General features: G+C 37.6%; 1 protein-coding gene, 1 long non-coding RNA gene and 2 pseudogenes across 3 annotated transcripts in view; all 4 read right to left on the reverse strand.

Moving 5' to 3' along the window:
- Positions 1-9113: 9113 nt before the first annotated feature.
- On the reverse strand, positions 9114-27978 carry LOC126609262 (uncharacterized; annotated as a pseudogene).
- Positions 27979-31320: 3342 nt separating this feature from the next.
- On the reverse strand, positions 31321-36460 carry LOC126608437 (uncharacterized; annotated as a pseudogene).
- A 6631-nt stretch (positions 36461-43091) lies between these two features.
- LOC126608436 (uncharacterized) lies at positions 43092-50922 on the reverse strand. Of its 2 annotated transcripts, none has more exons than XM_050276310.1 (12): positions 50765-50922; positions 50011-50103; positions 49407-49535; positions 48806-49097; positions 48549-48664; positions 47972-48104; positions 46713-46789; positions 44870-45067; positions 44264-44453; positions 43950-44128; positions 43614-43714; positions 43092-43505 (listed from the first exon to the last, which is right to left on the reverse strand). In XM_050276310.1, exons 2-12 carry the CDS (start codon positions 50080-50082, stop codon positions 43370-43372), a joined length of 1623 nt encoding a protein of 540 aa, XP_050132267.1. In that variant the 5' UTR covers positions 50083-50103; positions 50765-50922; the 3' UTR covers positions 43092-43369. The 2 variants fall into 2 exon arrangements, with proteins under 2 accessions (XP_050132267.1, XP_050132266.1); XM_050276309.1 differs by lacking the exon at positions 50765-50922 and adding an exon at positions 50209-50700.
- A 15145-nt stretch (positions 50923-66067) lies between these two features.
- The window catches only part of LOC126608439 (uncharacterized), an 11579-nt gene continuing 5557 nt past the window's right edge, over positions 66068-72089 (reverse strand). Inside the window, exon 2 of the long non-coding RNA XR_007617872.1 lies at positions 66068-66293. This is a non-coding gene — a long non-coding RNA (uncharacterized LOC126608439). The remainder of the gene's footprint in view (positions 66294-72089) is intronic.

A 72089-nucleotide genomic window follows, 5' to 3' on the forward strand; every position in this document is an offset into this window, starting at 1 on the left:
AGTTTAAACTCTATTATATCCTTATCGAGTTATAATCAATTGTATGACTTTAATGAATGAGCCTTCCAATTCAAAATATTTCACATCACAATTTTCTTACTCATGGCTTCGTCATTAAGTTGATGGTATTTCGTCACCTCTACGGTGGGGTTTTATTGTCAATTTAGTGATAGCCAACACATTTCCACCCTTAGCTGAAGCCTAATCAGGTCGGGGTGTATCATGTTGATCTATCTAGATTATAATGCCAAATTGGAAATCCTATGATCAGTCATGTTTAGGTTATGTGTATGAAAAAGAAAGGTCTCATGAATCTAATATCTTTAGATCACATTCTCTTTATTACATATTACTTGGACTTATTGTTTAATATGAGACGACTTGCATACAACACTTAATGAAATGGTTGTAAAACAATAATATTTATCCTTAGCTTAAACTAGATTAGTTTAATATGTGAAATGTCTATAAAGTATTATCTCATGATTTCCTTTGGCGCACATGTCCAACACTCTCATACAAAAAACAAAAAAAATGGTTAAACTCTTTCTTTGAGACTATATGCGTCACTCTCTACCATAGTCTCCTCATTACCAGATCATTTCAAGTATCACCTTCCATTCAAAGATCAACTCCATGCCACCGGTCCTAGTGAGGATTAATTGAAGGTGTCATCCGGCTGGAAGACGTTAAATCAAGCGCTTCTTGGGAGGCAACCTATGTGTTCAAATAAAGAAGACCATGGAATTTCCGGCTCCTACAACCAAATTTGCTTTCTTTTATCCTTCTCTTTATTGTTTTTGCTTTGCTATGATTGTCTTGTTTGCTAGTTAACTTTTGTTGCTTTCTTGTTTAAGTTTATTTTTGAAACCTTGAGGACAATGTTCGGTTTAAGTGTGGGGATGGGGGTAAACAGATTGTTTTTCATAACTTATCTTCAAATTTCACCACCTATCACTACTAATATTGTTATTCACTGTTTTAAAGTGTTTTATTGTGTGTCATATAACAAAATTTTGAAGAAAAAAAATAAAAAAAGCTTGAGAAAAAAACCAAAAAGAGTCGTTTTTGTTGCTTGTTTGTATCTTAGGGTATCTTCCAACACAATGATGAGGATTTGGTTTTTAATTGCATAACTGTTGATGCGAAAATTAACTTAACACACAAATTTAACCCTCTTTTGACAATTGTAGTATAAGTATAAGTAGGGATCGTTCTGGACCGGGGATTAGGAGGGCTTGCTAATAACCTCTAAACTGACTTAAAAATATATAAATAAAGTTAAAAACACTAAACTAGACTCAAAGAATTCAAAACAAACTCAAAGAACTCAAAACAAGCTAAAAACACTCAAATCTGCCTAAAAACACAAACTGGGCAGATTTGGACTCTAAACACACTTTTGGACCAATTTTGGTTTCAACTTGGTTCGAAATACTTAAAAGCACAAACTAAATCAGTTTCTAACTAATATGACTCAACAAGGTAAAGGGGGTTTTGGTTTTGATGAATTTGAAAACAAAACAAGTAAATTAAAGAACTAATGAAATCTGCACGAATTTGAGTAAATTGAATGGATGGAAGGCTAGCTAGGAGGTTCTTCTCCACACATGACACACTTTTGGATGAATTTTGGTTTCAACTTGGTTCGAAATACTTAAAAGTACAAACTAAATCAGTTTCTAACTAATATGACTCAACAAGGTAAAGGGGGTTTTGGTTTTGATGAATTTGAAAACAAAACAAGTAAATTAAAGAACTAATGAAATTTGCACGAATTTGAGTAAATTGAATGGATGGAATGCTAGCTAGGAGGTTCTTCTCCACACATGACACACTTTTGGATGAATTTTGGTTTCAACTTGGTTCGAAATACTTAAAAGTACAAACTAAATCAGTTTCTAACTAATATGACTCAACAAGGTAAAGGGGGTTTTGGTTTTGATGAATTTGAAAACAAAACAAGTAAATTAAAGAACTAATGAAATCTGCACGAATTTGAGTAAATTGAATGGATGGAAGGCTAGCTAGGAGGTTCTTCTCCACACATAACACACTTTTGGACGAATTTTGGTTTCAACTTGGTTCGAAATACTTAAAAGTACAAACTAAATCAGTTCTAACTAATATGACTCAACAAGGTAAAGGGGGTTTTGGTTTTGATGAATTTGAAAACAAAACAAGTAAATTAAAGAACTAATGAAATCTGCACGAATTTGATTAAATTGAATGGATAGAAGGCTAGCTAGGAGGTTCTTCTCCACACATGACACACTTTTGGACGAATTTTGGTTTCAACTTGGTTCGAAATACTTAAAAGTACAAACTAAATTAGTTTCTAACTAATATGACTCAACAAGGTAAAGGGGGTTTTGGTTTTGATGAATTTGAAAACAAAACAAGTAAATTAAAGAACTAATGAAATCTGCACAAATTTGAGTAAATTGAATGGATGGAAGGCTAGCTAGGAGGTTCTTCTCCACACATGACACACTTGCAAACAAAACGATTTCCAGTTGCTTTTCAAAAAAACTACGAATTCTCAACGCCCCAGATTAATTGTGAATTGCACTAATTAACCCTTAGATTTTCCTAATTTCATTGAATTGGATGATTGCATTCAACAACCCAAAGCATTCCCCACAAGTACCTACATGAATTGCATACTAGAGATACAAGCAAGAATCATTAATTTCTATGAAAATCATAAGCATTGACGAAACACTTGTAACTATGAATTGCATGAAACTTATGCCAAGAATTTACTTAACACGGTTGTGACGAGCAACCTTCACTACTTGTAAATATAAGTTCATAACGATTAGGTGAAACTCCCTTATATCCTAGCATCAGATTTATGCATGAAAATTAAGCGTGCACTCTCAACCAACATACACAAATCAGTTTTAATTCAACTGGATAAGTAAATTGAATTCACAACTTATGAATCACAACTGAAAGTAATCAAATCATATTGCAAGCATGAACATGGTTTCGAATTCCCCCCTAGCTAAGGGGGGTTTAGTTCCTCATACTCACAAAGCAAAGATAAACAAATTTAGACATTGAAAATAAAAGAATGAAAACACCTAAAAACGCTCCAACAATCCAACTTGATTGGCAAGCACGTCCAAGGGTCCTCCTTCTTCTCTTTGTTGCGGCACAAGTGTCTAGGATGTGTATGGATATATGGAAAGGTTAGGAATGTATTTAGGATTGGTGAATGTCTCGGCCAAGGGAAGGAAAATGTATTTGTGTTTGTGAAATGTGGGATTTATGGATGTATGGATGGAATGGATCTCATGGCATGGAAAATGGAAGTGTATGGAGATGTGTTTGAATGTATGGATGAAATGGAATGGAGCTTACGGCAAGGGACTTGTGTTTGTGAATGAAGCTCTTTTTTTATGGATCAAGATTCTCCTTAGGAAGGGGAATGGTGGATGTATTTATAGGCTAAGGAGAGGACCACTTCAATTCCTTGCATGTGCAGTTTGTATGGGTGTGTGATGTCCATGTTTCCCTTTACATTTGCACACACATGACCTCCATCATTTCAGCCACAAAACAAACACATTTTCTGCCATGTTTCTCCTTTACATTTACACACATGTTCTTCATCATTTCAGCCACAAATCAACCCATTTTCTGCCCATGTGTGTGTCTTTCCTTTGCCCATGTGTGTGTGTTTCTCCTTTACATTTACACACATGTTCTTCATTATTTTAGCCAACAATCCACCCATTTTCTGCCCATGCCAAGCCCTCCATGCCGTGCCTTTCTTGTTGTGTGTGTGCTGTCCATGTAGAGTGTGTGTATGCCCTCCAACCTCTGCAGTTTGCATGTGTGTAGCTGTCCATGTTTCTCTTTTGCATGTGCCGTGCCTTCTCTTTCTAGTTGTGCATTTCCACTTGCTCCAAAGCCAAATGAGTGCAATCATAACCCCATTTGCTACTGAGTGTTGATGACAAAGCAAAACACAAAACAAGTGCCTTTACTTTCTCATTTTATTAGCCAAATCTGCTTAGCCCTTTTCTGAACCTTTCAATGTTACAATGCCCATAACTTCTTCTAGAAAAATGATATTAACAATCCGTAAATTGCTCCAGAAAATAGACATCCGTAGCTGTCCAAGCATATAAGGTTCATTCTCTCATTTATTCTGAGCTGTTCGTAACATGCTTCCAAAGTCAGCTAATCTGCACAGGCAGTTTTGACGAATTTGTTACTTAATATCTCACTTTTGCTACTTTTCTTTTCTTTGCTTGATAAATCACACAAAACACAAAAACATAGTAAATAGCTCAAAAATATAAGGAACTAACTAAGAAAAGACAAGTGAATTTTATGTAAAATATATATAAATATGAGCTTATCAATTGTTAAAGAACGTTACAAACATGGGTGGAAGTTTGATATGCTCTTTGGTTAATACTTTGTTGTAGTTGTCATTTACGAATTCGTATGTAATCACAAAGAGAAAAAATCAATCTTTGTAACATGCTTAAAGGAAGAAACTCAAACTAATGCTACAACCCTGTGAAACTTGAGCCTATTCTTTGTTTGGAGAGTTAATAATCTGTGGTATTCTTATTTTCTAAAGTTGTCGCATGATCTCATTATTTCTTTGCTTGGTTGCTACTTAGAATGCTTTTTCATCATTTTAGTTCCAATTACTAGAACTCATGCATGTTTCATTTAAAGCATAAAATTGATTGCATAACAAATAACAAGATGAAGTTGTTTAGTTACCACCAGAGCCAAAAAGCCTTATCCCTTGCATATGTTTTGTAGGTTTAACCCCCTTGAGCCTTATTTAGCTTATTTTCTTTGTTAGCCTGCATTACCCATTCCTAGCCTAGCATAGGAATATCCATACCCTTGTTCTTAAAGAATAGTGAAGCATGACTTGTTGGGAATTCCTTTTGATTTACGATTTGCAGAAAAACAAGTGTGTGGGAAGAATTTGTTCTTTTGAATCCTGTGAAGTAGTGCTTATGTTTTATGTTTCAAAAAAAAAAAAAAAAGAAGAAAAACGTTGAAAAAAAAGGAGAAAAGAAAAAGAGGTTGAAAAGAAGTGAGAATGAATTCATAAGTGTTGGTTGTTGAAGAAGGGTCCAAAAATGTGAATCTGACCCTAAAGTCATATCAATCTCCCCTTTGTGTTTAAAGTTGAGTGCTGCAGTCAAAAGTTGAATTCTAAGTGTTAATTTCATTACTTTGCTTACTATCACTTTAAGAACCTTTGTTTATCCTTAACCTTTCTTTGTTAGCCAATACCTTAGCCCCATTACAACCCTTTTATCTGGATTGTTATGTGTTTCAATATGTGGAGTTTGAAATTGGTACAAGCATATGGAATCCTTGGTTTTCGATTCTAAGTAGTGGCATTCTGTTCATGAGATCATATACATGTTTGTATTAATAATTCCAGAAAGTGCCATGTTTGTTATAACATATGTGAGTGCTAGTCTACATGTTTACATCAATCTTCTCACATATACTTAGTATAGGGAGTGTAGTAAAAAAATCTGTGTGAAAATAGAGAGTATATCCGGTAAGGAATTGAGGGAATTCTCTAAGGCATGTTTACTACTTCCAAATGTTGTTTTAATTGATTAAATGCGAGCTAGTAAGTGGTTACTGCGGTTAAGTATAAGCTCAAGAGTAAGGATGGCTAGAATCTATGTAAGTAATGATTTTTAGCATGTCATGTTTCGTTGGAAATCTCTGAGGTAATTTTTGGAAGGTTTAGGTTTTGTTTTGTTTTCTTTGTTTTGCTTGGGGACTAGCAAAAGCTAAGTGTGGGGGAATTTGATAGGAGCAAATTTATGCGACTTTGTGATCTTATTTATTTGCATTCACTTAGTTAATTTCCATTTATTTTGGTAATTTATCCAGTTGGTAAAGATGACAATAAATGGCTAAATAGAGCAATTTGGAGCAGTTTTGGACTTGGATTGGATAGCATGCGTGGATAGCATATGGGCTGAACGTTTTTGGTGTTTAAATGGTGCTAGACATGTGCTAAAATCTGGAGAAATTAAAGTTGAGGCTTGGAAGGCAAGGAATTACACAAGAAAGAGGAATCCTAATTGGAGAGGAACATTATCTTATCATATCCTATCTTACCTTATCCTATCCTATCTTATCTTATCATACCCTATCCTATCTTATTTTATCTTATCTTATCCTATCTTATCCAACATCATCTTATCTTATCTCCAACTGCAAGGAGGAATCCTAATCACATTCCAACACTTTCCACCTGTTTCTTAGAGTCCTAAAATAACTCAAAACACCTAATCCATTTTCTCCTTGGATTCAGCCATTTTCCCCTATATATATGTAATTCCTGCAGAGATTTAGAGTGTACCATGCCTACCATTCATCCATAAGTTGCTGGAATTTTCAGAGTTCTTTATATCTTTGTTTTAAGTTTCAATCTTTATTTTAGATTGTTTTTTCAGTTATGATGAACATGTGTAACTAAGTTTCTTTTAAACTAGAGGTGAATTCGAAGCCATGATCATATGTTTTATATAAATTGATTACATCCTGTTATTGTTTTATAAAACATGAATGCGATTTACTTATCTGCTTTATAGAGAACTTATTCTTGTATGTTTATTAAGGGTGCACACTTATTTTGCATGCAGGGATTTGATTCTAGAATATAAGGGAATTTCACCTAATCATTATGAACTTATATTTGCAAGTAGTAAAAGTCACTAGTCATGATTAAGTTGAGTAAATTCCTGGTAGAAGTATCATGTTTTTCATAGTTACGAATGCTTTGTCAATGCTTATGATTTTCACAGAACTTAATGATCTTTGAGATGTATCTCTATCACGCTTTTCAAAGTTAGGGAACTTGAGAAGAATAATTTGGTTACGTCGTTGAGTCCAATTCAATGAACTTAGGAAAATCTGAGAGTTAATTAGTGTTGTTCACAGTTAATTTGGGGCATTGTCATTCATGGTTTATAGGAAGAATAATTGGAAATCGATTTGTATGCATATGTTTCATGTGTGGAGAAAAATCCTTTAGCTATCCTTTTATCCATACTTCATTCACAACTTAATTTACTTTCTGCCATTTACTTTTGTTTTTAATAAATTCGTCCAAAATCCCCCAAGTCATTGTTTTATTGTTAGTTTAACTTAGTTTTCAGTTTTACAAGTTCAATTTGTGTTGATTATCATCCCTTCTAATCCCCGAAATAGAACGATCCCTACTTACTCGTACTACGATTGCATAATTTGTAGGGTTTAATTTATGTGTTAATTTCTACCACATCAACTGCCCCTATTTTACCACCTGCCCAAACCGTCAGGTGTGGGATTTTATCACAAAAGACCTCAGTGTTAGTTAAAGTGGGATAATTCTATTTAAACTCTTCTTCTCCTTTCCCTCTAGCCGATGTGGGACAAATGGGATTCAAACATGTCCCTGCACGTGGGACCCTATTTTATGGGTCACACGTGGAGATCCACATATCGGCAACCACGTGGAGCCAAGTCGGGGCTCACCCAACACATGGCGTCAAATGGGGACCCACCCAATCACTTGGCATCCTTGGCCTATGTGGAGCCATATCGGGACTCACCCATCGCGCATGGCCAAAGGGGACCCACCAAATCACGTGGCGTACAAGCTCGTCCCTTGGCTCTGATACCATGTAGAACTTTTCAGATCGACGGGCCGAGGGCTCACTCCAACAACACTGATACTATCCCCACTTTACCACATGCCCAATTAGTCAAGTGTGGGATTTTATCACAAAAGGCCTCGGTGTTAGTTAGAGTGGGATAATTCTATTTAAACTTTTCTTCTCATTTCCCTGTAGCCGATGTGGGACAAATGAGATTCCAACAGGCCCCCACACGTGAGACCCTATGTGGTGGGTCACACGTGGAGATCCACACATTGGCAACCACGTGGAGCCAAGTCGAGGCTTACCTAACACGAGGGGCCAAACAGGGACCCACCCAATCTTATGGCATCTTTGGCCTACGTGGAGCCATGTTGGGACTCACCCATCGTGCGGAGCCAAAGGACCAAATCATGTGGCAATACGAGCATGTCCCTTGGGTTTGATACCATGTAGAGTTTTTTAGATTGACGGGCCGAAGGCCACTCCAACAACACGGATACTATCCCCACTTTAGCATCTACCCAATCCATCAGGTGTGGGGTTTTATCACAAAAGGTCTCATTGTTAGTTAGAGTGGGGTAATTCTATTTAAACTCTTATCCTTTCCCTCTAGCCAATATAGGACAAATTGGATTCCAATACGAAGTCTATCTCTTTCATCTTTTTATTTCTAAACACAACAAATAATCAAACCATTGGGGAACTATATGAAAACACGGTACACAAAGATGCATAAGAGCCGTCTATATTTTCAACTTTGAAGCTCAAATTATCAAGATTGAAGTAAATCAATTTGACCTAGAAAGAGGTGTATATGATTTTGTCATTATGTTCACAAATTCACATAAATTGGAATACAAAAGGAATCCCATTGTTCCATGAAAGCCTCAGGCATTGATGTCTTGCCAAAAAGAAGAAACAAATAAATAACATTGCACAATTTAAAGTTGAAAAAGTCATGTATCAAATAACAAGTAAACAGAACCTCTACAAACATAACTTTTGATGGTTCTCAACTTACTCACCATTTACAGCACTGAGTTTATGAATATCACTGGTAAAGTCTAAGATTCTATCAGTCGAGTCTTAATGATTCCTTGATCAGAATATCTCAGTTAAAGTATAAGGTTCATTCCAATTTGATTTTTTTGATTAATTATTGGCCAATAAAGCTTGTTTCTATCATTGTATTTCAACCTACAATTTCACAAGGTAGTAAAATTAATAAACCAAAACAAGGAAAGAGAGCATGGAAGAGAAACTTGTTATCCCTTCACACAAATGAATAGCCAATGCACAAAGATAGAGCTTTCAAATGGCCAATAAACTATGGTACAAGCTCATTATCAAAGAATGGTACAACAACATACAATCAACAACAATCTCTCGAAATAAACAACAAAAAAGGAGACATAACCCTTAAGCTTAACAATGCAACAGTGATTTCATCATGGGTCAATTGCACATGTATACACCGTTCTCATACCTGCGATTAACCTCATAAAAGTCTATATTACCCTCAAAAGCTGGCCGCAAACAAACACCGCTCTTCACTACCATCTCCTTCATTAGAATCCATAGGTATCCTTGCCCTCAACCGACCAGGAGATCTATTCAACGGAATCTCGAGGATATGCCATTTCAATTCTTTGTCAAACCTACTTAATACAGCTTTGGGTGATACCTTCAACAATGTAAAATCAAGTGGGAGTTTCAAAACAAATGTCACATCAGTTAAAGGTGCTGGCAACTCAGGGTTTGACACATATTGTATCATCAAATATAGTAAGCTCCTTGTATGCCGTTGCATAAGACAAACCCTCAAGGGCAATGGCGTCAACTTAAGCACCAAACTATACTTCAAAATGGGTAAAGGCTCATCAGAGGTTGCGGTCCTCATATGAAACAACCCATTCCCTGGAAAGAAAACTCATTTTCTTTATCACCACCAGTAATGGTTGGCAAAGTCTTTAAATAAACAACACCCAATAATCCTACTATAGCAACCAATGTCTCTCTAAACTCAGCACTGATCTCTTCAACAATGTGCATCTCAAGACCCTTCATTTCACTTTTCACAAGGGTGTCAAGAGGAGTACCTGCTACTGCACCACCGGTAGCTGCATCTACAGTTTTCGGAGCATTTGGCTTGGTCTGCAACAATTCAAGCCCGCCAAGCCCTTCTTTCTTCACAACCTTCTTTGATCCAACAAACTCAGAAGCATCCAAGCCACCGCCCTAGGCATCACTAAACCTATCAAAAGTCTCACCCGATGAAGCTTGGTTATTCCCAAACTCAATACCACCATACTGCCCTTCAAACTCTTCCACCGCAATATGGGTACTCTGGGTCGCCTCCGCCGGAGGCAATGTCATCACTTCAAGCGTCGCCAACGCCATTGTTAAGTCTATGGCAGAATGATCCTTGTTCTTATTAAACCCACTTACCAGCTCTTCAGGCTGATTAATCTTCTTGCTCGCCGCAAATAGATCATTCTCAGCTTGGCTTTCTTCCTCATTCTCCAACTTTTGATCCTCCTCCTCAATCTGTACCACCAGTGCCAAGCTTGCCGCCACCTCATCTCCAGCAGTGATCATCTCTAGCAGCAATTCAAACCCTAAATTGTTGAAAGCCACAATGCCCGCCTCATGTTCGACTGAAAGCGCATTCACCTCCCTCAAATTCTCCGCCCACAGTTCTTGTTATCGGTGTCCAACGCTGAGTGCACCATCCAGGCAATGCCATTGCCGTGCATCGACGAAAGCATCACCGCCAATCAAATATTACTGATACCTCTCAGAACAATGTTGAGAGCCATGTAGATCTCGGCGTACTTTAGACTCAGCTTTTTTGGAGTAACATCGTTGCTGCAACTGAAGGAAAAATTTTGTCCTAGCTAAGAACAAGTATGAACATTTGAATACATATGCAAGCTATTAACACTTTAAAGTAGACATGTATCCAAAAACAATTCATAAAACCCATGACTTTCAAAGCCTAGTATATGGTGAACCATAATGAACTCTTTAACAACATTAAAGAGAAGTAAAGATTTAGTGATTCTTTACCCTTGAAGCTCATCCTTGATTACACAAGGGATTCACCCAAGTGGAGGGCCTTCAAGTCACCTCCAAGCTCCTTGAATCCTCCTTGTGTTTTCCTCCCTTTAGTGCTCCTTTGATGATTTGAGGAAAAAAGGATTTGTTCTCCAAAACACCAAAAGCTTGATGTCTCTAAGTCTCTTCACCAAAGATGTATATTGTGAAGATGATATGGATGACTTAGAGAGATTTTAGATGCTAGTAAAAATCCTCTAAGTGGCCGGCCTCTAAGTAGAAAAAGAGAGAAAATGTTTCACCCAATTTCTATTAGAAAAAACCCTTGTGAGAAACAAAGCTATAAAGATGACTTTATACTTCATCTCTTAGGTTAGCGGCAAACTTGCAATTAAGCAAAATTTCCCACTACCCTTGCTATGGCCGGCCTCCTTTTGTTATTGGGCTAAATGCCCATATTTGTTTTAGTTGTCATACAACTTAAACATAATGGGCCTAGTGGACCAAAACAATTTTGGACCCCGAAGCCCAAACTAACTTAAAAGCCCAATACGAACCTTTCGTATAATTAATTAACTAATTAATTAACTTTGACCATTCTTCAATTAAACCATTTAATTGCTTATCCATTTCATATAATTTCTTCACTAACATCCTTATGTGGTGTGCGATCCATTAGGTTCCAATTAGCGAGGCAGTGGGCGATGTTACTCTTAACGATCGATTGTGAATTGAAACCACATTTCAATTCTCCCTTAAGATTAGTGTTTGCTAATCTTCAGGGCTTCCACAAACCATGAGTGACACCTAGCAGCATATCATGGTTACCCAAGCTAAGTAGAATTGGTTGGAGAACCTATCCAGTTACAACTACAATGCAATACGGTCCTTCTCTAATACAATACTCATAATCACATTGTTTAAGTGATAGTTTGTTTCATGTCTACTATCAAATGTGATACTTTCCTATATGATTCCTTTGAATATGATTTGGAACAAACTTCCTAGGTCATATTCATATGCTTTGGCCAAAGACTTTAGAATCATATCTTAGAGTATTCTCCTTCCACCATGGAAGGTTAGAGATCCCTTGTTGTGCATTCATATGCCTACATGACTAGATAGCTTGACCCCAACAATGCCGTGGACAATCCGAAGGAATGCCGTTGACATTATCAAAGATCAAGGACCTAACCATTAGACATCTATGATGCCTCAGGTCAAAGGACTACTTTGCATATTGCAACTTTAGAGTTCATACATGACATGTATGTTCGAACTCTCTTTTGATCGTCGTTCAGTGTACTCGATTACCTTTTTCGAGCACCTATGTGTTTGTCTTAGTGTCCAACACCAAATGACTTGAGACTAGTTCATACTCACGTTTGAGTCAACATAACACATACTAACCTTAGCGGATTGTCAATGCCCAATTGGCAATCCTATGGCTAGGAACGTTTTAGGAATGAACATAAGAGAATGGTCTCGATAATCTAACTCACTTAGACCACTTGTCTCTTAGATCAAATACATCCCTTGGATTCCCTTATTGCTTAAACACATGATACAATAAATAGTGATTAACAATAAGCTTTGCCCTTTGATAGGAGCATATTTATGCGCCTTAGTTAGCTAGTTCTTATGCATTTCCATGGTGTTTTCTTAGTTAAAGTAGTCTTTTAAGCTAGTTTTATGTGTTTTCAGGTTTTAAGGCCAAATGATGCAAGAAGATGCTTTTTGGAGCTTTTTGGAGCAAAATTGGGCTTGGAATGATTATCACATAATTGGAGCCAAGGTTTGGACGAATTTGAAGACTTGAAGATGATGATTCCTACTTGAACAAGGTTTCCTAGTTGAAGTAGGAAAGTGCTTACATGAAGGAGGATTCCTAATTGACGAAGGATTCCTAATCAACGAAGGATTCCTAATTGAAGATGGATTCCTAATCACATGAGGATTCCTAATTGAAGATGGATTCCTAATCACATGAGGATTCCTAGAAGAACAAGCATTCCTCCTCCAACAAGGATTCCTACTTGAAGTAGGAAAGTTAAGCCAAGGTTTCCTACTTTGGTTTGATTTTTCCTAATTGTCCCTAAAAGTTCCAGCAATTATGAAGACTTTCTAAGCATTCTAGGACACAAAACAAAAGCCTAGAACCCTTTTGAACCCTTGCCGCACCCCCCTTTGCATTTCCTCTTCCTTATTTCCTGTTTTTATGCTTTAAAACACCTTCCTTTTGTGTTTTAAACCCTAGCCGAATTTCCCTTGCTCTTTCCTTTAATTTTCTGATTTATTTCCTAATTCTAGAATCCTTAGACTTAATTTCTGATTTCCTAATCAACCTAGGGTTTTAATTTCTGTTTTCCTTTAAATAAACCTCCTTGTTGCAGCCACAAAACATTCCACACACATCCATACAACTCCATTCACGCCAGAACCCTTTCCCCAACCTTTGCCGTGCCCATCCTCCACCCAAATCCATATTTTCTGAACCCAAACCCCCCTAGCCGTGCCATACACCCATCTTAGACACTTTTCTACCATTCTACCTCATCCAAAACCATCCCAAACCATCTCCATACCTTATGCCGTAGCAAGAAGGAAGAAGGAGTGCTCTTGAATGTGCTTGCTAGTCTATTGCAGATTGCTGGAACTTTTAGGTGTAATCTTTCTTATGTTTTCAATGTTTCAATTCAATAAACTTTGTGTTCTGAGTATGAGGAACTAAACCCCCATAGTTGGGGGGTGATTCGAAACCATGTACATGCTTGCAATATGATTTGATTACATTCAGTTGTTATTTCATAAGTTGTGGATTCAATTCGTTCATCTACTTGATTGATAACTTATTTGTGTATGTTGATTGAGAGTGCACGCTTAGTTTTCATGCATGAATATGATGCTAGATTATGAGGGAGTTTCACCTAATAGTTACAATCTTATAATCATAAGTAGTGAAGGTCGCTTGAAAACGATCGCGTTGAATGAATTCTTGGCACTAGTTTCATGCTCATCATAGTAACGAATGCCTCGTCAACACTTATAGTTCTCATTGTGCTTCATGATTCTTGATTGTATCTTTATTGTGCTCATCACGTAAGGAACCTTTGAGGAATGCTTTGAATTGTTGCATGCGCTTTCCCATCCAATTCATTAACTTAAGGAGAACTTGAAGGTTAATTTAAGCGTATCTAATTAACTTGGGGTGTTGAGTTTCATAATTTATTGGAAGAACAACTGAAAATCGCTTTGTTTGCAAGTATGTCACGACGGAGAAGAACCTCCTAACTAGCCTTTTATCCATCCTTTTCATCCAAAAACGTTTTACAATCTGTTTTGTTTTAAAGTTTCTGTTTTGTTTTAAATTTTCGTCCAAAACAAATCCCCCTTTATTTTGAAGTCTTAGATTAGTTAGAAAGTGTTTTGATTTGTGTTTCTAAGTGTTTTGATCCAAGTTTTCATCCAAATTCGTCCAAGTTCTTGTTAGTTTCTCAAAACTGCCCAGAAAGTGGTTTTTAGGCAGTTTTGAGTCATTAGGTTGCTGTTTTGAGTTTCATGTTTGTTTAAGTGTTTTAACTTTTAATTTTACATTCTTTGAGTCTAGTTTAGTGTTTTAAATTTTGTTTTTACATTATTGAGTTAGTTTTCAAGAGTTTAGCAATCCCTCCTAATCCCTGGTTTAGAACGATCCCTACTTACATCTTTACTACAATTTGACAAAAGAGGGTTTAATTTGTGTGCTTAATATATTTCGCATCACCCTTCATTAAACATATAAAAGTTTAATACAATAAGTATTCCAAAAGCTATTACATCAAATGAATGGCTTTGTGGGCATACTTCCAACAATCTCCCACTTGCACTCAAAGCCATCTTCCCATGTATCTAATACCCATCTTATCCATATGACGATCAAGCTGGATTTGAGACATTGGCTTTGTCAATGGATCTGCTACGTTATCGGCTGAGGCAACTTTGAGGATGTTGACTTTCCCCTCGGCAGCATATCTTCTAATGATATTAAAGCGCCTGTCAAAATGCTTGTTCTTTTGATGTGCCCTGGGTTCCTTGGCTTGAGCTATCGCCCCACTATTATCACAGTACAAAGTTACTGGTGATGTAATGGTTGGAACCACTCCAAGTTCAGTAATGAACTTCTTCATCCAGAACGCTTCTTTGCCGGCTTCAGCTGTAACGACATATTCAGCCTCTGTCGTGGAATCAGCAATTACACTTTGCTTCTTGCTTTTCCAACTGACAGCCCCACCATTCAGAGTGAATACATATCCGGAGTTGGAACTTCTATCATCGACGTCAGATTGGAAATCTGCGTCTGTATAGCCTTCCACTCGCAACTCTGCCGCTCCTCCATATATGAGGAACATGTCCTTAGTTCTTCTTAAGTACTTAAGGACCGTCTTGACAGCTGCCCAGTGTTCTAATCCTGGGTTAGATTGATATCGACTAGTAATGCTCACAGCATATGCGATATCAGGCCTTGTGCATATCATGGCATACATGAGACTTCCTATGGCGGAAGCATAAGGAATCCTACTCATATGCCCTATCTCTTCAGGAGTCTTAGGTTCCATGGACTTAGAAAGGTGAATTCCATGTCTTACAGGAAGAAAGCCTTTCTTAGATTGTTCCATCTCGAACCTACTTAGCACCTTATCAATGTACATAGATTGGGATAATCCAATTAATTTTCTGGATCTATCACGATAGAGCTTTATCCCAAGTACATAAGATGCATCTCCTAAATCTTTCATGTGGAAGATTTTGGACAACCACACTTTTACAGAAGAAAGTATTGCAGTGTCATTCCCGAATAGTAATATGTCATCTACATATAACACTAGGAATACAACTGCATCCCCAGCGACTTTTTGATAAACACAATTGTCGTCTTCGTTTTGAGTAAAACCAAACGTTTTGATTTCAGTGTCGAAACGAATGTTCCAGCTCCTGGAGGCTTGCTTAAGTCCATAAATGGATCTTTGAAGCTTGCATACCTTAGTCTTTTCAGACTTGGACACGAAACCTTCGGGTTGAGTCATATAGAGCTCTTCCTCTAGGTAGCCGTTCAGAAAGGTCGTCTTCACGTCCATTTGCCAGATCTCATAATCATGGTACGCAGCTATAGCAAGCAAAATCCGAATGGACTTAATCATGGCTACAGGAGAGAAAGTTTCTTCATAGTCAATCCCTTCTCTTTGCCTGTAACCCTTGGCTACTAATCTAGCCTTATAAGTCTCCACGTTCCCATCAACGCCTATCTTCCTCTTGAAGACCCATTTGTTTCCAACAGGTACAATACCTTCTAGAGGGTCTACAAGAGTCCAGACCTGATTTTGAAACATGGAATCCATCTCGGATTTCATGGCCTCTTGCCATCTCTTTGAATCAATGTCGGACATTGCTTCAGTGTAGTCTCTAGGGTCCTCCTTTGTTTCATTGTCACCTAGAAGGTACAATTCATCAAAGTCATTGTCTAAGCCATACCTCTTAGGTGGCTTACTAACCCGTTCAGATCTACGTGGAACTAAGGGTACAGGAACAGGGTTGTCAATATGTCTAGTGCTTGTTTGTGGTTCATTATTAATCTCATTAATTTCCATCTGTTTGCTTATAGTTCCTTTGAGAACGAATTCGTCCTCTAGAAACTTAGCAGTTCTGGCGACAAAGACTTTCTGGTCGTCATGATGGTAGAACTCATATCCCATAGTTTCTTTAGGATATCCCACAAAATAGCATCTTACTGATCTTGCTTCAAGCTTAGTAGCTTCAAGCTTTTTGACATATGCTTCACAACCCCAAATCTTAATGTCTTTAAGACTTGGCTTTCTTCCATGCCATATCTCATAGGGCGTTTGTGAAACTGATTTGGAAGGTACTCTATTAAGCAAGTAAGCTGCTGTATATAGAGCGTATCCCCAGAATGTTACTGGTAGATCAGCAGAACTCATCATAGAACGAACCATGTTCATCAAGGTTCGATTTCTCCTTTCAGAAACTCCATTGAGTTATGGAGTTCCCGGTGGAGTCCACTGTGATATTATTCCACACTCTTTGAGATAATCTAGGAACTCGTTACTCAGATATTCACCCCCTTGATCCGATCTTAGGATCTTTATCTGTTTCCCAGTTTGCTTCTCAACTTCATTCTTGAATTCTTTGAACCTTTCAAAGGATTCTGACTTGTACTTCATAAGATACACATAGCCAAACCGAGAATGATCGTCGGTGAATGTGATATAGTAGGAGAAGCCTCCTCTCGATGTGGTAGACATAGGTCCACATACGTCAGTGTGGATTAACCCTAGAATTTCAGTGGCACGCTCTCCTTTTCCAGTAAATGGAGATTTGGTCATCTTCCCTTTCAAGCAACATTCACAAGTACCCATCCGGTCATTACCTAATGGGTGGATGTATCCGTCTTTCGACATCTTGTGAATCTTTTCAAGGTTCACATGTCCAAGTTTAAGATGCCACATCTTTTCTTGGTTAACTTCTTCTCTAGCCCTTTTGGGTTTTGAGGTATTCCTGCTTGCAATACAGTGCATCCCACTATTCGTCTCTAGGTGAAAAAGTCCCTCTATCATATTACCATGAGAGATAATACGACCGTTCAAGTATAAAGTGCAACTCATTTTGTCAAACAATACTGAGTGCCCATCTCGTAAAAGCTTAGAGATGGAAATCAAATTCTTTATACATGAAGGAAAATATAAACAATTTTTAAGTTCCAGGACTTCCCCAGAGGGTAGGTTAAGCATGTAGGTGCCTGTTGCTTTTGCAGAGATTTTAGTGCCGTTCCCAACTCGCACAACCATCTCCCCATTGCTCAGTGGCTTGCTCCCCACTAGTCCCTGCATCGTATTACAGATATGTTGACTAGCGCCTGAATCAAATATCCAGGAACTGGAGCTCACTGTAAAAGAATTCTCTATGACAGAAATAGTCTCTTCAAAAGTTCGTGTCATAAGGCTCGCAATGCGCACCCTGTATTTCTTCTTCCAACGTTCATCCTTTCCACAATGAAAGCATGTTCCTTTGGATTTCTTTGCCTTCTTCTTATGCAACCTTTTCCTTATCATTGCATTCTCACTCCCACTGTCCCTTTTGAAACCTTTTTCAAATTTACAGCACATGTCAATCATCTCTTTCAAAGAATGATCGAATCTATTCACTTTATAGTTTACAATAAACTTAGTGAAATCATCCGAGAGAGATGCAAGGAAAAAATCTTGGGCCATTTTCCCATCGATGGAAGTTCCTAAACTTTTAAGATCTTTAAATATCTTTTCCATCTTTTGTCCATGTTTATGGACCGGTGTCCCCATTGCCATCTTGGCATTCATTAGACTACAAACATTTGAGAATCGTACATTACTAGTCTCAATGTCATGCATCTTATGCAAACTTTCAACCATGGCACAAGAAATGTCCATGTGCTTATGTAGCTTCATAAGCTCCTCACTAAGTGAACTGAGGATTAAGCATTTGGCTTGTAAGTCATCCTCATAGTGTCTAACATAATTTTGACACTCCTCCTTTGAAGCTAATTTCGTAGGAGGTACATGAGGAGGGGATTGCTTAAGCACATACAATATGTCTTTCACCTTTGAGACATTCTCAATGTGGCGATACCAAGCAAGGAAACGTTGGCCCTTAAGGCCCCTTTTGTCAAGTATAATGGTGGGTATAATTTTAGGCATGTCGTTCACTACATAACATAACAGAAATCGTATTAGATTGTTTGTTTAAAACTATTTGATTGGGTCTTTGAATCAAATAGTACCACCCACTATTTTTGGCAAATTCCACATCCCTCAATAGAATTCGAGAGTTATATTGAACTCTTAGCGGGTTATGGGAGACTCATCATTACCAAGCCCACCTCACGATGATACGATGTTGGCTAGCAAAAATAATGATGAGAGAATAACGCATTATTCATTTACAACTTTTGTAATTACCCATCCGTTTGGCCTCTAGAGAATGTTGCCTCACGATGATACGATGTCGGCTTCATTGCACTTAGTTAAGTTATTCCCACCATGCTTAGTTTGTATAGGGGTTCAAGAATAGCCTCACGATGATGCGATGTCGGCTATCCTCGTTGCCTACACTCACCTCATCATATGTATATGGATTCCTCCTGGATGTAAGCACATGCTTTGTACTTCCCCATGATAGGGTGAAGCCGGTGCATGAGTCACAAACGCTTGGAACCCACCACGGTGGAAGGCCTACGAAGAGATGTTCAAAACATCTCTCGCTTATCAACTTAATATTTGTTTTGAGGGAGTAGTTTTGGGCTACATCAAAACATTTTAATCACATTAAAAGAACTTGGGCCTATCACAACTATTGGTCCAAGTTAATATGAATTAGTAGCATATAATACTCCCACTGTTTCGTTGAAACAAGCGAGACTATATGGAACTACTAACGAATGCATTGCATCCTCATATGGACTATATAGTCATATTAGGTTTTAGGATGATTATGAACCGTTTGATTTGATCCAACACGAGCCTTGTGTTGGACCTTGGGTTTAAGGTAGATAGTTGTTGATTTTAGTTACGCGTTTAATCTAATTAAACCGTTATTTCCTATTGGGTGTTGGACCCAACTATTCCATTTTGCATACATATAAACAAAAAAGGAATACATGAAATAATAATAAGGGCTTATGCCCTTTTACAACATAAATCAAATGATGGACTTATGTCCATTTACAACAAATTGAATTAATCAAATTACATTCAAATCTACATTACCAAACCCAAACATTCATAATGTAAAGCGGCCAATCACATAGCTCAATTATCGTGGCCTTTGGTTCATAATCACCCTTTTCTTAATCAATCACATTAACTAAGAAAACAACTTTAAACAATTGGTTTTTGGATCCATAGAATTGATTTAAATGGAACTAAATGAAATGAAAATCCAATTCTCATTAAAGAGACAAAACAATTTTGTTCTCATTTTATTTGGGCCAAAAGGAAACTATGACCACAACAATTGGGCCATAATGCAAATACAAAAACTTTTGGGGTCACTTTGAAAAACACAAAAGTCCACAACTTCATGTAATTTCAACTAGAACCCAAAATTTTATTAATGTAAAAACATCATTAAAGGATCAAAACAATTTGTCCTTTAGCGTTTTAGGGCCTTAACGTAAAAACGTAAACTTTTGGGCCAAAATGCAAAAACACAAAATTTTCACAACTTTATGTAATTGCACAAAAGGCCCCAAAAGTACCCCACTTGTTGGGGTGGCCGGCCATGGAGGGTGTGAACAAGTGTGAAAGGGTTTTAGTGCATGCATGTGAAATATGCAAGTGGATTTTGGTGGGTGAGGTGAAATTGATGATTTGTAAGAAAATGTTTTGTAAAACATTAATTAGTTTAGACAAACATTAAAGCCAATTTTAATGCTTCACCAATATCTATCACCCATCAAAATTAAACCAAAACTTTATGAAGAAACATAAAACTTTTGAATCAAAACTTCAAACCTTTTTGTTCTTGGCAAGAACTTCAAGAACATTTGAAGAACACCATGAAAACTCATAATAGCTCCATGGATGTTTTCATTCACCAAAACTCAATTTTTCACCTCTCAAAAGAGGGCTAATATCCTAGGGTACTTAGGGGTTCCAAAAGTCACCTTAAAACCATTTTAACAAGACAAACATGAACCCAAAAAATCACCCTAAGGATTTGGCCGAATTTCCCAAAACACATGGCACCAAATTTTAGTTCCAATATTCATGCTTGAATGAAATACATCTACAACATTTGAGATGCCAAATTTTCTAGCAAAATTTATATATTCAAAAGCAAGAACAAAGCTTGTAACATTTACAACATTTAAATCACATATTATGAAAATCACAAAACCCAAAAGGATTCACCATAAACTAGGCCTAGGCTCTGATACCACTTGAAGGAAAAATTTTGTCCTAGCTAAGAACAAGTATGAACATTTGAATACATATGCAAGCTATTAACACTTTAAAGTAGACATGCATCCAAAAACAATTCATAAAACCCATGACTTTCAAAGACTAATATGGTGAACCATAATGAACTCTTTAACAACATTAAAGAGAAGTAAAGATTTAGTGATTCTTTACCCTTGAAGCTCATCCTTGATTACACAAGGGATTCACCCAAGTGGAGGGCCTTCAAGTCACCTCCAAGCTCCTTGAATCCTCCTTGTGTTTTCCTCCCTTTAGTGCTCCTTTGATGATTTGAGGAAAAAAGGATTTGTTCTCCAAAACACCAAAAGCTTGATGTCTCTAAGTCTCTTCACCAAAGATTTATATTGTGAAGATGATATGGATGACTTAGAGAGATTTTAGATGCTAGTAAAAATCCTCTAAGTGGCCGGCCTCTAAGTAGAAAAAGAGAGAAAATGTTTCACCCAATTTCTATTAGAAAAAACCCTTGTGAGAAACAAAGCTATAAAGATGACTTTATACTTCATCTCTTAGGTTAGCGGCAAACTTGCAATTAAGCAAAATTTCCCACTACCCTTGCTATGGCCGGCCTCCTTTTGTTATTGGGCTAAATGCCCATATTTGTTTTAGTTGTCATACAACTTAAACATAATGGGCCTAGTGGACCAAAACAATTTTGGACCCCGAAGCCCAAACTAACTTAAAAGCCCAATACGAACCTTTCGTATAATTAATTAACTAATTAATTAACTTTGACCATTCTTCAATTAAACCATTTAATTGCTTATCCATTTCATATAATTTCTTCACTAACATCCTTATGTGGTGTGCGATCCATTAGGTTCCAATTAGCGAGGCAGTGGGCGATGTTACTCTTAACAATCGATTGTGAATTGAAACCACATTTCAATTCTCCCTTAAGATTAGTGTTTGCTAATCTTCAGGGCTTCCACAAACCATGAGTGACACCTAGCAGCATATCATGGTTACCCAAGCTAAGTAGAATTGGTTGGAGAACCTATCCAGTTACAACTACAATGCAATACGGTCCTTCTCTAATACAATACTCATAATCACATTGTTTAAGTGATAGTTTGTTTCATGTCTACTATCAAATGTGATACTTTCCTATATGATTCCTTTGAATATGATTTGGAACAAACTTCCTAGGTCATATTCATATGCTTTGGCCAAAGACTTTAGAATCATATCTTAGAGTATTCTCCTTCCACCATGGAAGGTTAGAGATCCCTTGTTGTGCATTCATATGCCTACATGACTAGATAGCTTGACCCCAACAATGCCGTGGACAATCCGAAGGAATGCCGTTGACATGATCAAAGATCAAGGACTTAACCATTAGACATCTATGATGCCTCAGGTCAAAGGACTACTTTGCATATTGCAACTTTAGAGTTCATACATGACATGTATGTTCGAACTCTCTTTTGATCGTCGTTCAGTGTACTCGATTACCTTTTTCGAGCACCTATGTGTTTGTCTTAGTGTCCAACACCAAATGACTTGAGACTAGTTCATACTCACGTTTGAGTCAACATAACACATACTAACCTTAGCGGATTGTCAATGCCCAATTGGCAATCCTATGGCTAGGAACGTTTTAGGAATGAACATAAGAGAATGGTCTTGATCATCTAACTCACTTAGATCACTTGTCTCTTAGATCAAATACATCCCTTGGATTCCCTTATTGCTTAAACACATGATACAATAAATAGTGATTAACAATAAGCTTTGCCCTTCATTAAACATATAAAAGTTTAATACAATAAGTATTCCAAAAGCTATTACATCAAATGAGTGGCTTTGTGGGCATACTTCCAACAGCGACAAGTAGTGACGATGACACTGACGGCCTGGTTGACGATGTGGATGCACTCAAAAATGTTGATCAAGTTGTCGTGATCGACGATGGTGACGTCGAGGACGTAGATAGACTTGACTAGACGGTAGACGACCCAATATATACCGAGATTCAACCCCCACGACGAGTGATGCGAAAATTAACTTAACACACAAATTTAACCCTCTTTTGACAATTGTAGTACAAGTATAAGTAGGGATCGTTCTAGACCGAGGATTAGGAGGGCTTGCTAATAACCTCTAAACTAACTCAAAAACATAAAACTAAACTTAAAAACACTTAACAATACTTACAAAACTCAAAGCAAACTTACAATACTCAAAACAGCTTAAAACAATCAAATAAACTTAAACTAGACACTAGGAATGACTTTGGACGAAAATTGACTATTACTTGAATCAAAACACTTAAAAACACAAACTAAAACAGATTTGAAACACTTTGAAACAAGAAACTAAAAGGGGGGGTTTTGATTTGGATGAAGTTGAAACAAACAAACAAGTATGAAAAACTAGACAGATTGTAAAACAAATTTGAGAAATAAGATGATGGATGGGATAGTAGAGGCTTTTTCTCCACACATGATATGTATGCAAACAACTCAATTTCCAGTTACTACTTCATTGAATTATGAACGACAATGCTCCAAATTAACCGTGACATCACTAGTTAACTCTCAGATTTTCCTTGTTTTATTGGATTGGATGACATCATTTGACAACCCAAAACATTCTTCTAAAGTTCCCTACATGACATCATAATAGAGATACAATCAAAGATCATTACGTTTAATGAAAATCATAAGCATTGACAAAGCACTTGCAACTAGACATCATGTCACTCATGCTAGGAATTGAACTTAACACGATCGTTTATAAGCGACCTTCACTACATGTGAATATAAGTTTGTAACGATTATGTGAAACTTCCTTATATTCTAGCAACGGATTTATGCATGTCAATTAAGTGTCGACCCTTAATTAACAAATACAAATAAGTTATCAATCAAATAGTTAAGCCAATTGCATTCACGATTCAAGAGTTCATAACTGGAATTTATCAAATTATATTGCACACATAATCATGGTTTTGAAATCACCCCTAGCCAAGAGAGGTTTATGAAGGATGATTTTGTGAAAACATGTTCATTTGAATAACATCTATAGCATACATTTAACAATTAAAAGGCGGAATCATGCTTGCATGCATTCAAAAACAAAACATTACCCATGAAATTCAAAGCCTAGTAGATTGGTGAACCAAGACTCAACTCAAATCAAAGTGAGTTGAGAAATTTATACCTTTGTAGATTCCTTTTTGCATAAGCAAAGGCTAATCACCCAAAGAGAGGGCCTTCATTCCTTGCTTCTTAGATCCATGGATTTGGATGGAAGAATATGGTTCTCCAAGTTCCCAAAATTGAGAACCTCTAAGTGTCTACACCAAGGTTAGATTGGAGAAGAAATGAGTGACCTTGGAGGAGTGGGATTGCTAGCTAATCCTTCCAAGGGGGGCAGCCTCTTTAGAGAGAAAGGAGAGCTTTGTGTTCTCTCCAATTTCCTAAAAGAAACCCTTTATGAATTTTAGGCTATAAAGTTCTTTATGTAGTCACTTCTTTAAATGACCTAAAGAACAAAAAAAAAACCCTAATTCAACACACATGGCCGGCCACATAAGGGATTTGGGCTTTTGGGCCTTTGTGAATCTTTATTCATTAAATTGTCATACAACTTAAGTCAATGGGCTTGACGTTCGAAGCCCATTGGGCCTTAAGGTCCAAAACTATCCCGAGGTCTTTAACGAACTTATTCGTTTCATTAATTAACATATTAATTAATCCTTGCCATAAATAATTAAACCATTTAATTATTCTTACTCATCTCCGTTGTTTCTTCAATCTCTACCTTACACGGTGTACGATCCAGTATGTTCCTTTTAGCGAGGCAGTGGGCGATTAAAACTCTTTCAAATCGATTGTGAATTGAAACTTACTTTCAATTCTCCCTTTAGTGTTTATACACGTTTAGGGCTTCCACAAACCAAGAGTGACACCTAGCAGCATATCATGGTTACCCAAGCTAATCAGAAGAGGTAGAGAACCTATTCAGTTTAGGATTACAAATGCAATACGGTCTTTCTCTAATACAATACTCTTGACCACATTGTTTGGTTTGATAGTTTATTCATGTCTACTATCCAATGTAATTCGTGTGCTTATATGATTACCTTGAATGTGATTTGGAACGACTTTCCTAAATCGCATTCATATTATGGCCAGAGATTCTTAATCATATCATAGAGTATTCTCCCTCAAACGGTTTGAAGGTTAGAGATCCCTTGTTGCGCATTCACTTGCCTCCATAGCTAAGTGGCTTAACCCCAACTATGTCGTGGACACCCTCCTGATGGAGTGACTTTGACATAATCAAAGATCAAGGACTTCACCACAAGACAACTATGATGCCTCAGGTCAAAGGACTACTTTGCATTATCCCAACCATGAGTTCTCATGTGACATGAATACGAGAACTCTTCGTTGATCGTGTTCAGTGAACTCATTCTTTATTGAGCACCTACGTACTTGTCTTGATGTCACACACACCAATGACTCGAGACTAGTCACTCTCCCTGAGAGAAGACACAGCACGTACTGATCTTAACGGACTGTCAATGCCCAATTGGCAATCCTATGATCAGGAACGTTTAGGATGTGTCTACGAAAGAATGGTCTCATGAATCTAACTTCTTTAGATTGCATTCTCCCAATCACATATTCCTTGGACTTATCGTTTAAGCATATAACATTTATATGAGACGGCTCAAACAATAATCTTTGCCCTTGATATTAAACTAGATTAGTTTAACATGTGAAATGTCCGTAAAGTATCATCATATGATTGGTTTTAGGGCACATTTCCAACAGTTTAGCCACTCATATTTACAACAAAACGAAAGGAAATGAATTTAAACATTAGAAACAAAAGAAAGAAAACACCTAAAAGCTCCAATGATCCAAGTTGGACAGCAAGCACGTCCAAGCACTTTCCTTCACTTCCTTTGCTACGGCACAAGGTGTTGGTGAGTGTTTAAAGGTTTGCTTGTATGGAGGAATGGATGTGAAGATGAATTGATGTGTTTGGATGAAGGTTGTGTTGAAATGGGAGTGAATGATCTAACAAAGTATGAATCCATTTATGTTACACACACTTCCTTTTATAGAGGAAGTGCATGGCAATGGAGGGGAAGATGGAGTGGTGTAGCAATTGAGTGCAATGATTCAATGTAATGATGCATGAAATTTGAAATGGTGGAAGGAACAAGGAATGGTGTAGCAATTAAGTGCAATGATTCAATGTAATGATGCATGAATCTGAAATGATGGAGGGAACAAGGAATGGTGTAGCAATTGAGTGCAATAATTCAATGTAATGATGCAATTGAGTGCAATGATTCAATGTAATGATGTATGAATATGAAATGATGGAGGGAACAAGGAATGATGTAGCAATTGAGTGCAATAATTCAATGTAATGATGCATGAAATCTGAAATGATGGAGGGAACAAGGAATGGTGTAGCAATTGAGTGCAATGATTCAATGTAATGATGCATGAAATCTGAAATAATGAAGGGGATAAGGGAGATTATGCATGGCATGGGTGAAAATGTGAGTAAGTGGTGAATCAATGAGTGCAAGGAGGTGAAAGGATATTGTGCACATGGTAGACAAAGGAAAGGAAGTGGAATGATGCAACAAATGAGTCAATGAAGGGAACATGAATGATGATGCACGGCATAGGAATCCAAATGGAGTGCAATGGTGGTGCACGGCAATAATGGAAAGGTGAATTGTGGAGTGACACCCCTTTGTGGTTGAACTCTTTGTCCTTTTTACATTAATTCTTCTTTCTCTTTAACACATTCCTAGCCTCTTTAGTCTTCAATTTCGTCCATCCACCTTGTTCCATGCATGTGCTATTCATTCCAAGCCCAAAACTGCTCCAAAATGCACCAAAATGCATCTTATTGCTTCATAAGGCCTATAGACCTACAAACACACGAAAATAGCTTAAAATACATAATTAACTAAGAAATAACAACATAAATGCATGAGAACAAATTAACTCAGTCGCATAAATATGCTTCTATCAATGAGCTGGCCACTTGAGGCGACAAGTGGGCTGTCACTAAGGGAGGTGATAGGGTCAGCGGTGGCATCGGAGGAAGAGTCGGCGTGGATGTAAGAATTATCTTTGGTGGTGTGGGGATGTTGTTGCTTGGCGGCGGCGAAAACTAGGAGGGTTTGGCGGAAGGATGAGAAGGTGACGAGGGCCTGGGCAGGCAAAAACCATTCTTAGGTTTGAAGGAGGATGTCAAATCCATTGGCAGGTTGGAGAGAAAGAGAGAGATAAACAGGACATGGTGGGATCGGATCAAGGTTAGATCTGATTCAGGGTTTCGGTTTACAACGGTTTATGCTGATGTGAAGTTGTGAGAGATGTTGACACGGCGAGACTCTGATTTGGAAAGCTCAGCTGATGCGTAAGAACGCGGTTATAGGCCGGAAATGAATTTAACAGGCCACCCTTATGTAGATACAAATGGCAAGGCTTTCTCAATTGCACTCTACTGGCCATTTAACTCAAGCATTGATTCAATTTCATGCATTATTTCAATTAATTTTTGTAATATCTCTAAATTAAGAATGTTGTATAAATTTAAAGAGAGAATGAGAGAGGGAAAAAATTACGTTAAGGTCAAGTGAGTATACTTCATGATACCCCCTTAAGTTCGACAAAACTCCCCCCCTGAGAATAGCAAGCATTGCAAATGAGATAGTTACGCATATCAATTCCTAGAACAAGCTTTTGAAAGGTTGATTTCAACGACGACTTCGTGAAGAGGTCGGCAAGGTTTATTGGGATCGAATTTGCTTGATTTCAACCTTTTGATGCTAGGTAGACACAATAGCTTGGTGTTGAGTTTGTTGATGTATCATTTCTTGATTTGTCGGATACATGTGGCGTAGTCCTCATGGATGGTAGTTGGGACTCAACGATGGAAGAAGAACCACAAGTGTTGCGAATATGCTAAACAACAGTTTTGACGTGCAAGTTTGGCTTCATGCATGGTGGTGATTTCACATGGTTTGAATATGTTGCAACTAAGATATTACGATGTTTCTAACGATAAAGACATAATCCGTCTGGGAACATACCTTTCCCTGGTTAGATAAGTAACCAGCGTTAGCAAACAACAAGGAAAACATCATTTTGAAGACCAAAGGTGTAATCTATTCTGATATGCATCAGAATAGAATAAGCCAAAACCCATGCTAAGGAAAATGTCTTTTATTACCAATTCAGTGGTGGAATGTAGACGCAGTGTTGCATCTTACCAAAAAATTATGAGTGAAAGAGATGTCCGATCTAGTTCACTGAGCTAAGTACAATAAACACCAATCGCATTTAGATATGGAACTTCAAGCTCCATAACCTCTTTAGGAATCTCATTTTGCATCTAGCATATGGACGACCATGGGTATACTCAAGGATAACACCTTCTGGGTGTAGTTAGACTAGTAGACTAAAATATTGTCTGAACTATGCTCAAACTTTAGGCTGAGAATGAAACGAGTTTTTCCAAGATCTTTCATCTTAAATTCTGACTTCAGATGCGTAGCAGTTTCTCAATCTCTTCAGGAGTCTAATTGAGATTCATGTCATTGATATAGACCACAACTCTAGCAAATTAGGAGTATGACTTCAACATACAAGGACATACTTTATTCACATATTCTAAGCTGATCAAATAGTCACTTAGATAGGTGTACCAAATCCACTTGGATTGTTTCAATTTGTAAAGTGAACATCTCAATCGAATCGAAAGGTTGTTCTATGGTCTAGAACTATTTAAATAGACCATGTAGGTTCTTCCAGAACTTTCATGTAGATGTACATTTCATGATCCCCATAGAGACATGTTGTAACCACTTTCAAAAGCTGCATTGTCAGTTCTTCAAAAACTACCAAACTCACAAGGTAGCTAAACGTTATGACCTTCGTTATGGAGGAATACATCACGTCATAATCAATCATAGGGTGTTTGAGAGAAGCCTTGCACCAAAAAGGCATGCTTTGCACTATTTCATTCATCTCATTATTCTTTTCTACTTACACGACAAGGTTTCATTGAGTGGTGTAGGAGGTTCAAACACTCTTTGGTAAGGAATCTAATTCGACCAGGATTGTTTCTTTCAAGTTGTTCAATCAGTTCTACATTAACTACATCAACGGATCATGTTTTCATATTGTTGCTTTTCACTATTTCAAATAGCTACCATATTCTTGAATATCATTGATGACAATTATCATTTCAATTTTATAACTAATCTATGCATGCATAATGGAAAACTTCAAGTCTCGGGATAATCCAAATTAATTTCATGAGGTGGAATGGTTGAGACAACAATCGAGAAGGGATTCGTTTTATGCCATGTTTCTCTACTTCCAAAGAGTTGAATCATTCTAACTGAGTAATTTTTCGAGCTTTAGGTGGAGGATAGATGATGGGTAGCCACCAGTGCACTAGGTTGGCCTAAGTATGCAGTGTATTGACCTTTGTACCGACCTTTGATGAAGAGTTTTTACCTTATGCCATACTTTAGTTAAATACAAGTGTTTTTATTTTTTTATTTTTATTTATTTTTTTATGATGTTGAGATTTATGAAATTACGATGCATGATCATACATACTTTATATGCTCATCATGCATGCTTATACTGGCATCAATAATACTCGTTCGGGCTAGGACGAGCTTCATGTGTAAGCTCACGTCGCATCGTTACGCTCACATTGGATCCCATTGTAGGGTTTAGATGGAGGGAGTGGTGGTAGCGACGGTTGTGATGGAGGCAAATAATTGTTGTGTTAACAATGGTTGTGCTGGATGGTTGTTAAAATGGTGGTTGAGATGTGGTGGAGATGGTGGTGTCCATGATGAATGTAATGGGGTGGAGAATGTGATGATGACGGTGATGGTGGGAGGTAGTGGTGGTGTTAGTGGTGGTGGCGGTGATGTTGGGAGGTGGTAGAGTCAAAGATGGTGTTGGTAGTAGTAATGATGGTGAGACAGTGACGAATATTGTGGTAGTGATGGTGGCGATAGTGATAGTAGCGGTAGCATACATAATTACACTTTTTATTAAAATTCCAACTTAGTTTCATAATGTATATTTTATTTTCTCTAATTTTGAAAAACAGAGAAAACTTCAATTTGATGCTGACGTTGAATATTATTTTGTGTTTTTTTTTTGTTTTTTGAGTTTATTTTCTTAACAGTCTACCAAACGCATTTTCACCTTTTTTTTTATCAGTAGAAAATTATAACAAACATGTCATTCTTAATTAGGGATTAGTTTTGAAAACAAAATAAATTGAATTCAAGAAGGATACCAAACATGCTCTAAAAAATTTATCAAGTGCGATGTAACTGTTACATAATGTGAGTAAACAAAAAACCTAGCTTCAACAAAATATGAACAAAAGTTGCATGAAATTCCCATGGAAAAATATTCAAAACCCCAACCCATTCCTGCCCTTACTTTGGTTATTACTTATTAGCCAATCATCGTCCAGTGTTTTTCCTCAAAAGGAAAATTTATCCACTACAAATCATTGTTATAAAAATCTCCGCCTAGCATCGCCTAGGTCCCCCGCCTAAGCGACAGGTGACTGGTCACTGCCCCGATTAATGTTTAGGCATTTGAAAATTAAGAAATGGCGCCTAGACTGCCTAGGCACCTGCCTACACCCGCCTAGGCAACTGCCTAAGATGCAACTCACTTAGACAGAAAATAGATAACTTTCAATTTGCATTTAATTTTTTCAATAAATTGTAAGAGATTTGTTGAATAATTAAATGAACACACACTATATGCTTGCTCTCCATATTTTCATTAAGTTCTAATACTTTATAATACATAAGTAATTCTATTTTGTAATTTATGATGAAATTATATATATTTTAAGTATAAACAAACACTTATTCACACGAAATATAATGGATTTACTTAAATCCACCTAGTCCACCTAGGCGTCCACCTAGACCCCGCCTAGCCGCCTAGTCACCTAGGCACTAGGCCCCAACCCGTTGCTCGACTAACGCCTAGCATCTTTTATAACCTTGCTAAAGATACGAGCTAGGAAAGCTTTTTTTTCGTCAATGAAGTGCATAATTGGATCTAGAGACCTCATCGAACATTGGTAAGAGAAGTCACTAGGATAACTAGTTGGCTAGGAAAATTGCTATAGAAACATCTTTTTCAGTCCATATAGCTCTTCCCCAAGATAAAATTTATACGAGTCCCATATCAATCCCAGAATACCGTGATTCTCATCCCATGTGGGAGCTGAATTGTAAGGTAATTCCCACAACATCTCACCATCATCCCACTCTCTCACCAAAATGTTGGTATAGAAATGAATGAATCCTTTCATCATTCGTTTCGTGTGAATCAATCACCCCTAAAAAGCACTTTACAGTAAAAGCAAATGGGGATGTACAACTTCAGGTGAGTATCCTATTCGGATCCTCTTTGTGAGTATCCTATGAATCAATTCATCATATCCGTTCATCAGTCATCCTGCAACTAGAAATTATATTGAATTTTTATTTAAAATTAAACACAAACAGTACCCAATGAAAGCTGACCGCATGATGTACGACAAATGGCTAAAAAGAATTGATCCTCAGATCCTCACAAAAAGAATTGATACCTAACCGTATCACGATTGCCATCATAATTCAAGTTTCAAACTTAATGGGGGCCGTAGAATGTCTACATTTCCAAATATTTTTCTTATGTTTTAAAAGCTATCTGAATGCACATACACGTTTAATGCTCCAAAAAAAGGGTAGCTTGGCTATTCGTCCAAAGCCCTAAAAGCCATCGACGCGATGCTAGTCACAAGCATTCCCTTTTCCGGCTCATCACCTTAGAAACAGCTTCAATACCTACAGACAAAAAACCATGGAAATGTTTAGTAGTTGACCCAAGTGAAGTCATTCCAACAAAATAAAAGGCTTGAGCTACGATTTTTATTTACCAATAACATGTGTGGAAAGTGTTGGAATCTAAAGGTCTTCGCCTAAATGTGTTAAAGACAGAGTATATGGTGGCCAAGTTTAGTGCGAATGGAGGTCCAAATGAGAAAGGAGTGAGGACTGGATAGAATGAAGTACCAAAGAGTGAACGTTTTCGCTATGTTGGATCTACCTTGCAAAAGAACGGAGAATTAGATGGAGATATCAACCATAGAATACAAGCTGGATGGATGACGTGGAAGCGTGCATAGGGCGTGTTGTGCAATAGTCATTCCTACTAAAGCTCTGGGAAAATTTTATGGAACGGCAATAAGGCCAAAAATGCTTTATGGCATGAAATGTTGGGTGGTAAAAATCAACACGTGCAAAAAATGAGTGTAACGAAGATGAGAATGCTTGAAAAGATATGAGGGCACACGAGAAGACAGGATTAAGAACGAGGAAATCCGAGGTAAATTAAAAGTGGCTGCAATTGAAGATAAGATGAGAAAAAATCGATTAAAGTAGTTTGGACATGTGAACAGCAGACTTCAAATGCTCTGGTTACGAGATGGACACTGAGTGTAAAAGGCGTAGAGGAAGACCTAGGAATGCTTAGAAAGAGACTTTAAGAAAAGATATGGAGTATTTGGAGCTAATGGAATTATGGAAGACATCGCGCAAAACCGCGCAGTGGCGTTCTAGAATTCATACAGCCGACCCCACTCAAAACCGTGCAGTGGCATTCTAGAATTCATACAGCCGACCCCACTTGTTCTTGTCCATGTTTGGGATGAGGGATGTGAATGTTTTACATAGAAGAGGCCAAAGGAGGGTGGCTGAAATCTCCTTCATCCTCTTTGGGCCAACGATGATCAAATCCAAAGACCAACTTGACCATCACTGAATAGACAACAATCAGAATGATTTCAAAGTTCTAACTAACTATCAAACTAATAATCGTGAAGCAAATCCAACGAATCTCCAAAATTTATAAGATAAATATTAGTGTCAAAGCAATAAAACTACCTTTCGGTCTTCATCCTGATCAGGTGCAATGTATTTACCACTTTTTCTTAACTTGAATAAAATACAAACGGTACTGCAAAAAGAGAACTCTTCATAAGCACAGTTTTATACATCTACAAGTATTAGCACTTCCAGAAATTAATATTTAAATAATTGCAAGCCCATATCCTCTATGATTAACTGCAATAACAGATGCAAGAATGCAAGTGAAGCAGGCATGATCTTAGCATGCGTTGTTAATTGCAAAAGTACGTAGGCGCTAGATGTCATAAAATCTTATTATATGTCGATATAAGCTAGGCCAGAAACAATATTCTAGCTGCTGTTAAAAGACTTTCCGACTAAAAATTGCCAGCAGATACAAATTACAATAATCCCCAAACAGTTCTCCCGCAATCAAGTCTTCATTACAAAACTCTGATCTGTTTGACACTTAGGAGGACTGCACACTTTATGGAATGAAATCTCACAAGTTTGAAACATGAATATTATCTCCTAAGTCTGATATGGCTTCCTCAAATGTTTACAGCAGTTGACTCAGTTTATAGCTAATATCTTAAACTATTTCATTTAAATACAGCCTGAGAGACTACATTGTGAAGCAATTGATTAAAATGGTTTGGAAAGTACTGAAGACCATTTTAAGTTTAGCATACAGCATATTGACTTCTTGATGTTTGAAATACGTTCAAGCAAATCAAAAGCTTACCAAGTAGAAAAACAGTGAGCATTAAACCAAGGGTAACTTGAACTGAACAACAATTGTTCAGGCGTGGAGGTGCTTGCCATTGCTTCCGTGGGCTTTGCAATTGCTTCTGAGATGCACCAACTCGACTGTACATCTGCAGAAGACAATCTTTAAGTTCATTTTTCAAAAAATCAAAATAATAATAAACAAATGCAAAAATCTATCAGCTGAAAGAAAGCAAAGGAGAGAGGATGAATAGAACTAAAACCAAGCTTGTTCTTTTCCTTCTCCTTGCATGTGAAATATTTATTGCCTTATAATCAATTGTTATAATCAACTCTGCCTTTCAAGTACGTAATAATCTGACCTGGTTGAACAACTTAATTGCTTTAGTTGCCTGATGCAACCTTTGCTTCCCGAAGACAAGTTTGAATCCTTCTTCTTTGGGTGTATCCTCATACCCTGGAATTAGATTTTTTCTCTGTTCAACTTCATCTGCTATTACGATCCTCAGCTCCCTGTAATTTGGTGAACTGCATGTCTTCCTTGTATAAATTTTATCATCCTTCATTTCTGCGATTTCTTTTCCTTTCAATTCCATGACAAAATTTGGATCCTTGGAAATAGTAATAACATCTTTAACACCCTTTATTTCATCAGAAATGTCTCCATTGCAGGCAGCACCATATTTAAGGTTCCTGTCTTTTCTTGTAATGTCACTTTCCTCGGAGCTTTTCACCCAATGCCTGAGTTCTACACGTTCATTTTTGGCAGTTTGCTTACTTTGGGATGTCCCAAAGAGAAATGCAGCAAAATCATCTTGTTCTTCTTCATCCATGTGTACCCATTGAAGGGGTTTCTTTCCTTCCATACTAAATGATTCCCTTAGTGTTGTTTCAACACGAGAAATTTGGTTTTCAATAGCAGCAAGAAATTGTCCATGTCTAGCTGCTGTATGATCATCACCACATTGTCCATAGCTCAACCTGACAGCCTTCTCAAACTCTTCCAACTAAAACACATTGACCATTCAACATGACAGATACAGTTAGAAAAAGTGCAATAGGGCTAACCATTTACATAAAAATAAAAAAAATCAAAAATTTAAATTTCTCTGATTTCAATTGGTATTAATATCTAACAATCCAAATCAAGATTGAAATGCTAACAGAGATTGACGTTAAAGCTGAGATGAGTTTTTTTACTTTCTTTTGGAATCGATGGAAATTTTTTCTAAATTGGATTCTTCCTTGCTCAACTTTATTAACAAACACCAGGATAGTATTGATACACTCATAAATTCTGATAAGATTTGTGTACAGTGAATAAATAAGAGAGGAAGAAAGGGAGATAGCTAAAGTGGGACAAGAGACGTACCTGCCATTTGGCAGTACCTAAAGCGGTTTGCAGCTCCCTACAGAGTTCATCCAAATGTTCTGGTGCTAGCCTTTCACTCCTCTGTCAAACCCATGCCCTGTATGTAGATTCCATTCTGGAAAAGAAAATAAACAGAAAATAAAAGGGAGAGGTAGAGAATAAATTATTCTGAGTACCAATTTTATTGAGCTTTCTAAAAAGAAACAAATATGCCACTCTGTATAACGGTCTGGTGGTATTCCTCTTCACTTTGAAGTGAGAGGTCTTAGGTTTGAATCTCGTGGATGACAAATTTGATACCAAAGTAGGCTGCCCATTGTATGGCTTAGCCGAACTCCCCCTTCCCTTAGTGTAAAAATATCGATGTACTCAAAAAAAAAAAACAAACAAACAAATATCTAGATGGTGATAGTTTCCAAGTATTCGAAAACGAGAATCAGCTCCCTTCAATCTTTGCAAAAACTTAGAGGGAATAGCAGCATAATACCACTAAATCCCTGTAATCACTGATTACTCAACATAAGGAGTTGACAATTGGTAGAATAACAATTCAAATTCTAAACTGGAAGAAAATGGCATTTTTCTTTAGGCCGGGAAGAAAGTGACCTTTTGATTATAGTTCACCTATCCCTGGGATATAGGGCCGTCTACCGTCTACCATTATCTCCACAGTGCAATTACCAAACATGACTGACTCACAAAGTCATCCAACATCATGAGAGCATTTACTTAATGATTAGAATACAAAACAATTTCTCTTTCCCCATTCCCAGTACAGTTGAGCATACTTTTTCTTATCATCCAAATGAAGGGTAAAATCATGCTAACGGACACGATTACAGCACACAGAAGCTATATCCGTAAAAAAAATTATCATTTCCAAACCACCATGAGAGATTACTTATCATAAACCTATATAGATGTTCAAATTCAACCCAAAATATACATCAGGCACATCATCAAAACTTAAAAAAAGTGGGAAAAAGGGAGAGAAACACACAACCTAGAATCCCAATGACAATACTCAAAAACCAGCATAACAACCCAATTGAAAATTCTCCAACAAACTACAAAATCTAAGCACTATCAAACATACAACAGAAAACAACTGATGCATATTTCACATCAAAAAAATTCCACAAAAACATAATTCAATAAACCCATATCCAAATTCCAATAACATAGTCTAAATAAACACAGAAACCAATCAAAGCAGCTCAACCGGCATGATAACAAATTATCAATAAAGTAAAAAAAAAAATAGAAGAAAAAAAGAAAAGAAAAGGAAAACATGAACATACATGTCAGCTGATTCTTGGACCTCCTCAGCTGCTGGAAAGAAGACGTCTTTTTTCCAAAGATCAAAACTGCTTGCCACCATCATCTTGGTTCTTCACCAACATCAAATTCTTCACCAACAAAATTGATAAACAAGGACACCTAATTGCCTTCCAAGCCTTAAAAGTTAAACCAAGCGAAAAAAAAAAAAAAAGCTTCAAAATTTTTCACATAAGCGGGTATTTATGTTGCTCAGGCGGCGGCAGGTGGGTTTTTGTTGTTTGGTCGTCTCCTGTCCTCTCTTCTCTTCTTTGCTGAGGAGAAAGCAAAGAAGGAAGAGAAAATAAGAACGAAGAGACAAAGCCAAACAGATTGAGAGAGAGAGAGAGGACAGTGATGGGAGAAGTATAAGGGATCTATTTATTTCTTTTTTTTCTCACTACATTCTTTCTTCTGTATCTCAGTGGGTATTGTTTCTTTACTTTTTTATTTTTTTATTTATTTTGTTCTTTTTTAGGAGATGACAAATATGAATAAGGTAATGCTTGTGTTTTTTTCAAGGAAACCTACTTTATCATTCAATTATAGATAACAAATCTTTACCATCCAAATACCATAAGTGAAATCGTGTATTTTCTTTATCATCATCTAAAAGTCATATATGCAAAATATAATTCAACTTGAAAATCTTTTAGTCATTCATATGTATAAAACAAATAAACTGTTCATCATGAGGATATCATTTGTTATCAAAATCATTGAAAGGCTCCATTATGATATTTGGAAGGAAAATATTCGTTATGATAACAAAAGCATTATCCATATTAATATTCGACCAAAGGAAACATTAAACTAAGGGTAGTGATTTCCGAACTAGGATCACCTTTAGATCTTAGCCTGCGGAACCAACTGATCAAAAAATCTAATCCTTCCATTTTTTATCATGTTGCCAGGAATAAATTTAAATGTTAAACAAGGAAAAGATGAAATTGGAAGGCTGGGATCCTCTGATCAGTTGGATCCGGAGGTGATCCCAGTCCGTGATTTCCTACATCCATTTTACCATACACAATGTTGAAAACTATTAACAATTAAAAAGGTGTGTCAGAGGTATAAGATAGTGTATGAAAATGACCACCTTAACTGATAATATAAAGTAGCACTTTGATGCAACAGACCATAAAAAAGATGTAGACCGCTAAACCTTTGCCATGTACGCTTAGGAGCCGCCTAAGAGTGTTTATTTTTGGGAAATTTACTGTTTTTATGATTCTATAGAAGGGTTCGATACTAACTTATTCGCACACCAAGAGGTGCAAATCTATCGTTGTAGTATAAAAACGTCTAATTTGTTTGACAATCAAAATATTGAGTTTTAAATCATTTTAGCCAATTGTTCTATATTTTTTTTTCTTTTGACCAAATTGCCCTATATTTTTCATGCCTGTGGATTTTGTATTGGTTGGTGGTATTAGCGGATTCAAAGGAGGTGTCGGCGGTTGGAGACAGATGAGGAAGAAGAATCTGAAATGAAAAATAAACCAATCGAACCAAGGAAACCAAACCTGAACCGATATATAAAAATCATATATATAAATACTCAAAACCGCATGTGGATTCGAACCCCTTCCTTCCAATTGAAAATAGTTGCTTCAAGCCAACTTGATTGCAAGTTTTGTGTTGCTATAATTGTACGAGTAAGTTATTTATATGTATTCTAATCTTTAATGCTTTATAAAATTTCTAAAGTTTATAAACTCAAGTTGTCACTCCCATTTCACCTCTTGGTTTTCTCAAACTCTCTCTCTCCCCTCCTCTACTTTCTTCCTCTTTGCTTTCTCAGTCTCTCTCTCCTTTCTTTCTCTCTTCCTCCAAATCACTCTCTCTCCAGTCTTCTCTTGTCCTCCTCACGGATTACTTCTTCCAAACCATGATTTTTCCTCGCCCTTTCGAATCGGAACCCCCTCCAAATTGGAAGATTCTAATCTAGATTTTCTAATCTCTCACGGGTAATTTTCAAATCAAAACGAATGTGATTTATTGTGACAGCTGGTCCCAAATGTATATATTAGTTTGTCCTCGATAGCGTGGAAATGATGATTTTGCCCTTGAGCGTTGAGTTGTGTATGTGTAAATGGGCTATGGATTTGGACTAATCCATTTTTTTCCTAAGTAATCGGACCCAATTAGATTTTAGTTTTATTTGTTTTTGTTGGTAGCCCAAAGCTGGACCCCACACACACCTTCACACTCCCGTTGACTCTCTCTCTTCTCTCTCGGGTTTCATCCATATTCCGTACAACTGTAGGGACAACTCTCAAACTTACCCTTTGTGCACGGATCGACGTCAAGAAGGTTGTCTTTGTGTTCCTTGTGAGCCTAGGAGCTCATCCATATAGTTAGTTGGACGTGAAGACTTCAATTACTCGAGAACCCGAAAACCCCGATGAGGTGCACTGTTCATCCATCGTGATCGAGGAGGTTTTGTCGAGTTTGGAGGTGTTAGGGAGCCTCAGAACTTCTTCACGAAGCTTAGGGAAAGATTTTGAAAGGTTTTGGAAGTCGGGAAGTCCAAGTTCGTGGAGTTGCAGAGGTGGCCGGAGTAGCGAAGTTTTCCCGACAAGATTCCGTTGGTTTTAGGTCCCCAAAGTGGTAAGGAAGTGTTCCTCTAGTCCTAAGCTTCATTTTGATATAAATTTCATGGATTTTGGTGTTAAAATGAGTGAGAAATGATGGTTTGAAGTTTTTCCCAGTTTCCGGTGACTCACCGGAGAAGAAGATGAATATTCCGTCAACTTTGACGGAATATTCTTAACTGCGACTAACGGCGTCAGGTAAAAATAACGGCATATGCTTTTATTTAACAGAATATTCCCTAATGCCATTAGGGAATCCATCAGTGTGCCAGGCACGTGCCTGTACGTGGGTGGCGCGTCTGGCCGTGCCTTGGCCAACGTGTGAGGGCGCGTGGGATGTCGGAAAATTTTTCTAAAAATATGGGGATGTTCGTAGGGTTGAGTAGGCCACAATGGTATATTCAAATACCCCAATTGAGCAATGTATGAGAAGCTATTAGCTAGTTTTGTTTATGGGCTTAAAAATAATGTTTAAATAGTTGTTTCGCATATAGATGAGACCTATCCTGAGGACGAGCGCAGTCAAGCAAGGCTCGGGGGTTACGACCCTTCCACATATCAGTGAGTGGCCTTTTGGTATGTGTGTGTGTATATATATATATATATATATATATATATATGGTATTTTTCCCAGAAAAATTAATTAAATGGTTTGATACTTTAAAATACCATGTCAAATGCTTTCAATGTTTAATTGTGCATTATTATGGTTACATATGTATTGTTACTAGACGCTATGGACGCTCAAGTAAGCTTCAGGTGAGTATATTGATGGTAGTGATGGTAGTGAGTACATTAGTGCTGAGATATATTTCTAGCTTATTATCCTGCACCCTGATGTTAGTGCTCCGCCGGAGGACAGGGCCTAGCCTTCACGTGATCGTTCACCTCCCGCACCACACACTCACCTTGGATCCAAGGCAGGTGCCAGCCTGTCATACATACCACTTTAGGTGGTTCCGACTCGTAGGTAACTTGCGATACTTCGCAAAACCTTCACGTGACCATAGCACTTGAGCGTATTTATTTACACGCAGCTTGTCGTATAGACCACTTTAGGTGGTTCTGACTTGTGTGCAGAGAACTAGTTTATGAGTTATAAATCCAACCGTACAGGTCATGTTAGGTGACTCCGGCTGGCTTACCATTTCATATTAGTTTATTTCACCTGGCTTACTTATTTCTTGTTGAGATTTGACACGGTATATTTGTGGAATTGTTATTTCGAATTTGGTTTTGAGATATAAATATATATGCTATTTTCTGGAATTATACAGGTTTTACGACGAAGGGTTACTACTTTTGATAAGTGAAATGGTTTTGAAAAACTTTGTTTTTGCCCACTCACACTTTCTGTTTTGCGCCCCTCCAGGTTTTAGGTAGGAGTACTCGTTGGTGGCTCACGAGGAATTGATTGTGGTTCTGACAAATCATCACAAATGTAGGACCATCTTTGGTATTGTATAATTAGTATTCGTCCTGCTAGACTGCACTTAGGCTACCTACGCTCTAGTTATGTGTAGTCACACTTATCTTATCTTAGCTAGTGCTCTAGTTGGTTTGGTTTTTATTTATTCGCATTTCCTTATATCTTATTCTTCTGCACTACTCACATGGCTACGTCACCCTCACGTGATGGCCAGCATGCCTCGATTTAGGTTAGGGTGTGTCATTTATAATGTGGTTTTCCTGAATTAAAATCGGTTTTTCTTATAATTATTTTGTTGGGGTTTTGCATATTGTTCATATTTTGGGGTTTTCCATATTTCTCATATTTGTTTGTTGCGTTTTTGCTATTTTGTTTGTCATTAACTTGATTCAGGTTGAAATTTCTTCCAACTTGTTTTGATTATATTTACTTTGTGTTGCATGCCATTGGAGGTTTGACTTTAATTTGGTTTTATACAGGTTTTGACTTGCAGTTTGTTTTGTGTATGATTTCTACATGAACGGACAAAAGATAAAAAATAAAAAAACCGAAACTGTACCAAAAAAAACAGAAAAAAAAGTTGAACAACCAACTCAAAAATTCAGTTTGGTTTCGGTTTTGGCAAAAAAGCAAACCGATTCAAACCAAACCCACCCCTATCGGAAATAGTATTTGAGGATTTTTGTGTCTTTTTACTCTTAGGTTTAAACTATACATTTGTGATGCTACTTGAACTGAATCTTGGTTGTATGGAAGGACCTATCCGAATATTTAACTTACGTAATTTCTATGCAAGCGATATAAAAAAAGCACTTGCACTCTATCCAATATTTCATTGTGATGGATGGATACAACCCTTAAATGTGTTTGTCCTTGTATACTGATCATAGTAAGATTAATCACACAGTTTGAGCCTAAAATATTAGGTTCGGGCCAAAGAGAGATGACTTAGGTTGAAAGATCGAAATTCTCGGCCTAATAGTTATTTCTTAGGCCAAATGATGTTCAGCCCATGGAAGAACTCGACTGAGTCCTAATAGAAGTAGGATTCTTTAGGATCGGATTGTGGAAGGATTCGGCTGAGTCCTAATTGACTTGAAATTGATAAGGATCATAATAGGTTTTGATAAGATTCAAATTATTCCAACAATCAAGAATTGTGACTGATTAGATAAGTAGTGAATCAAACACATAAGAGGACTAGATTTAGAATTCTAGTTCAAGTCAAAGTGGCTGAGACGATGTGTAGATTGGTGAAAGGATAATACCATAAAGATCTAGATAAGCGCCGAAGAAGTGTATAGTTTTGTTAAGATTCTACTTCGTCATGATTGGTCATCACTAAATTCACCTTTATTAATAGAAGTGGTTCTGCAACAAGAAGATCAACTCAACACACAAATGTTATGGACAAAAATCTCACTCTACGCAAATCTTTCTCACAATCTGAGAAATTACTAATTACTCTAACCCCACCGTCAACACATCTTTAGTTTGAAGTAATAGTATTGTGTTGTCAATCAATAATATTTTCAGTTTTGATTAACAACACTGAAGCTGTAAAATCAGGCGGTCGAGAAGTATCTTCAGTTTGGATTAACAACACTACTTCAAGTTTAGCTAATTACCTGTCAAGTCTATGTCAACGAGGAGTCCTTAATTCTCTCGTTGAAAGAGGTTGTTTCATCAGCCTCTCGGTGAAGTAAGGTGTCACCAGGTAACCTTAGCGTTCGGTACATTGAAAGCTGAACCTCATATGAATTTTGGAGTGAACTAGCAACCTTGTCTTCATGTTCTAGAACTCAAGGCTGAGACATGTTCCTTCCTCAATTGTGATCGCTCAAGCACATAAGTCAACAACACATTCAACACCATCACCATATTTATCTTACTCGCCAACCAAGCTCGGTCGCGAGTTGGCACGCCAGCATTCACCAAAAGGACGCAGTTAACTCTTAATTACTTGGTCTGCGCACCATATAGGCTTGATAATTTTTAGCATTGATACACATAATTCAAACAATCCTTAATTGCTTTCTAAGACATGATCTTGTGGTTAAGGGGGTGATGATGGAGGATAATTTTTGTTTTGATCAAATTGATATACGGTGCAATCGGCCAATGAATTTTGCATTGGGAAGGAAAACATAAAAGTTAAAACATCTCAACGTCAGAATTAAGTCACAACCACCTTAACCACCACTTTAACTACCGTTTCCATTCACTCACTCACTCACATAGTCACATGTGTAGACATTACAATTACATTAATAATATGACTTCCAAATACTTAATTAATATGACTACATTTCTTTCTTTTGTCTTCTTTATCCTTCATGTATATGTCTATAATTTGAGAAATGCTAAAAAGACTTTTAAAAGTAGAACTCTCCATAGACTCTCTGTCGTCTCATGTTTTTTACATAATATTTTATAATGTTAGCACATAAATTAACATTAAACTGTGAGGTGGTACAAAGTCCATAGAGTCTCACTTTAAGAGAATTTCCTTAACATTTCTTTAGTTATATCATTATAAAATATGGCTTGATAATAATATAGCAAATCAATTATGGTTACTAACCTTGTTTCATTTCATTAGTTAATGATGTTTTCCAACAAAAAAACTTGTAGCTTGAATAGTTAAAAACATTTATATTTGCACCTAAAGTCTCGAATTTCCATCTTAGTATAGAACGTTGAGCGAAAGTGGTGTTATCAACTTAGCCACATGCATTTTGCTTGCATTATTAGAGCACCTAGAGTCTCGAATTTCCCTTTCTCCCTTAATATAGTCACATGAATTTTTCTTGAGCAATTTTCCTTCTTCGTTTTTTTTTTTAAATTATATTATTTCAGTAGATTATTAGCATGACCTGCATCACCAATTATTTATAAATATAGCACCATGGTCAAATGTTATTAGATTGCATGTGGCACTTTACCACAGCGGTGAAAAAGAGTTGTGCCCTTGTATCTCGGTGTGGGTTCGAACCTCATTGACTCTTAATTTAACATCTAATCTAATAAAATCTGTCGTTTTAACAAAACAAAAAAAAAAATGTTATTAGATTACAGAATCGAAAGATATGTAAAACAATTAGATCAATGAAGATTATCCCAATCACTCTTCTAAGGTGACTGGTTGAGGGAGGGGAGACGGACTTTCGTTTCAAGTCAACTTACTAAAATGCTTTTCTTCTTTTGAAGCTTACATTTGGTTCGACCCTCTCTCGTCTTTCACCAATTTCAGACAATTCCGTCAGTCGTCCATTTCAGATAATTCGTGTTTCACCCGTTTGAGGCCACAGTGACACGAAGTTAAAACTGAAGAGACGATACCTCTCTGTATATCCTTGAACTCCACTGCCAGCTTTACATCCCAATTAGTGCTTTTTCTGCCACAAAAAAGGAAAATACAAGATGCATCCTTGTCTCAGCAAACGAAATTTCAGTTGCTTCAGTCACACAAGATTATGTTAATAAATGGTAGGAGACTTGTTCACCTGTCATCAAGGTCGGGATCACCAAGTTCATCCATCATATCATTACAGATAGAGAGCAGATTTTCAAGAATTTCAATTTCAATCTTCAAATTTTCCGGCAGCTGTAAAATAACAAAAAAAATGTCAGAAGTTCATATATGAGAACACTGAATCAACATAAATGCCAAGCATGAAAGTAATTTTAAACTAAACCTGCTCAGATAAAAAAGAAAATGCAATCCCAAATGAAAAGATGAAGGACGAAGATCATACACAATAATAACAAAGCCATTTCCTACTGAAAAAAATGAAGATCATGCCAATCATTGCAAGATGAATAATAGCATAGAAAATTACAAGGGCCTTAGTATGCAGCATGGGACTATGAGCACTCCTTAGGAAGTCCAACAATGGGGAGGGCAGGCTGTAGTAGAAAATATCGCGATTCTCTGAGAACCAAGTACCCCGCACCATGTGAGTGGACCAGTTGGATATGGAGCTGCCATCAGTAAATTCATCTTGGGCAGAACCAAAATCTGCATGAGAACAAGTACTAAATAAATCTAAGAGCGCCAGTACTCAGACATTATTCAACAATAATGCAATGGCCTTTCGAAGATAAATTATATAAAGTACTAACGACTGGAACATTATAGAATAATAAAACTTACCTAGTAGAATGACATCGTATGGGTTCTCTCCTTGTGGTATAAAGCCGTAGAAGGTAACTAGATGAGAACTGGAGAAATCTCCATAACTAAGACAGCATTCTTGTCCTGCACTGCATGATCTTGATAGACAGAATTTCAAGGTATTTGCTGCAGCATCTATTCTGCCATAGTTCACTATATGTGGGTATAGCTGCGATAAGGAATAAAACAAAAGCATGACCTTGGAATACCATGATGATAAAACCAACTCAAAATATTTGTTAAATGGCATTCATTACGAACACCTTTCAATTAAAACCAAATATGATTATCACTAAAGTAGATAACACAAGGTCATTAATTCCTGGAGACGTTTAAGTTTTTAATAAATAAACAATCTGTCTAGGAATGTGGCAACCAATTCACAAAAGTATATCAGCCAGATGGTTGTGATCAGTGGCCGGTAGCAATTCTTGCCAAGGATATCAACCAACATGTATTCAGTTTCCGACTTCATATACCTAAAGATTTAGGTTTCCCAGCGGTGAATGAACTACATTTTAGCCTTTTAGTTTATATAAAAAATCAAGACATAAAAGGTGGGCATAAAAGGAAAGGGTAACATACTGAATGGTTCAGAAAGCCAGCAATTGGAATCAAGCATGTTCTTAGCTTTCCATCAGGAAACTTGATTTTCATGCTATTTGAGTACCACAGTTCACATGCCCACAAGAATTGCTCCCATTTGTAAAGCTCCGGTGCAAAGATATCAGGATGCTCATTGCACAGTGCAGGGAAGAGCTTATCATATTCAGCATGCAAATGCTGTGTTAAAAAAAAAAAAAAAAAAAAAAGATTCAGATGCATATGTTTTAAATAGTCGCAGGCTTTTCCTTTAAATAAAGTCAATATGGTAAGAGAAAGTTATCTATCACGAAACCCTATCAGAAACATAGAGAAGGAAAAATAAAAGAACAAAAGGGATACAGATAGCATTACATTCTTCAGTATACAAAAATGAGAGATCAAATATTTCAATAGCAGCTGGAAAGGTATTGACTGGGTGCTCAATAAAGCAACGCTTCCTGTCTTTAAAGAACCCTCCCAAGGTTTCTCCCTACACATGATTTGGCCATCTCCATGTTCTGCACCTCTAACTAGAACAAATACTTCAGCCCTGACCATCAGAGGCCCCATTTACTTGTGGTAAAGTCAGGGTAAGAGCAATCAGGTCGTTTCAGACCTTTTCCTCACTGCAGATTTGTTATCGGGAAGCATTGTATCTTGCAGAGAACTGGAAAAGGCAACATGCGGAATAACTCAAGAAAATACAAACAAAACTAGTCCTACTTTATGTCGGTAAGACAACAAATAAGGAGATTTCCAGCCAGACAAGAATGTGAACTTCAAAATTCCCCAAGTAAACAGACAATAATCTGAAAGAAGAGTAGATTAGGAGTGATCACTGCACAGTGTAGGAACCCAAGTAGATTTCAAATAGTGACTATTGAAATTGTATATTAAATTAGGTGATTTTTCTTGGACAGGGCTGAATGGAGCTCCCATAAGAGCCAGTCTACCCATTTTAGGAGGGCAAGGCACTTGAATTGCCCTTACTATTCACTTTGAACAGTAGTTGCCTTTGTGCAACTCCACCAGTTTGGGAAGGGCAAGGGCAAGGGCGAGGGTGATTACTATTCAGAAAAATAATTTTTTTAAAAAGTTTTTTTATATTTATTTTAAGTGTTTTCTTCTCCTTCTTCTCCAACCCCTAGAAACTCACGAAGCCCAATCTTCTTCTTCTTCACCGAACCCACCCAATCTTCTTCTTCTTCACCGAACCCACCCAATTTCCTCACCTCCCAGGCTCCCACCACCAATTTCCCTCCCACCATCCACTCTCTCTCTCCTCCCACCACCCAAACTCTCTCTCTTCTTCTTCTACACGGCAACCCGACTATATGCATGATCGGAGCCAGAGGGTTCATTGGGTTCAACCTCTGCGAGAAGCTGATGTCAGAGATGCTGCACAAGGTCCTAGCGGTGGACGTCTACAATGGCAAGATCAAGCACCTGCTTGAGCCAGAGAACGCGCACCCGTGGTCTTATCGCATCCATTTCCACCAACTCAATGTCATGCTAAGGTCAGCTTGCCCCCTTGGCTGCTGGCACAAGGCCGTCCTTCAGTTGCAAGGGCAGATGGGCGGGCTTTGCGTGGGCCACCAATTTCCCTCTGAATTTTGGCCCGCTGGAGGTGGTTTTGTGTTTAAAGGACAAAATACTTGCCCTTGCCCTTGCCTTTCAACCACTGGTGGAGTTGCTCTAATACCATTGTCAACCTGGACACCCATTCTTGTACGCATGAATCATGTAACAATATTGACAATTTTTTTTATCTATAACTGAACGAAAGAGATCATAAATGTCAAACACGATATTCTAATAACAATATACTAAAAAGTCTAATAACCTCTTTTGCTTTTGTTATCTCATCCAACAGCATGGTTCCACCCAAAGCCATCATCGCCTTGACTCCAAAACTCAACCCTGCAGCATGATTTAGAAATAAATTAAAAGATAAATTAAAACAAACAAATCATTGTAATCATATCAGACTTAACAAATTAATGGTCCCCCTCCAATACACCAAATATGCATACTTAATTTATGATCTAATACCAAATAACTTCATCTAATTCTTTATCTTTACAAATTAATGGTCCCCCTCCAATAGACAAGGATATGTTTTTGCGGAACACCCCCTTGATTCTTCAAACTTCCATGAAACTGCAACCAAGAGTCTTCCCTCCGCAGTCTGCACCTTATAGCATGTCCATCTTAGTTGATAGTTTTCAAGATGCAACTATGTGATGACCAGAAATTCGGAGTTTTATTAAACATCATTTTTATGGCTTCTTTTTTCCTCATGTACAAATCTATGTAGCAATAAGTCCATTGCAAAGGGCATGATTGTCCCCTGAGGCTTATTCTGACTAAATTGTAGACGGTAAAGATTTTACTATCCTTTACAACTAGCAGAAACCACAGGACAAAACCTGTGTCTTCGCATTACAATTAGCAGAAACAAAAAAAGAAAAAAAAAACAGACATATCAGATAGCACCACAAACTTTCCCAATGGTTTGGTCTCATGCTTGATAAACAAACACATTTGCCTAATTCTTCCAGCATTTCTAGATAGTATCATTCCCAAATGAACAATAAAACATGAAAAAGTGACCATACAGAAAATCATAGTTTTGTATGAAATTTTAACCAAAAAAATTAGTTTTATATTGAAATAAGGTAAAAAAACATTAATTATTCAACTTCCATTCATTATAAAAATAAAAAATTTCACAATTATTTCTAGCTAGAATTAAGTTAAAAGGTATTAATAATAATTTTTTCAATCCCGTAGAATGGCAAGTAATGGAACACAGCTTCTTGGCTAGTAGGTAGTTATCTTTTTTAAGTTACATGTATGTTATCTGAATTTATCATTTACCAGAAATACTAACACTGAGGATCTTACACATAAACAACTTGCTTGAAAGCATAGTGGATAAGTTCCACGTTTGACCTCACTATCCACCAAAAATAATGTTAAATTTAAAAAAAAAATTAGTGATAAAAGCCAAAATAGAATTTCATATAAGCGGAACTTTGTAGTTGAGAAAGTTACAAAATAGATATAATAGGAAAACAATGTCACAAGTAGTCAAAGTACCAGTATGAAATTCTTCAGGAAGTGTGTCAAAGTACATCTTGTATTTTGAATTACAATTGTGCCTCTCCTTCATGCTCCACAACAACAACATCGTCTCAGGGGTAATGCCTTCAAACTTCTCTAATGCATGATACTGCAGTTAAAAGAAAAAGGTAATATATTGGACCCCTTTTCTTGTTCATAAAGTATGCAATTAATAATCCCCCTCTAGCTCTGAGCATCAGTATACCGCCTCAGAAAGAACAAGGGAAATAGTACAGTTGCATCAGTAAAAGATGCTTATATATCAAGATTACAAGCGAGAGAGAGAGCATCACCAGACTAGTCTAGATAGAAATCTAAAAACAAACATGTTGTATAAAGGGGATAGGATTCATATAAGCCACTATAGAGAGTAGCTTATTTATGCTTACATAACGTGTAAAGCTGGATCACGACTGAGATAAGGTAGGTTCACTTTAGTTTTTCTATTACCCCCAACTCTAATACACTTCTAAAAGCCTCTTAACTAAACACAAAAGTAATAATTATAGACAAGTCAAATTATTAAAAAGGTTTCTCAAGATTTAAAACATACCATATCAGCTTGCACAAGCTCCTCGGAGATTATTAAAGATGTTGGGATCTCCAGAGCAGTATCACCGACTTTCAGATCCTCCTTAGCTATGGCTCCTCTGCCAGCCCCTTCAACATCTATTATGACGAGGGAGGCACAAAAGACATCATATTTTCAAGACTAGTTCTCTTCTCTTGTGCAGGAAAATCCCCTCAAAAGAGTGAAAGAATAAAAAGTTACAACAGCAGCAATCATAGCAGTGAAAAGTTGAGACTTACAAGCTATCTGCAACCTTGTTTTGACACCATTGTTTTCACCCCATTGTAACAATTGCTTTTCTTTAGCAGAGTTGTAGCCTTCTACAATTGTAGTCTTTGGACGGTGCTTGTCAGAAGACTGACAAATCATATCAACAATAACATTGTGTAGTTCTTGTAGGACATTCTTTTGCATTTGACAAACACCAGAGAATGAGGCTTCAACAAGTTGAAGGATTGAATTGAGAGCCTCAAGTTCATTCCTGGGACCATATGATTCCATTGGTTGATCTTGCCCAAAATAAAGCTCTGCCTGCACCTCATTAAAGCCCATTATTTCATCATTAGTCTACTAATCATAAAATATTATCTGGCAGTTCTAATTTCAAAAGCCACCTGTCTCCCCTTATGTGCATAAACAGTCCAAGGAGGTATCGGAATTATGAGTTGAAGGATCTTGAGATGGATTCCTCAGGCATGAAAATGGACCAAATTTCTATGCCTCATATTTCCCAAAGTAAAAAGAATTTTGCTTCTAGTTCTACAATACATTCCCATAATCGTCTTTGGGCATCCTTTAATTTGACGACCATTTAATTTAAAGAGCTTAGTGACAGATTACCTCAGTTGATTTTATGATTGTTGCTATCTGAAGCATTACTTCCACGGAGGTACTGAGCCAATTAGGATCTGAAGACCTTTTAACATTGATTTGTTGCCTTGTATTAAATCCCTTATCTTGTAGCAATTTCTGCCAGAAAATGAGAAAAAACAAATGTATAAGAATGATGGTAGAAACAACTCGGCTAATTCGAAAGCATATACAAATCATCAGATGCTAACTAATATGTAAGTACAATACCATCTACAAGAAAGAGAATAGCAACATATACGAAAAGTTTACAAATAGTAAAACAGCTGTGCTGATGGTTGTTGATTCCATAGTTTTATTCTTATTTTAGATAAACTGCCTAATTGAACCAGAATCTGAAATAGAAGAATATACAGTGATTAGTTTGGCATTTCTTACTTTATTTAACAGTGTGCCTCCAACGGTTCACAAATACGTCCTACATTTAAGACTAAGAGTACCAAATTCTCATTGACGAAAAGGGTCATTTGACAGTTTCTCCACTGCATATCATTCATTCTAACATTTCTATTACTAAGGATCATTACGACTTGGTATGATTCCTATAAATCGAAAATATTTGTTGCTTCCTCACCTTCTTTGTATCAAAAAGAGGGTCACTTTCAGATAGCTCAAGGACAATTGAGCAGTCTTTATCCAACGCCATGGAATCAAAAGATGACGACGGCTGCAATTAATAAATAAAGCATAAAAAACTATTTATCGCTCTCGATCATAAAAAATCTCACGATCAAACACTCATATGCATAAAAAGGAACAAGAGAAGGCATACACAATTAAGTTTCACTTGTTTACACATGCGTCAAAAAACCCATGATCAAATGCACGCACCTTGTTCCTTTAAATTTAATATCTTAATAAAAGACAGATTAGTTTTAATCAAAACTGGAAGCAAAGCACATTTTTCACTTAATTTACATAAATTGTGGTAAATAAAAGCTACAAAAGAGAAACCCGCCAATAAAAAACAGTAAATAACACAAACCCAACAGAGCTACAAGTTTAATATATCAAATTGTGTGTATCTAAAATCAAAACGTAAACCCTACACAGCGTTTTGTCTGTTTGGTTGCTGGGAAATTGTCAGAAAATAAAACAAATTCAAGAATTTCACAGAAAGGGGGTTGAAATTGAATAAAATTTTATGAGGACTGAAAGTTTTCAGGTGTTGTTAAAGATTCCGAGCAACCAAAAAGAAATTGACAGAAGCCACAGAAATGAAGTTCAGAATGCAAACAACGAAAGTGAAATTTCAAGAAACAAAAAAGAAGCAGTAAAGTTGGAGGAATTTAAAGAAACGAAATAGTAGTTAAAAAGTAAACGCTTACTTGACGTGCAAATTCAAGCAGAAGTCGACCGTACGTCCGTGACGGTAGCAAGAGAGAAGAGAGGAGAGAGGGAAGAGTTTGGGCGGCATGAGCCAGATAGAAAATTATTCTTCCGTTTCTTCTGTTTTATTTAATCATCTCCAAGGCTAAAACCTAAAATTTTTCCCTTACAAAATTTAGACTCTGTTTGGTATTCTACTTAAAAACTTAAATTGTTCTTAAAACTAACTTTTAAGAACATCTCTTAGAAACAGTTTTTCTTAGATTTCAAAAACGTGTTTGCATTGAACTTAAAAACTATTTTTGAATCTAAAAATTTGAAAACTTGTTTGGTTTAACTCTTAAAACTGTTGTGGTCTATTTTATCTGACAGAGAGACTAGGGTCGACGGCAGAGAAAGAGAGAAGAGAGATGTGTGTTTGTAGAATTGTAGGGGAATGTGTGTGTTGTTATCCTTCCTACATTGTGCCTTTATTTATAGTAGTAAAGGTAGAGAAGATATTTCTTCTCCTCCAAGTAATACAAGTTGTAATAGGAAAGGATAACTAGAATCAATGCTTATCTAGGATTTACACAATCATACTTAAACTAGGAATGTTTACAACACTCCCCCCTTGAGTGGGTAAATACTCAAGGTAGATTCAGCATCATGCAGAAGTTGAGGAAGTCGACTCGTTGGCACTGATTCCAAGGAACAACGCTTATTCTCAATAAGGTAGGAACTTGCATAAGTAGTAAGTCTCACTAAAAAACCCTAAGGCTATGGCAAAAACCCGAGTAGGGACAAAATCCATAGTCTAAGGAAAAATGCGTGAGAAATGCAAAGTAAAAAAAAACGTCTACAGGACGTCATCAGGGATATGACCAGCCCAAGGTGGGTGCCTCGTTAAAACCTAGTTAGGTAGCAAAAACCCAGTGGGAAAAATGCTCCTAATCGTAGGGAAAAGGAGTACATTAAGATCAAGCAAGTATCCAGAAGATACTCCCCCTGAGTTTGACATAATTCCAAAGAGAAATAGCAAAGTTACAACTCAGAAAGTTTACGCATACCAATTCCATGAACAAGCTTCTGAAACGTCGCATTCGGTAGTGATTTGGTGAAGAGGTCGGCCAGATTGTCTTGTGATCGGATTTGCGTGACTTCAATCTTCTGATGCTCTTGTTGTTGATGTGTAAAGAAGAACTTCGGCGCAATATGTTTGGTGTTGTCTCCTTTGATGTAACCCTTCTTGAGCTGTTCGATGCAAGCTGCGTTGTCTTCAAAAATCGTCGTCGGGGCATTAACGGCGGGATGAAGATCACAGGAGTTTCGAATATGGCCCACTACTGCTCTTAACCAAAAGCATTCCCGAGTTGCTTCATGTAAGGCGAGAATTTCAGCATGGTTAGACGAAGTGGCAACTAAGGTCTGTTTAGTTGACCTCCAAGATATTGCGGTGCCTCCAACGGTAAAGACATAACCCGTTTGAGAACGCGCCTTGTGCGGATCAGATAAGTATCCAGCGTCGGCATAACCAACAAGGCGAGAATCAACCCGATGAGCATAGGGTGCGGCATCACTCGAGGATTCGTAGGGATAGAATAAGCCCAAATCCGTAGTACCCTTAAGGTAACGGAAGATGTCTTTCACGCCAGTCCAGTGTCTGCGTGTTGGTGCATTGCTGTATCTTGCCAAAAGATTAACAGCGAAGGAGATGTCGGGTCTAGTGCATTGAGCTAAGTACAATAAAGCGCCTATCGCACTTAGATAAGGAACTTCAGGCTCCAAAATCTCTTCATCATCCTCCTTCGGACGGAAGGGATCTCGTTTTGCATCTAGCGTACGAACGACCATAGGAGTACTCGAAGACTTCGCTTTATCCTCATTAAAACGGCGCACACCTTCTGGGTGTAGTTCGATTGATGTACTAAGATTCCATCCGAACAATGCTCTATCTCGAGACCGAGACAGTATCGAGTCTTACCTAGATCTTTCATCTCAAATTCTGACTTCAAGTGCGAAGCAGTTCTCGCGAGCTCTTCAGGAGTTCCGATGAGATTCATGTCATCGACATATACTGCAACAATCGCAAATCCGGAATGTGACTTCTTAATGAACACACAAGGGCATAGTTCGTTATTCACATATCCCTGACTAGTCAAATACTCACTCAAACGGTTATACCACATTCTTCCGGATTGTTTCAAACCGTATAGTGAACGCCTCAGCCGAATTGAGAGCGTGTTCCGGGGTTTGGAAATATTTGAACCAGTCAATGTAAGTCCTTCGGGAACTTTCATATAAATTTCCGTATCAAGATCCCCATAGAGATACGCGGTTACTACGTCCATCAGCTGCATATCCTCAGAAACTACCAAACTGATAAGGTATCGAAAAGTAATCACATCCATAACGGGTGAGTAAGTTTCGTCATAGTCAATCCCGGGGCGTTGTGAGAAACCTTGTGCTACAAGATGAGCTTTGTAACGCACAATTTCGTTCTTCTCATTACGCTTCCGAACGAAAACCCACTTGTAGCCAACGGGCTTCACATGTGGAGGAGTAGGAACTACAGGTCCAAACACCTTACGTTTCGCAAGTGAATCAAGTTCGACTTGGATTGCTTGTTTCTAGTTTGACCAATCAACTCTACGTCGACATTCATCAACGGAACGTGGTTCAATGTCATCGCTCAACATGATCTCAGTAGCTACTGCAAATGCTAATGCATCGTCGACAATCATCTCATTTCTACGCCACACATCATATAAGCTAGCATAATAGACCGAAATCTCACGATTCTCGGGAGGAGGATTCGTCTCTTCAAGGACGCTTCCATAATCTAGAATTTCCTCATGAGTTGGGTAAAATGAGTAAGCGATAGTCGGATTCACGGTAGGCTCTTCAGGACCTTGTGTCGTGGTTTTCCTCTTCCAGGGGTGTGAATCCTTTGAACCAAGGGGCCTGCCACGCTTTTGTGTAGGGGCAGATGATTGGCTAGCCTCTAATGTACGTGGATCACCAGAATTGGCGTCCCGGGCTTCCAGGAGGGTAGTCCGTCGTACATTTGGTACATCTATTTTTGCAGGCGTATTCGCAACTGGAATATGTGATCTTGTCACGCGCGCTAGATCGGTGAAAGCATCTGGCATGCTCTGAGCTATGCTCTGGAGATCTAATATGCGCTGCACTTCAGCTTCAGACTGAGCGGTGCAGGGATCTAAATGAGACAAAGTGGGAGTCGTCCACGATAATTCGCGTCGTTCATTAGGAACGTTGACGTTCTTATCTCCCCCTAACGACGGGAAGACTGTCTCATAGAAGTGACAATCCGCGAAACGAGCGGTAAACAGATCGCCTGTCAAAGGTTCTAAGTAACGAATAATTGAATGAGAATCATATCCGACATAGATTCCCATCCTTCGCTGAGGCCCCATTTTTGTACGTAAGGGCGGTGAGATCGGCACATAGACCGCACAACCAAAAATGCGCAGATGCGATATGTCGGGTTCGCATCCGGTGACCAACTGAAGGGCACTAAATGGTTGTGTCGCAACAGGCCTCAGGCGGACCAACTTTGCTGCGTGCAATATTGCATGGCCCCAAGCAGCGATCGGGAGCTTGGTACGTATGACCAACGATCGAGCAATCATTTGTAAACGCTTAATGAAAGCCTCTGCCAGGTCGTTCTGGGTGTGAACATGGGGTACAGGATGTTCAACTTCAACCCCAACCGACATGCAATAGTCATCAAAAGTTTTAGATGTGAATTCTCCAGCATTATCCAATCGAATAGATTTGATCGGATAATCAGGGTGGTGAGCCCTGAGCTTGATAACCTGAGCCAACAGTTTGGAGAATGCAGCGTTCCTTGTGGACAACAAGCACACGTGTGACCAACGTATAGAAGCGTCAACCAAAACCATAAAATATCTAAATGGTCCGCATGGAGGTTGAATCGGTCCACAAATGTCCCCCTGAATCCGTTGTAGAAAAATTGGAGGATTCGAACGAATCTTCTCATAAGAAGGCTTAGTAATAAGCTTTCCCATAGAACATGTTTGACATGAAATTTCATGGATCGAACCTAAGCTTCGGGTTAGTGGATGCCCGTGTGAAGTTTTGAGGATACGGCGCATCGCTATTCGTCCAGGATGTCCCAAACGATCATGCCAAAGTGTAATTTCGTGCGCGGTCCCTGTGGTAGGGCCGGCCAAATAGTGGCATTCTATGGGGCGTATGGTCGTAGTATACAGACCACTCGGGCTATGCTCCATCTTCTCTAGAATACGCTTCTGGCCATATTCGTAGGAAGTTACGCACAGAAATTCAACTCCGTTTTCTACGTGGGTTTCAGCGTGGTAATTGTTATCTCTAATGTCCTTGAAACTTAGTAACGTTCTTCCGGAACGTGGAGAATAGAGTGCCTCAGCAATGGTCAAGATTGTACCATTGGACAACATTATACGTGCCTTACCGTATCCTTCGATCAGGTTGGATGGGCCTGAGAGGGTTGTCAGAGGTGCATTCTTAGGTACGAAGTTAGTGAAATAGATGCGTTCACGCAAAACAGTATGCGTGGTTGCACTATCTGCCAGACAACTAACTTTCCCACTAGTCAAACCTAGAATGAAAAATTAATTTGAATCGGTCACATGCATAAAAGTTTATAAAAACAAGTATCAATTCAAAATAATTTCATTTATTCAAGGATTAAAAACTTAATATCCAAAATAAATCGCCAACTAATAATCCAAAACATAAAGGAAAATTGTTCAAAATCAACCAAAAAACAAGGTGGGGTTCGGCCACTAGGTGGAATTCGGCCCCAATTGTCTTATTTCAACTGAAAAATAAGTCTATGTCTAAGATTCTAATCTTCCATAGGAATGGTATCCTCCTGAAAGTCAGAAACCTCCATCTTTGTAGTCTCTGGTTCGTCCACTTGCAGGAAGTTTGATTCAAACTTCGTACGACGAGAATGATATGCATCCACAACCTTCTTAGGAGCACGGCAAATACGGGACCAATGGTCCTTGGAACCACAACGATAGCACATATCATCATTTATTGTGGCAGGTGCTTTGCCCTTATTCTTGAAGTTCGGGGCCTTGGGAGCAAGGTTTGGGTGCTTCTGGGCTTTGTTTCCTCCCTTGGATGGGCCTTGGCTCTGTTGACCTTGGTGGGATGGCTTCTGGCCGCCCTTACCACGCCTCTTTTGGCGTTTTGGGTGCTGATTAGTGCTATAATGTGCTTCAGGCACAGCAGTAGCCCCAGTAGGTCGAGCTTGATGATTTTTCATCAATAGCTGGTTCTGCTTTTCAGCAAGAAGTAAAACAGAGATCAAATCCGAGAACTTAGTGAACTTCTGAGCTCTATATTGTTGCTGCAGGACAATATTAGAAGCAGAGAAGGTCGAGTAGGTCTTCTCCAGGAGATCCTCTTCAGTCAAAGTTTCATTACAAAACTTGAGAAGTGATCGGATTCGACAAACTTCAGAATTATATTCATTCACAGACTTAAAGTCTTGGAAGCGCAAGTGCTGCTAGTCGTGTCTTGCTTCAGGCAAGAATATGTCCTTTTGGTGATCGAAACGATCAGCCAAAGCGACCCATAATGCACGTGGATCCTCCTCAGCAAGGTACTCAGTTTGCAGAGCGTCATGGATATGTCTTCGAATGAAGATCATAGCAGTGGCTTTTTCAGCTTCGCCAACAGGTGCATCCGTTGCTTCTTCAATAGCAGGACGCAAGTTCTTTGCAGTGAGGTGGAGCTTCACATCTTGAACCCACTTGAGGTAGTTCCTTCCAGAAACCTCCAAAGCGGTGAAGTCGAGTTTGTTCAAATTCGACATGTTCCTATCACAAAATGGATGAACAAGATGTGGTTAGTGTAATGGAGAAAAATCAATCCATTCACATAGGAGTAGAACATACAGGTTCTAATAGACATGTCTTGGTTTAATTTTGCATGAAAAACTTCGGGTTTCATGGGTGATATGTTTAAGTGAAAACTTCGGGTTTTCAAACAAGGCATGTTTATAAGAAACTTCGGGTTTCAAAGTAATTATGAACTTCAGGTTCATATATTCCTGCAGGCAAACACAAAAATATATGCAAAGAATATATGCAAAAATATTGTATAATGATAAGTGAATTAACTTATTTTTGGTCTTCGGGGCCAAATTAAAGTGTGGGTGAAAATATAAAAACCCATATTATTTAAAAAAAACATCTCGGGGCCTAAAAATATAGGCCGAGTACCCCCGGGTGTAGGCTGCAGGCCCACGGGGTGAGAAGGGAATGGGCTGCTGTGTGCAGCCCTAAAAAATTTTCTCTTTTTTTTTTTATTTTTATTTTTTTTATTTTTTTCGCGGGCGGGCCACTTCAGGTTGGCTCAAAGAAACAAAAAAAATTCTTTTTTTTTCGGTCTGGGCCGCTGCAGGCGAGCCCAGGAAATAAACAAAAAAAGTTTGTTTTCTTTGCGGGCTGGGCCGCTGCAAGCGAGCCCAGCAAAAAAGTTGTTTTTTTTTCTTTTGTTACACGGGCTGAGAGACAGAGCCCGAGTAGGGCTCGGGAAAAAGGTCCAAAGAAATCCCAGCCGTGCTGGGTGTGCGATGCCGAAGAAGAAAGCCGGAAAATTTTAACGGCGTCGGGGTTGTTGGGACTTGGGGTGAGTCACGGTTGTCGTGGACAACCACGGAGATAAGAAAATCTCAACGTTTCAACAACTATAAAACCCTAAAAAAAAATTGAAATCGAATTTTTCAAAAAAAAATTCCGACGAGATTCCGATGAATCTCGGTTCAATTATCGACATGGAACGACTTCAGGTCGTTTATAGCAAGAACCAATAGGTTCGTGGTTGTGGCTGTAGGCCACTCCATGATCGGGGGACACCATGAAGGGTGTCGGGATTTTGGGTTTTTGGGGCTTGGCTCCATGGGTTTCTAGGAACAAGGAGAGCTGAATGCTCTCTGATTTGCGTGTGATACCCCATCTGCAGGATGGTGGTCACGGGTTCGAAAGAACTCATATCCCAATCGCAAAAAAAAAAAAGTGTTTTTTGTTTTTGTTTTTTTTTCAATTCAATTATATTATATGCATATATAATTTTAATGAATCACATATTTACGTTGATGCATATGCAAATAATAGTTTCAATGCATGTACATATGTAAGATTCAATTCATGACAAATATCAAATTCACATAATTGTAGCAATTTTGATTATGAAGCATACACAATTTATGTAGAATCTAAAATACGTAAAACGTAAAGTTGGGTCATGCATCATGGTGAATGTTCATGCTATCAGGGCTTGCAAAATATCGAGTTAAAAGCCGTTGTTTGGAAATAACCTGATTGCGTGATGATATGGATGAACTGGTTTGATGCAGAAAAATTCTTCAACATCAGATTCCTAAGCGCAGCGGTAGGAGCGTGCTGATAACGTGTTGTGGTCTATTTTATCTGACAGAGAGACTAGGGCCGGCGGCAGAGAAAGAGAGAAGAGAGATGTGTGTTTGTAGAATTGTAGGGGAATGTGTGTGTTGTTATCCTTCCTACATTGTGCCTTTATTTATAGTAGTAACGGTAGAGAAGATATTTCTTCTGCTCCAAGTAATACAAGTTGTAATAGGAAAGGATAACTAGAATCAATGCTTATCTAGGATTTACACAATCATACTTAAACTAGGAATGTTTACAACAAAAACATTTTTTTTTCTTCTTTTGTTTCTAATTATGTATTTGTTTTAAGATATACAAAATATATGAAATTAAACCTTAAACATACTATTTTGATATCCATGTGCTAATACAACCCTACTATTTTGATATCCATGTGCTAATACAACACAAATATGCTCGATAATCAAATCAAACTTCAAGTCTTAGATAATAAATATTACATTAAAACATTCTAGAAAACCAATAAACTTTGAGACTAATTGTTATTGACGTAATCAAGCCACATTGATCCGGTTATGTGGTCTCTAACATCATTCATAACATTATCGTCATTCAAATGCATGTTTTTCCCTTCTTGATTCGCCCCCGAGCTTTCATTATCTACCACATCAACTTCATTGTCTTCAAATTGTTGAAACAAAGTATCATTCCTTGATTGCATTCTAATGAAATTGTGCACAACACAACATGCAACGAGAATGCATCTTTGCTTCCTAATTTGATAATTTGGCATCAACTTTAGAATAGGCTTAAAATGTTAATTGGATTGTATGTATGGAATCAAGTTAATTGGATTGTATGTATGGAATCAAGTTAATTGGATTGTATGTATGGAATCAAACCTGAAATGTTGTTGCAAATTACTGTACTTTAAGTAGAAAAGTTGTTTCTGGGCTAAAACCTAAGGTCCTGTTTGGTATTGGATTTGAGTCCAAAGTTTTTAACTCAAAAACAATTTTTAAGTTTTAAGGTAAAAAAAACCCTGTTTGGTAAGCCCATTTTCCAAAACTGGATTAAAAAAAATTTAGAAACAACCCATTATAATTTGAAAACAACAAAAGTCAGGCTTTAGGATTTTTTTTTCACAAATTCATATCCCTGCGCCGTGCACCGCGATAGAGGTCTGAGTGACCTGCGCCAAACCATTAGCAGGCATTGCGCCTCACCAACGACGAACAACCAAGAGATTCCGGCCAACAGGGTGAAGGTTCCGCTGAATAGCTTTAAGCCTTAAATCTCTGAGTGCTTGATTAGGGACGAAACTGAGCCATTCTCTTCACTGCCAAGAACGATCAAGGTAATGGGTCTTTCTCTTACTATTTTGTTTGGTTCCTTAGAGTAGCATATTAGCAAGTTAATATGAAATTTCTGGGTTTTAGCCCAGAAACAGTTTTTCTACTCCAACCCTTTTGGTCTAAATTTTTTAGCGTGAGATTATTAAAGAATAAATAGAGGCTAATTTTTTCTTTTAATTTTTTTTTTGTACACTAACATAATTTAATTTTATGAACATTTTAACCTAAAAATATTTAAATTCCGATAAATATTGAAAAATCACTAAATTTGGATGAATTTTGAGTTAAATAATTTTTTTAATTATTTTAGCCATTGGATTTAAATTTGGGCCGTTAGATCTTTTTTTACCGTTAGATTTGATTATATTCGATCTCAACCATTGAATTCAATAAATCCTACGAGACATGCCCATGTGGGTGGTGCCCACACCATTTTCTGGGCTAAATCCTGGGGGGAATTTGGCTTTTATTTCATTCTATTTTTGTGCCAGGTAATTATTTTGGAAGCTTTACTTACAGAGATACAAACATATATCATATTTCACACAATTTCATAATTTTTTTAAACATTATAATGAGAGACAAAAAACTTAAACAGCACAAACTCAGCCCAAAACAAAAAGGAATGGACTTGAGTAAATTACGGCTCATGCCTCTTGATTATAATCGTTAATAACCGACCCACGTTAACCACTACATGACAAAAATCACAAAACGAACCATTTGCCCTATTCAAAACACGAAATGACGTTATTACATTCATCTTCCCCGAAATGACGTTAATGCTTTTAGGAAGTAATACACAAACTATAGGCAAATTTCTAGAAGATTAGTTATACAAAAAACTCTCGAATGTCACATTTGCTACAACACAACAATATTATGTTGCAAAAACAAGGTACCTACTACTAAAAAACTTATTTTTGTTTAATCATTTTCAGATTTATAGTTTTTTTTTCTTTTTTTTTTACAAAAAACACTTTAGGATTTTGTGAAAAAAAAAAAAAAAAAACAGTTTCGCATGCATTATCAGTTTCGCGAAAATCAATTTCAGATGCTCAGTTTCACTTCTTTAGTTTATGCGTAAATTGATTCTTCAACTACATCTAGTTATAAATGATGTGAAATAATCCAACACTCAAATTAAAACCCTATGATTGTAGTATATGTAAGTAGGGATCGTTTTAGGCTAGGGATTAGAAGGGATGCTAATCTACTCAATTTAAACTTTAAAACACTTAACTAGACTCAAAAACAGCAAACTAGACTCTTATGACTCAAAACTGACCATATTGACTCAAAACAACAAAACTAAGTTAAAAAGACTCAAAACAGACTCTAGAGAGTGAATTGGACGAATTTAAGACTAAATTGACCCAAAACACTAAATTAGACAAATTTGAACTCAATTAACTAAACTAAGACACCAAAGAAGAACTAAGGGGGTTTTGGACGAATTTGATTAAACTAAACAGATTGTAAACTAAAGCAAACTAGATATGAAATTGGGTGAATTGAATGGTGAAATAGGCGAGTTAGAGGATCTTTCTCCACACATAAACATATGCAACATAAATCGATTTCTAGTATTGTTTCTTTAAACCATGAATGACAATGCCCCAAATTAATCGTGAATGCACAAATTAACTCTCAGATTTCCCTAAATTCATTCAATTGAATCGACAACGCATCGCAACCAAATTATTCTTCTCAAGTTCCCTATATGAACAACATGATAGAGATACATTCAAAGATCATTAAGTTCCATGGAAATCATAAACATTGACAAGGCAATTATAACTATGAACTGCGTGATACTCTTGCCAAAAATCTACTTAACACGATTGTGACTAACAATCTCCACTACTTGTAATTATAAGTTCCTAACGATTAGGTGAAAGTCCCTTATAATTTAGCATCAGATTCATGTATGCAAACTAAGTATGCATCCTTAATCAACACACAAGAATAAGTTATCAATCAAATAGATAAGTAAATCACATTCATGTTTTACGAAACAATAACTGAAAGGAATTAATTCATATTAAACATATATCCATGGCTTTGAATTCACCTCTAACTAAGAAAAACTTAGTTACTCATGTTCATAGCAATTGAAAAGCAAACTGAAATGAACATTGAAACTAAAACGAGGGAAGAAAGAACTCTTAGAACTCCAATGGTTGCAGGTGGCTTGTGCACAAGGTCCTCCTTCATCAATGGAAGGCATGACAAGACTCATTGATAGGAGCATATTTATGCGCCTTAGTTAGCTAGTTCTTATGCATTTTCGTTATGTTTTCTTAGTTAAAGTAGTCTTTTGAGCTACTTTCATGTGTTTTCAGGTTCAAAGGGCATATGACATAAAAGATGGCAAAATGGAGCATTTTAGAGCAAAAGTGAGCTTGGATTGAAAAGTACATGCTTGGAACAAGGAATGGACGAGTTTGAAGGTCGAGGGAGCTTAAGAAATGAAGAAATGAAAGTAAAGAACAAAGAAGTCGGAATTGGCAACTAAAGTTTCTAAAGTTGGAAGTTTCTATTCTTGGAGGTTTCCATTTTCGAGAGTTTCTATTCTTGGCTTTGGGCTTTTGGATGACCCATCTTTGCCTCTTGGACCTATGCCGCACCTAACCCTAACCCTAGCCCACTTAATCAGCCGCACCTAGGCCTTGTTCACATGAAAAAAATCTGATTACTTACCCTAAGCCCATGCCGCACCTAATGTTCTAGAAACCCTAGTTTTTGGTGGATTTCCTAACCCTAGCCGCACCTAAACCCTAGCCCATTTGTCTAACCTGATTTCTTTAGGGTTTGGCTGCCTATATATATGTGTTTTACCTCCCTTGGCCGAAGAACACCCTCTCCATATTCAGAAATTCGTCCAAAACCCTATTTCCCACCTTGCCGCAGCCTTCCATCCCCAAACTCCCAACTTTCTGCCCAAATTCAACCTTGCCGCACCATCCTCTTCCCCAAACCATTCCTACATCCTTCCATAACCATTCATCCACCTTGTGCAGCCACTAAAGGAGGAGAAAGAAGGAGTGCCGTGCAGTCCAAAGGAAGGAGAAGCCTTGCACATGCAATCTGCCATTAGTGGAGTGTTTGGAGTTCTTTCTTTCTTTGTTTCTGTTTTCATGTTTAATTTAAATTGTTGTTCAATTATGTTAGACATGTGGAACTAATTTCTTTTTAGTTAGAGGTGAATTTGAAGCCATGGACATATGTTTTATATGATTTGATTTCTTCCAATTATGATTTCAGAAATTGTGAATGTGATTTACTTATCTATTTGATTGATAACTTGTTTATGTATGTGGGTTGAGGGTCGACACTTAATTTGCATGCTTAAACTTGATGCTAGGGTATAAGGGAATTTCACCTAATCGTTATTAACTTATATTCATAAGTAGTGAAAGTCGCTAGTCACGATTGTGTTAAGTAAATCCTAGGCAAGAGTAACATGCGTATCCCATAGTTATGAATGCCTCGTCAATGCTTATGATGTCCATTGAACTTAATGATCTTTGATATGTGTCTCTATCATGCGTATTCCATAGTTAGGGTCCTTGATAAGAATAATTTGGTTGTAATGCGTATTCCATTCAATTCAATGAATCTAGGGAAATCTGAGAATTAATTGGTGCAATCTAGTTAATTTGGGGCATTGTCATTCATGATTTGTTGAAAGAGTAATTGGAGATTGAGTTGTATGCATATGTTCATGTGTGGATAAGGAACCCTCTAACTAGCTTCTCACCATTCTATTTAATCACAATCTGTTTTGCTTTACATTTGTTTTTAAAGTTTGAGTTTTAAAGTTTTAATTTCGTCAAAATCATTCCCCCATCTATTTTAAAGTGTTAGATTAGTTAGAAATCCATTTAGTTGTGTTTCTAAATGTTTTGAGTCAAGTCATAGTCCAAATTCGTCCAAAGTAGTGTAGGTGCTCAAAACTGCCCAGAAAGTGGTTTTTAGGCAGTTTTGAGCCTTCTAGTTGCTGTTTTGAGTTTTTAGTTTGTTTAGGTGTTTTAAACCCTAGTTTTGCATTAATTGAGTCTAGTTTAGTGTTCTACATTATATTTTTATGTTCTTGAGTCAGTTTTACATTGATTAGCATCCCTAGTTAATCCCCGGTTAGAACGATCCCTATTTGCTCATATACTACAATTGTCATCCATAGGGTTTAATTTGTGTGTCAAGTTAATTTTCACATCACTCATTCTCCAAAATTGCAGCAAAGGGTTGTAGAATGGTGTATATGGTGCGGCAGGATGTGTTTCTAAATGGTAGGGGGTGGTGGATGAAATTGTGGCTGAAAACACATATTTATAGCCTAGGGTTTTGACAAATTCTAATGGGAAAAGGCTTAGGATTTTCGGCAAAGGCTTGGGCCTCAATCCAAGGGGGAAAAGAACTAGGGTTTGTGCAGATTTTTTGGTTTCTAGAAGGGTTTGGGGCGCCACTTTTGTAGGGCTTCTAGAAAGAGTGTGTTTTGGCTGATTTCAGACTTTCTAGAAGAGTTTGGGGCGCCACCTTTCTAGGGCTTCTAGAAAGGTGGGTGCAGCACATGTATAAGAGAAGATATAGGCCTTCTAGAAGGGTTTTAGGTGCCCGTGCAGCTGATTATTCATCTTCCAAGTCTTGAATTGATTTCTCCATCTCTTTAGCACATTCCTAGCTTCACTTGATCTTCAAAAAACGTGCATTCCTTGTGCTCTACATGCATGCAATCCAATTCAGCCCAAAAGTTCTCTAAAATGCTTCAAAATGCATTTTTTTGCCAACTTTGCCAATTAGACCTACAAACATACGAAAATAGTTTAAATCACTATAATAAACACAAACTAACTATGAAAACGCAAGAAAACAAGCTAACTAAGTTGCATAAATATGCTCATCTCAATAAGATGATTAGGCATCTACATTTATGCATCTACGTTTTTATGTGTAAAATATTATTCATCTATTTGTTGTCTGTAAAGTGATTTTGAATATATTTTTTAGCGTTTCTAAGATCATTTTATGTCAAAGTGATTCTGCACCTACCTATGTGTGTACAATGATTCTCTACCTACTTGTTGTGTGCATATTGATTCTCCACCTACCTTTTATGTGTAAACTGAATGATTCTCTATAACTGATACTGCATATTGATTATGCTATAATTAATGTTGCATACCGATTCTGCTATAACTGATGATGCATACTGTTTGTACCATACTTGACCAATCCCGAAACTACTGAGTACCGGTCAACGTTATACCGTCAAGAACCTAGAAGAGTTTCCCTCCAACCAGGAGACCAATCACAGCGCGACACGTGTTGACATCAGAAGCCAATCATAGCGCGACACATGTCAACATTAGAAGCTAATCACAACACGACATGTGTTAATGTCAAAACAAAACTAGAAACTCTCTTCTATAAAAGGAGATCATTCTCCCACAATATTTCATAATGTCATTTGTACTAAATCATTCACTTGTACTCACTAAACGAGAGCTTGAACATATGTACTTGTGTAAACCCTTCACAATTAATAGGAACTCCTCTACTCCGTGGACGAAGCCAATCTGGGTGAACCACGTACATCTTGTGTTTGCTTTCCCGTCTCTATCCATTTACATACTTAACATTCGTACACTCTCTTTTGACCAGGCATCTGATGCGATGAAAGTTAAGCACTCAAATTAAACCCTCTTGTTGTCAAATTGTAGTATAAATGCAAGTAGAGATTGTTCTAAACCGGGGATTATGAGGGCTTGCTAAAACCTCTAAACTAACTCAAAGACATAAAAACAAAGTTAAAAACGTTTGAATAGACTCAAAAGACTCAAAACAGATTCTAAAGATGCAAAACAACTTAAAAAACACTCAAAATTGCCTAAAAACACTTACTGGGCAGATTTGACTCTAACACAACTTTGGACGAAATTTGAGTTTTGACTTGAATCAAAACACTCAAAAACACTAACGAAATAGAAATTTAACACTTTGAAACAACAAAGTAAAAGGGGGATTTTGGTTTTGACGAATTCGAAACGAACAAACAACTTATAAAATTAGACAGATTGTAAAGCGAATTTAAGAAATGAGATGATGGATGGATTAGTTAGAGGTCCGTTCTTCGCACATGACACACTTGTACATGAATTGATTTCCAATTGCTTTTCAATAAACTATGATGCTCAACACCCTAGATTAACCGTGATGCACAAATTAACCCTCAAATTTTCCTTTACTCATTGAATTGGATGAATGCATGCGACAACCCAAATCATTCTCTAAAAGTCCCCTATATGAATGCATAATAGAGATACAATCAGAGATCATTACGTTCAATGAAAATCATAAGTGTTGACAACGCAATTATAACTATGAATGCATGATACAATTGCCAAGAATTCAATTAACGCGATTGTGATAAACAACCTTCACTACTCATGGATATAAACTTGTAACGATTAGGTGAAACTCATTTATATTCTAGCATCTAATTCATGCATGAAAACTAAGTATGCATCCTTAATAAACATACAAGAATCAGGCATGAATAAAATAGATAATTGAATTGCAATCACAACTTATCAAATCACAATTGGAAGAAATCAATTCAAATCTCAAGCATGTTCATGGCTTCAAACTTCCCCCTAACTAAATAGGGGTTTAGCCACTCATAATTGCAACAAAATTAGAAAATAACAAAGTAGACATTGAAAGCAAGAACGAAGTACACCTAAAACGCTCCAAAGTTCCAAGCTTGAAACGCCAAGGACCTTTATTTTCACCACCTTGTTGTAGCACAAGTGTCTAGGATGTGTATGGATATATGGATGGAATGGATTTGCATGGCATGGAAAATGGAAATGTATGGAGATGTGTGTGAATGTATGGATGAAATGGAATGGAGCTCAAGGCAAGGGACTTGTGTTTGTGAATGAAGCTCTTTTGATGGATCAAAAATTGTCCTTAGGAAGGGGAATGGTGGATGTATTTATAGGCTAAGGAGGGGACCACTTCAATTCCTTGCATGTGCAGTTTGTATGGGTGTGTGATGTCCATGTTTCCCTTTACATTTGCACACACATGACCTCCATCATTTTAGCCACAAAACAAACACATTTTCTGCCATGTTTCTTCTTTACATTTACACATATGTTCTTCATCATTTCAGCCACAAATCAACCCATTTTCTGCCCATGTGTGTGTGTTTCCTTTGCCCATTTGTGTGTGTTTCCTTTGTCCATGTGTGTGTGTTTTTCCTTTGCATTTGCACACACATGTTCTTCATTATTTCAGCCAACAATCCACCCATTTTCTGCCCATGCCAAGCCCTCCATGCATGCCTTTCTTGTTGTGTGTGTGTTGTCCATGTAGAGTGTGTGTATGCCCTCCAACCTGTGCAGTTTGCATGTGTGTAGCTGTCCATGTTCCTCTTTTGCATGTGCATTTCCACTTACTCCAAAGCCAAATGAGTGCAATCATAACCCCATTTGCTACTGAGTGTTGATGACAAAGCAAAACACAAAACAAGTGCCTTTACTTTCTCATTTTATTAGCCAAATCTGCTTAGCCCTTTTCTAAACCTTTCAGTGTTACAATGCCCATAACTTCTTCTAGAAAAATGATATTAACAATCTGTAAATTGCTCTAGAAAATAGACATCCGTAGCTTTCCAAGCATATAAGGCTCATTCTCTCATTCATTTTAAGCTGTTTGTAACATGCTTCCAAAGTCAGCTAATCTGCACAGGCAGTTTTGACGAATTTGTTACTTAATATCTCACTTGTGCTACTTTTCTTTTCTTTGCTTGATAAATCACACAAAACACAAAAACATAGTAAATAGCTAAAAAATATAAGGAACTAACTAAGAAAAAACAAGTGAATTTTATGTAAAATATATATAAATATGAGCTTATCAGCATCCCTTTCCAACATGGGGAGCGAAGGAAGCCACAGCACACAGAATAACACCCCTCTTACCTGGTGTGAAGCAACGAAAGAAGGAACAAAAAAAGTTTGCTCTTCAGGCTAAAGTCGATGAGCTGGAGGCTCAGAACAACAAGATAGCGATGAAGAATGAGATCCTCCAAGAGCAGTATGAGAAGGTCTCCGAGATGCTCAACGAGGCTAGATATACTAAAACATACGAGCTTATCACCTCTGTGGAAGTCAACCATCAACTGGGTGCCCCCCAACACGGAGGGTCATTTGCCCTCTACATGGGTATTCTTGTTGAGGAGCGAGCTACTCATTGAAATGGCAACCAACATGAGATTTCTCTTAACCCAGTTGCTTCGACCCGAAGTAGGAGAAGTGGAGGAGGACACCTCCTTACAGAAGGAGTGGAATGATCGAAAGCCATCTTTCGCGACTGTCGAGACTTCCTAAAGCAACATCGAGACAATCCTATCCATGTAAGCTCGAAGATCAATAACCCAAGGGTCTTTGAAAGACTCGGTCCCCTCCCATGTCCCAGGCCGGCTACCAATTTGGGGAAGGGGCAACAAGTCCTAGAGAAACACAAAGGTATAGGGGACTCAGAGATGTTCCGACAGACATACCTTGGAAGTCAGTACGGTGACTCCAGGGAAAAATCACATGCTCTTGATCATACCTTCCTACTTCCAAGAGGAGATGGAGATTTAGGAAAGAAAACTCCAATGATACATAACTCCACTCAGGACCCTCTTGTTCTACAACTCGTTAAGGAAGTAAACAAGTTGAAGGCCGAATGACAAGCTGAGATACCTGATTGGAACCAACCTAAGCTTGGCCCTTTTACAAGGAGGATCCTCGACACCCCTCCAAGCAAAGACAAAGCAGAAGCTTAGCTTGCAACTCTATACTGGAAAGGAGGACCCGATTGAACACCTTAACCTCTTTGAGTCCACCATGGCATACCAGATGCACATCGACGAAGAACGATGTCTTCTTTTCCCCTCCACCCTTTCTGGTGGAGCTCTAAACTGGTATTGTCGTCTTCCACCTGAGACGGTAGACTCATTTGAGGAATTGAGGAAACTGTTTGTTGATGTGAAAATTAACTTGACACACAAATTAAACTCTATTGATGACAATTGTAGTATTAAGCAAGTAGGGATCGTTCTAGACCAAGGATTAACTAGGGATGCTAATCAACATAAATAAGACTCAAAAACACTAAACTAGACTCCATAGACTCAAAACTGACTTAAAACACTAAAAACAGCAAGAAACAACCAAAAAGACTCAATTCTAGACCTAACAAGTGATTTGGACGAAAATAAGACTCAACTTGACTTAAAAGATTAAAAGAAAACATGTTTTGACTCAAAAAATAAGACTTAAGAAAAAGGGATTTTGTTTTGACGAAATTAAAACTTAAAAACAGAAACTTGTAAAACAAACTTAAGAAGACACGAAATTGATGAAATAGAATGGTGAAAGGCTACTTAGAGGGTTCCTTCTCCACACATGACATATGCATACGAATCGATTTCCAATTATTCTTTCGACAAACCATGAATGACAATACCTTAAATTAATTGTATTAAATTATTTAATTCTCAGATTTCCCTAAATTCATTGAATTGAATGGAAAACGCATCACAACCAAATTATTCTTTATCAAGTTCCCTAACTATGGAATACGCATAATAGAAACACTTAACAAAGATCATTAAGTTCAATGGAAACCATAAGCATTGACGAGGCATTCCTAACTATGAAAAGCATGTTACTCTTGCCTAGGATTTACTTAACACAATCTTGACTAGCGACTTTTACTACTCATGAATATAAATTCATAATGATTAGGTGAAATTTCCTTATACTCTAGCATCAAATTCATGCATGCAAACTAAGTTGGCCACCTTAATCAACATACAAGAACAAGTTCTTAATAAAACAGATAAGCAAACCACATTCACGATTCATGAAACAATAATTGGTGGAAATCAATTCATATAAAACATATGATCATGGCTTCGAATTCACCTCTAACTATAAAGAAATTAGTTCCTCATGTTTGCAATTAAACAAAGATAACTTAAATTAAACATTGAAAGTAAAAGATGGAAAACACCTAAGAAAGCTCCAGCACTCCCAAAGACTTGGGCATAGGCACGGCACAAAGGCTCCTCTTCTTTCTCCTTGCAATACTCACGGCACAATGAGGGGTGAATGTGTTTGAGGGATGCATGAGTGTAGAAAAATATGGTAGAGGGTGGTGAATGATTTGTGCGGCAAGGATGTGTATTTATAGGCTGAAATACATGTCACAATCCCTAAGGATTTGGATAGGTTTCTGAAATTAAAGTGGGACAAGGATTATGTAACCAAAACCCAAGTGGAATAGGTTAAATCAATCAGAAACCAAAGGAAAGAAGGATATCAAAGGTGCGGCAGGTTTAAGAGAAAGGATAAGGCTTCTAAAAAGGATGTTCCAGCACTTATTTCTGATCCTAAATGAACAAGGATACACGGCATGGTTTTAGAGAAGGATTACAAGTCCTAATTCACCTAGGTAAGGGCATATATGCGGCACTTAAGGGATAAGGGTTCTAGAATCTGAAATATATGTTTTCAATGCATAATTATCACTTAGAAATAGCTGGAATTAAGGCACAAACTAATTTGGATAAGATAGGATAAGATAAGGCTATATTAGGCAAGGATAAGATAAGATAAGGTTGGATAAGGTTTTGGATAATGTTCCTTCTTTTGAGCTAATTCCTTATCTTCTTTGTCTTGGATTTATTTCTTCACTTTTTTTAGCTCATTCCTAGCCTCTTGAACTTCAAATTCGTCCATCCATCTTGCTCTATTCATAAGCTATCCATTTGATGCCCAAAACTGCCTTAAAAAGCTCCAAATTGCACTTTCTTGCCAACTTTGTCATATGGACCTACAAACATATGAAAATAGCTTAAAACACTATAATAAACACAAACTAACTATGAAAATGCTCCTATCATTTGTTTCTTAACACATTTTCCAGACCGATCGCTTGCACTCTGCGGATGACTTGTACACTATTCGCCAGAAGCCAAACGAGTCATTACGTATGTATGTTGGCTGCTTCAGCCATGAGTATTCCCATTGTGCCGAGGCAGATGACAAGACTACCCTCAAAGCCTTCACAGTAGGCCTATGTGATTGTTTCTTTAAGTACATAATCAATGCCAACACTTGAAAGACTTACTCTGAGGTGATGGCACAAGCTTACAACCATGCCTCCGCTGAGGCAAGGACATATCAAGGGAAAACCCCCACAGCCACCCATTATCAACAAGTAGGGAGTGGAAGCCAGATCCAACAAAATGAGAAGACCTTAACCTTCCAAACGGCAGCGATGCTTCCTCCTGCCTTACTTAATACTTCACCAAGTCAACAGACATATCAATCTCAGGGCTAAAGGAAAGATTTCCATCCTCAGCAAACCCATTTTAGTAAAAGGAGTAAGGGACACTATCGCGACAACCAAGGGTATCGCCACGATAATGCCCGCCCTCAAGCAGTCAACATAGTGGGCTAAGCACGTGTCAGGACAGGCCCTACCCCGAGGTATGAGACATACACGCCTTTGAACGCCACATGCGTGGCCATTTACCCCAGCATAGCACACCTGATACCGAAGCCAATGCCAAGGCAGTTGGGTTACAAGCCCACGAAGAACACGGGCACGTTTTGCTATTACCACGAACATAACAGCCATGACGGCGAAAAGTGTATCACCCTTCGTGATCATATTGAAGCTTTGACATGTGAAGGAAAAATTGATCGATTCCTCCTTCACCCTTCAAGGGATAACCATAACCAATGCCAAGTTAATGTGATATATTCCATAAGCGGCGACACACCCATATTTGAATCTTCCAATAGGGCCATGAAAAACAGCAAACGAGCTTTAAGGCCTGGCCACCAAGTGTTTCACGTGGAAGACATCAAGGGAGGCAAGTATCAAAAGCCTAACTGGGATCTAATATGTTTCTACCCTGAGGAAGAAAGAGGTATCATCTACAACCCACTGATCGTGGAGGCTCACATAGCCAACTTTGAAGTAAGACGAATCCTAGTTGACACGGGGGCTTCAGTCAATATCATGTTTGGTGAAGCTTTCAGGGCACTTAATATAGCTGAACACTTGCTCGATCACTCGATTTCTCCTCTGATAAACTTCTCCGGTGATATCGTGCAACCTATAGGGAGCATACACTTACCTTTCACCATTGGTATAGGCCCTTACACAACTACTATTACCACTAACTTCCTGGTAGTTGATTGTCCAACGGCATACAATGTCATCTTTGGACGCACAGGCATCAATGATCTCAAGGCCATGGTATCCACACATATGTTGTTGATGAAATTTCCAACCCCCTATGGCAATGGTTACATCAGAGGAGATCAGCTTAGTGCATGGTCATGTTACAACACTTCGGTCAAGCAACAACACCTGCCTGTGCCCAAGGAAACCTTTTCTATACATGACCAAGTCATAAAGACCAGCCCGGACGAAGCCAACTTGGATCTTCACGATGGTAATAGTCAACTGATAAGAGCATATTTATGCGACTTAGTTAGCTT

This window comes from Malus sylvestris, chromosome 16, assembly GCF_916048215.2.
Source record: "Malus sylvestris chromosome 16, drMalSylv7.2, whole genome shotgun sequence".
In the NCBI taxonomy this organism is placed as follows: Eukaryota; Viridiplantae; Streptophyta; class Magnoliopsida; order Rosales; family Rosaceae; genus Malus; species Malus sylvestris.

Bases quoted from the DNA above. Each gene is read 5' to 3' on its own strand.
- LOC126608436 (XM_050276309.1), bottom strand. From the start codon at position 50,235: ATGTGTAAACAAGTGAAACTTAATTGT. The intron at 48,665-48,805 runs GTAAGTCTCAAC...TCGTCATAATAG, and splicing joins AACAAGGTTGCAGATAGCTT to ATGTTGAAGGGGCTGGCAGA. The intron at 44,454-44,869 runs GTATGTTACCCT...TCCTTATCGCAG, and splicing joins CTGGCTTTCTGAACCATTCA to CTATACCCACATATAGTGAA.